This window comes from Microtus ochrogaster, unplaced genomic scaffold (assembly GCF_000317375.1).
Source record: "Microtus ochrogaster isolate Prairie Vole_2 unplaced genomic scaffold, MicOch1.0 UNK5, whole genome shotgun sequence".
Classification (NCBI taxonomy): Eukaryota; Metazoa; Chordata; class Mammalia; order Rodentia; family Cricetidae; genus Microtus; species Microtus ochrogaster.
This window is the reverse complement of record NW_004949103.1, coordinates 1,570,903-1,640,365: the sequence shown is the minus strand read 5'-3', so window position 1 is coordinate 1,640,365 and position 69,463 is coordinate 1,570,903. Positions and strand designations below refer to the sequence as shown.

The window sequence follows — 69,463 nt, the reverse complement described above, 5'->3', positions numbered from 1 at the left end:
GAGACAGGGTTCCTCTGTGCAACCCTAACTGTCCTGGAACTCATGCTGTTGACTAAGCTGTCCTCGAACTCAGAGATCCTCCTGCCTCTGCCTCCCAAGTGCTGGGATTAAAGGCCACCACCACCAGGCAGGAAGGCTTTGTGTATATTTGGTATCTCCACTGTGGTTGAGTGGGCCCAGCAGTTAAATGAGGGAGAAGAAATGGGTTTTACTGTGAAATTTTGACTTTTGTTTAAAAAAAATAAAACAAAAACAAACAAACAAAAAAAACAAAAACATCCTCCCAAGTTTAGCTGTAGAGATACATGGCTGCTGATCCTGTTTCCTGGATCTGGACAGCTCCATCCTACAAAGAGAACACAGCTCCCAGGGGGCAGTGTCCTCAGTGAGGTAGGAAATGCAGTGGAGTGAAGCCATCTGGCTCTTACAGGTGCTCAGCTGACCCCTGGCTCTGTTCCAGAGTTCTGGAACTACAGTAAACTCAGTTAACCTGAAGGCGAGCGACTCCATTGGCCAGGCTCCTTCTGCCCACTCTCCTGGGGGCCTCCTGGACTTTGAATTAGTTCTTCTAATTGTGGACTTTTTTTTTTTCTGTCTCTCTAGTCTGGAAAATGCACTTTTCCTTAGTGAGGAAGAAAGATCATTCTTCAGCAAAGAGGGCCATTTCTCAGATGAGGATGCTCGGCGGCTCCTGAGCCGAACATCTGGCACAGATGTGTGTACCACATGCAGCCTGGGTAGGTACAGGGAGTGTGTGGTACCTCTGTTCTCTCTGTGAGCTGGGGAGGCATAAAGACTGTTCTGAGTCAGATTAACCTAGAGTCTTCCCAGGGCAGATTCCTGGAAGAGCAGGAACTTCTCTGAAGGGTGTGGTCCAAATGCTTTGCAGCTGGGTGGAGTCCAGTGGTCTGGTTAAGGCCACACGTGATGGTTGCACTCTGCCTTGCTAGGGCTGGGTTCACGTACCCAAGAGAGCTAGGTGCCTTAGTCCCAAGAGAGCTGGAAGCTGGTTGGATGCTTCTGGCTCTTTCTAAGCTCCCTAGGAGTTCTCTCCTCCCCTCCCTTTCCAACTGCACCACCTCTCTCGGGACATCCTCAAAGAAGCAGTGAAAGTCTACCAGGGAGCAGAGAAAGGCAAGGCAACAATGTGCCCTCAGGGCTGGGTGCGGGCAACCCAGAAGGCAGTCCTGAGGCCCTAGCTGCAGAGGAAACCGATCTCCACTGTCAACAGGCACCAGGTGACACACTTGAACCCTTAGTTTCTGAGGGTAGGACAGCCTGGGGACCCCATTGTGATCTGACCAGAACCCTTACCAGCACGTGGGGTTGGCTCCTCTGCCAGTGCCCGTCAGATTCCTTTTACCCAGCTTTAGACAGAATTGGCTCCAAGGTTGTTGAATCCCAGGGCCAGAACTACCAAAGGCTCTCTGCTAGACAAGCCTCAAAGTTTTGTCTGATGTTATAACTTCCTGGTTTTTATGTTTTCTTCAGATCTTTTCCTTATTTTGTTGCTATAGCAATCCAGCAGGCAGTTAGTGCCAACCCAAGGAGGTAGGAATGAGGTGCCAGTGACACCTGGGTGAAGAGCTATCAGCAGAGGGGAGACCCAGCCCAGTTTGTTTCGCAGCTGTCTGTGCCCCTCTTGTCATGGAGCTGACAAGGATCCCAGGCACCCTCAGTAGGATGTGTGGGGATGGGGACACCAGGGCTAGACATGTGCTCCATCGTTGCCTGGAGACATCTGAGAACATGGATTCTCTGGCCATTGTAGGCACTAGTGACTGGAGAGCTTGCATTCACCTGGCTGCATGAGGCAGGGTGCAGGGTGCAGGTGGAGGAGTGACTGCTTCTCTTTTCCCTTTCCTAGACTGGTTAGAAGAAGCTGAGGGTGAGCATCTGGAGCAACGAGGTAGGTACTGCCCTGCGGCTCAGGTTCCTCCACTCATGGCTGAGTCTACCAGGTGTGAACACAGGGCAGAGGCAGCAGTATGGGGGCACCATGGGCACTCACCACCAATGCTATGCCTCTGCAGGATGTGGGGGATGTGGGATGGGTGCCCTGGAGCTCCTCTGTTGCACCTGTGGAAACCTTGGGGACCCAGATCTCTTCCTGTAGATGCATGGCCTCATCAGGACCTCCCAAGAAGGCTGGGCATCCCTCTCACCTTGTTCCAGCCCATGCTGCTGTGGGTTCCTTTTCAAGACCAGATGCAATCACCCAGATTTTCCACTGAGGGCCCATTGGCTAGGGGTTGAAGAGAAAGTCCCCCACAACTTAACCTTGGAGGTCCCTCCCTCTTGGGGCCCATTCCGGAATGCCCTTCCCATCGCTCCTCTGCAGCCATCTTTTTTCCCTAGAGGGTCTAAACAGGGGATCTAGAATTGTGAGCCCCTCAGGGTCCTGGGATTTTCCCCAGCAATGGACCCATCTAAGCTTAAGTGGGATTCAAGCAAGAGGGCCAGGAGGAGGCTGGCACTGATGGGATGGGCCCCAGGCCTCCTGCTCTGGGCTCAACAAGCAGAGGCAGGTGAGGATGGAGCAGCTTTCTCCCAGGTAGCCAGTCCTCTGCCCAGGATAACCAATCTGATAGCCTCAGGTCTGTTATAAGGCTTTACAGAATAGTAAAGAGATAGATTTAAATAAAAATTTTAGATAGTGGTCTCAGGCTGGCCTCAGACACACTATGGAGCAAAAGAGAAACTTGAACACTTTTTCTTCCTCCTGCTTCCCAAGTGCCGGAACCGTAAGTGTGCACTACCATGCTTGACTTCAGATTGTGTGAGCATATTTTTATAAAAGATTTATTTATTTTTAATTTCTTTTTTGTGTCTAAGGTTTGTTTGCATGTGTGTATACACCAGACATGTGTTCCTGGTGCCTATGGAGGACAGAAAAGGGCATTGGACTCCCCTCTGTAACTGGAATTAAAGATGGTTATTAGACGACATGTGTGCAGGGAACCAAGCCTCTGGAGGGGCCACAGGTGCTCTTAACTACGGAGTCCTCTCTCCAGCCCGTGTTTTGAGCATATTTTAACTTTCAAACTTGAGAGCAAAGAGGCTCTTTTATTCCAGTGGAGGAGCTCCAGAGCCTTTGTTCATTCATTTCCTTCCAAATAACTCTGTGTTAAGCTTGTGTTTTCCCAGGAGAAACAAATGTCTGCTCTGGCCCACGGAGGGGTGTGACTTTGGATCTGAGCCCATCTGAGGCCAAGGTCCTGCTAGCAGATGGTGGTAGATTGTGCTCAATGGCCAATCTGTGACCCTTCCCTGGGGTCATTCCCCAAGGAGACTGTCCCTTTCTCGCTCTCTTTTATTGTTTGTTTGTTTGTTTTGATTTTTCAAGACAGGGTTTCTCGGTGTAGTTTTGGCTGTCTTGGCACTCACTCTGTAGATCAGGACAGCCTTGAACTCAAGAGACCAGCCTGTCTCTGCCTCCTGAGTGCTGGGAGCAAAGGTGTGTGCCACCACCACACCACCACCCGGTTGACTGAGTGGTACAACTGCGGCCAGTAACCACAGCATCCCTGTCCTCATTGTCATTGGTTTTGTCTACCTTCTCGTGTGTGTGTGTGTGTGTGTGTGTGTGTGTGTGTGTGTGTGTGTGTGTATTGTTGAGTATTGAACCCAGGCCACATGCATTCTGGATACACTGTTTGTCACTGAGCTATGACCCCTACAGCCTGGTTAACTTTGCCTATTTTATATGGCAGCCTTTGAGCCCATGCAGATTAGTTGTGCCAATGGCTGTCAGAGATTTCATAGCTTCTAGAGTCTGAGGGATCTGCAGAATCACACACCTGTGACTGGACTCTTGCTGTGGGCCAGGTGTTTAGGTAGCTTTCCATTCTTTCTAAAGAGAAACCGTCTACAATTCACCCCTGTGCTCTGACGAGCAGGGCCTCTGAAAACTCTGCTGTCCAAGAGCAGGTCGAAGAGAGGGGGCTGCTGGGTAGGAAAGCTGACAAGAGCCATCAGGACTGGCCCTGATTCAGCCTCCAGTGCTCTGGAATCCGGGTGGGACAGTGTCATCCAGAATCTGCAGCTAGGGGAATAGTGGGTGGAGCAGAGATGGAGGATATCACACAGGTCAAGTTAGGACTCGGGCTTAAAACTAATCCAACTGCACTTCTGTGACTTCTAGAAATGACTCTGCCTTGCCTGAACCCAGAGCCACATGAGACACTGCACATGGTAAAGGACATTCTAGAACAGTGCAAGGCTTGCCCCGACCACCCTGAAGACCCAATAGCCCAGAGCCTGGGAGCAGTGTCCAGCAGAGTGAGTTCAGCTGACAGTGAGGAGCCCCCCTTCTGCCTGGATCCTGAAGATGACTGGACAGATCCTGAGCCTCTGGACTCACTGCTGCAGGTCCTGAACGCCCCTGGTTACGAAGCCCACTTCCGGGGCCTGTATGACATCTCACTTCCCTGGCTGAGCACTGTCCTCTGTGGCTTTGACGATGAAGAGGAGTTGACTGGACGCTTGGCACAGGCCCGAGGAGTTGCCAAGAAAGTCAATTTGGGCATGGCCTTGGCCAGACTCTGCCTCCTGCTGGGGCGACTGTGTGCCCGGAAACTGAAGCTATCCCAGGCTCGGGTGTACTTTGAAGAAGCCCTGGGAGCTCTAGAGGGCAGTTTTGGGGACCTCTTCCTGGTGGCAGCAGTGTATACCAGCCTGGCTACTGTGTACCTAAAGCAGAAGAACGGGGAGAAGTGTTTACAGGTGGCACCCAAAGCCGCAGCCCTTCTCCTCGGGACACCGGGCCACGCGTGTAACACAGACGCCGAGCTCCTAAAGTACACACTGCGCAGGGCCATCTGTGGCCTCAGCCAGCAGGCCGAAGCCCGAGCCTGCTTCCTGCTGGCCAGGCACTACACCCACCTCAAGCAGCCTGAGGAGGCACTGCCCTACCTGGAGAGACTGCTTCGCCTCAACAGGGATGTGGGGACCCCACAGGCCTCATGGCCTGAGGACTGTTACCTGCTTCTGGCAGACATCTATGGCCGGAAGTGCCTGCCCCACCTGGCACTGAGCTGCATCAGGGTGTCCTCACTGTGGACTAGGTGCTCATTGGCTGGCTCCTTGAGGAGCGTGGACCTGGTACTCCAGAATGCTCCTGGGCCAAACAGCCAAAGGAGGGCAAGCCACCACCTCCCCTCCCAGATTGCTTACTACCTCAGGCAGGCATTGGCCTCTCTCACTCCGGGCATAGGACAGGCGCTGTGTGGACCTCTATATGCCAGTCTAGCTCAGCTGTACAGCCACCATCAGCAGCACAGCCAGGCCATTGCCTTCATGTCTCAGGCTGCAGAAGCTGACACGGCAGCTGGGATCCACGCTGTCGTGGACCGCTTGGTGGCACTTGCCTGGTTGCACATGCTTTGTGGGAAAAGCGTAATAGCCATGGACATCCTGAAATCCATTTCAGACGCAGCCGTGGCCAACAAGGCCCAGGAGTGTGTGATGACCAACATGGTAGCCATGGCTCTGAAGAGGACGGGCAGGACCCGACAGGCTGCTGAAGGCTACTTCCGAGCTCTGCACATGGCCTACCGCCAGGGCCACCTGCAGAGCCAGGCAGTAGTCCTGGCTAACTTTGGGGCCTTGTGCCTGCAAGCTGGTGCCCGCAGCTTGGCACAACACTACCTGCGGGAGGCTGTGGGGCTCTTCTCCCGGCTGCCCAGTGGTGTGTGTGGCCGGGACTTCACCCAGGTTCTCCTGTGGTTGGGCCAACTATGCACCCGCCGGGCCCTCTCTCAGCAGGCCAAGTGCTACTATGAGTGGGCCTTTCTGGTGGCTGTGGAAATGGACCATCTGGAGAGTAAGTACCACCCTTGTCCCCTCTTCACACCTCCTGGGGTCTGCGTGTCGTTCCTTATTCAGAGTACCCTGGGGTGGGAGGCAGAGGACAGAGGCTATTTGTCCTCCAGGTAGTAGAAACCTGGAGCTGTTCGCCACCATCTTTGATGCAGCCTCTTCCTGTGCTGGGCTAGGTATAATGACATAGGGAGTGAGCCGAAAGTACCTTGCTCTAAGGACTCCACACCCTTGCCCCAGCAGTGGAATAGAGGTTACCTTAGACAGAACACTGAGCTAACACAAGCCTGGGGTTCTGTGAACCAGACCTCCAGGTACGTTGTCTGCAGCCCTGAACACCTCCCATGGCCTCTTCCTAGAAGTCATCAGAACCTTACAACAGATCAAATTCACCCACAGGGACCTTGTACAGGTGTGATCCCAGCCCCATCACAAGTGAGACCATGTTGTTCTTGCTGGGGTCTGGAGCTGAACAGAAAACCGATGGCCGGGTAAGAACAGCCATAGAGAGGGTGATCCATTTGCTCTCAGGCAGCTCTACTCCAGCCTGTGGCTGGGTGATGTTTCTTTGGTCTGAGACCAGAGGACTGAGGAAAGGTTAGCCAAGCAGGAAGTACTGGGTAAGGCACAGGGTGACTGAATCCATGCACTTTGCAGTATTGAATGGGAAGCCTTGGCTGGGGTGCTAAGCATGAACCACGAACCCCAGCCCGTGGTTTGCCCCTTTACTAAGAGGACTGGAGAGCCATCAAGTGCAACTGAGCACTCGCTGTGACTGTGGGGAAGACAGAATAAGTGAATCTGCCTGGAGTCTGTTCTCCAGCAGAGACCTAACCCACACTTGAGGTCTTATGGACACAGTCGTGTGGAGGGAGCCAAGGAGGGAAGCAGGGTCCAATAGGTAAGGAATTGACAGGACAGATTCTGGTATGAAAGGGACCCAGGGAAGTCTCAGGTTACATCCTCCCTCTGTGGGCCAGACTTCCACAGCCTCAGCAACACGCCCACAGAGCCACCAGCCCATCCTGCCAGGCCTCCCCAGATACCCCTCAAACTCGGACAGTGGCAGCAGAGGGCCTAGCAGTGTGTGTCCCTCCTCCCCTGGGAGGCTGAGGGATAACGCCGGGGCCACAGGCCAGGTCATCGTTGAGCCAGTGTTGGTGCAGTGCGTCTTTCTGGAAAGTGTTCTGGTATGTTGATGGGCAGTGGTTCACAGCAGTCTGTCCTTTCCACAAAACTGTCAGCAGCGTGCACCCTCTTTTCTGGTTTTAGAAATTTGCAGCCTCTTTTTCTTGGTCAGGCTGGTGAAAGGTTTATGATTCTGTCGAGGTTTTCAAAGCATCAGACTTTGGCTTTGCGAGTTTCCTCCACCGCTGGCCTGCTCTCACCAGCATCACATCTGCTACATATTAGCTCAGTAAGGTGGGAGTTGAGGTTTGAGGGTTTTTCTCCTCCCTCCCCCTCTTCCCTTCTCTCCTCCCTGTACCCCTTCTTTCCTTTCCCTTCCTCCCTTCTTACCTTCACCTTCTCCCCACTTCTCCCCCTCCTTCCCACCTCCATCAAAAGCATTCACAGCTATAAGTTTCCCCCTCAGCTCTGCTTTTCAACATCCTTTAACTTTCTATTTTATTATTACTATTATTATTATTATTATTATTATTATTATTATATTGTATGGGTGTTTTGTTTCATATATATCTGTGTAGCTCATGTGTGCCTGGTACCCCAAAGGGTATCAGGTGCCCTGGCACTAGAGTTACAAGTGGTTGTGAGGCACCATATGGATACTAGGAATCAGCCCAGGACTTCTGCAAGAGAAACCAATGCTCTTGACCGTTGAGCCAAGTCTCCACCCCAATCATCCCTTAAACTTCTACACTTTTGTTTCCCTGTGTCTCTTCCTTTAACCTCTGGCTATTCAGGCATGGGCAGGTTACTTTCATACATCTGTGAGCGCACCAAATTTTCTGATGTTATTGCTTTGTTTGTCTGTCTATTCAGCAGGACTGGGAACCATCCTAGGGCCCCATGCATGCTAGACCAATGCTCTGTAACCTTTCTGTATTCCCAGCCTTCTTTTGCCTTTTACAAAAGATGAGGTCTCACTAAGTCGCCCAGCCTGGCCCTGAACTTCTTCTGTAGTTCTGCTTTGTTGCTGTGCAGCTGAAGAACACCTTCCTTATGACTTCCATCCTTTTGCATTTACTGAAGCTTGGCCAGTGTGTGTCATTAGAGACTGCTTCATGAGTCCTTACGAAGCCCTTGAGGTCAGGCTGGCTTATGGCTTAGGCCTTCTGCCTCAGTGTTGATTTCCGGGTTGTCTTCACAGTTGGGGATGCCACACGGCTCCCAGCCCCTCCCTGGCTTTGGGATAGCCCAATGAGCCATGGCTTGGAACCTGGCCTCCTGAATGAAGCACAGGCTTGTGGGTGCCTGGGCTAGGCTAAATCCATTATTCTTGTGGCAGGCTCCAGGCAGGATGCTGGCTGTGGACTATCCATGTGTCCAGTTGTATTGAGCTGCTATTTCCCTGGTCGCTAGGCTAGGGTGGAGGTCGGGAGAGTGTGGTGGACCAGGGCAAGCACCTGGACAGGCAGGCCCCTTCCCTGGATTGGCTGGAATGGCCAGCACTATCTGCAAGCTTCCCTGGTATGTCAACTAATGGCAACATCGTGGCATGCTATTCTACAGACTACATAGCCTGGCTCTGGGCTCAGTATTTTTGAGGACCTGACTCATGAAGTAAAGCAGAGGCAGTCATACACTGGGACCTTTAACCCTTCCATACACAGGCCCTGGGGTGCCTCCAAGGGGACGGAGGTAGGAGAGTGACAATCTGTCTCTGTCCCCGCCCAGGTCAGTTACAGGCTGTGCAAAAGCTGTGCCACTTCTACAGCAAGGTCATGCCCAACGAGGTGCGATGTGTCATCTACCATGAGTTCCAGCTGGCACTGGCGCGCAGGACGGCTGACAAGGTGCTGGAGGGTCAGCTCCTGGAGGCCATCAGCCAGCTCTACCTGTCTCTGGGCACCGAGCGGTAAGAGCGCCAGCGTTGGGACACAGAAGGACTGGGGGAGCTCCCCTGCCAGGAACCAGCAACGTCCCAACCACTCAGGGCCGGTATCATTCCACTCATGACATCTGAGGCCCAGCATAGGCTTCTCTGGTGAGGGACTAGCCTTCCTACCCGCCTGTCCCCACTTTCTCAGTTACACAAGGGTCCCTGCTACAGGCATTTCGAAGCCAGCCATGCTATGGTTGCTGCTGTGAGCTCACCTCCACTCGCTCCTGGTCTTTAGTTGTCATTCTGGGGCCAGGGCAGCTGGGTGTCATTCGCCTGTCAGACATATGGTGGTGGCCACATGTTCTTCAGGCTTCTCACCATAGAGGGCAGAGCCAACTTCCCTGGAGCCGGATCTCGGGGTCATGTTTAAGGTGTGACCAACATTGAAGTTCTGGGTAGCCTGAAAGCTGGCAAAATCCTCAACAGACACCTCCTCTAAGGCAGGGATACTGAAGGAGGGAAGAGCCTGAGATGCTCCTGTCCCAACATAGAACTCACAGCAGGAGCAGTGGGCTAGCGGCCTAGAGCAACCCTTCTGGAGTATGACCCTGGACTGCTGTCCATCTCCCTGGGAACTTGTTGGAGGTGCTGAGCCCAGGCCAGGCCTCAGGTCAGAAACTCAGAGCAGGGACAGTGACTGCTGAGAGCCATCCTCTGTGCCACTGCCGTTTGTACAGTTTGAGAAACCCAGCCTAAGATGTGAATTCTGCCCTATGCCAATGTCTCCCTAGTATCCAGAAAAGACAGAGGCTGTGTCTTAGTTAGGGTTTGTTTATTTTTATTTTATGTGCATTGGCGTTTTGCCATGGGTGCCAGGTCTCTTGGAACTGGAGTTACAGTTGTGAGCTGCCATGTGGGTGCTGGGAATTGAACCCCGGGCCCTCTGGAAGAGGAGTTCGTGCTCTTAACTTCTGAGTCATCTCTCCGGCCCCTAAAACACCATGACTACAAGCAACTTGAAGGGGAGAGGGTTTATTTCCATTTATACTTCCATATCATAGCCCCTCACTGAGAAGTCAGGGCAAGAACTCACAACAGGGCAGGAAGCTGGAGGCAGGAGCTGATGCAGAGGCCATGGAAGGTGCTGCTTACCTGCCTTCTCCTAGAGCCAGAACCACCAGTCCAGGGATGGCACCCCACCCGCCATGGTCTGGGCCCTCACACATCAGTCATCAATCAAGAAAGCATGTTGCTGGCTTGCTCACAGGCTAGCCTGGTGGGGACATACTTTCAAGTGAGATTCCTGTTTCCTAATGACTCTAGCTTCTGTCAAGTTGCTATACAATTAGCCATTACAGACTGGATTCAGCCTGTGTATAGGGTTACTTACACAATGCTGCCTGTCTTCCCTCTGAAGAATTTCCCTTGTCTTTCCATGCTATGTTGGGGTGCCTGGGGCAGGACAGGATGCTGCCCACAGAGGATCCCCTCAGGTCCTGACCTTCCAGACCATTCTGGAGGCAGATTCTATTCTGACGCCTGTGTCTGACCCCAGGGCCTACAAGTCTGCTCTGGATTACACCAAACGGAGCCTGGGGATTTTCATTGACCTACAGCAGAAGGAGAAGGAGGCGCGTGCCTGGCTGCAGGCCGGCAAGATCTACTATATCCTGCGCCAGAATGAGCTGGTGGACTTGTACATCCAGGTGCGCTCAGGGCCATCAGGGTGCACTGGCTTGCTCGTCACCACCCACCCCACCTAACTACCACTCATCTACCCCCAACCACCTGTCTACCCACCTAACTACCCATCTCACCCACCATCTACCCACCTAACTACCCACCCATGGATACCCATCTACCCAACTAACTACTTCTTACCTCACCCATCATCTACCCACCTAACTACCCATCTCACCCATCATCTACCCGCCTAACTACCCACTCACCTACCCATTTACCTGTCCACCAACCCACCCATCCACCTGTCTGCTCATCCACCTACCCATCCACAATCAATCATATATCCACCCATCTACCCTCTCAACCTACCCATTTACTCACTCACCCATTCATCCATCTCCCTGTCCCTCACTCCTTGCCCACCCGTCCACCTGTCTGCCCATCTGTTCACTCATCTGTCCATCTACTGTCCATCTGCTCATCCATCACTGTTGAGTACCTACGGGATCCCAGGGCCCACTCTGGCTCCCTCAGTCTCCTTCAATGCCCAGACTATCTGACAACCATCTGAGCTCCCTGGGCAGAGGGCGGGCTCCTCACAGTACTTATCTTTTGTCAGTACATAGCAAGTGCTCAGTGTGTATAAGGATGCTGTGTCCACGCTGCACAGAAGGACTTGCTTCAGTAGCTCATGGTCCATTTACTTCAAAACATGTTTATCATAGAAGCTGCGATGCTTCCCAAACACAGTGTGATCTGTACAGATAAGGAGCACAGGAGCAGCACTGTGTACTGAGGATCCTAGGATCAAGGAAGAAGCCCAGGACTCAGAGAGTCCCTGGGCTGTGGCAGGTAGCTGCATGGGGAGGGCCAGCTGAGCCTGATGGCAAACAGCTTTGAGTCAGGGTGGTGAGCTAGTGCCACCTGCTGGAAGAGAATACTAAGGTCCAACCTAGAAGCTATAGAGTGAGTAGATTTAGTCTCATCACTGAGCAGGTGTTTGTTGGGCATCTTCAATGCACCAGGCATTGCAGGAATCCCTGGACACAGCAGGGAAGCCGCAGCCTCAGGCCCTGTCTTGTGGCACTGATGGGCGAGAAGGTGGGCATGGATGGGTTAGGAAGAAGCAGGATGTGGTGGCAGCCACAGGCAATGTAGGGGCAGGGAGCTGTGATTCCAACATGGTGGGCAGGCCAGAGTCCAAGGTCTCAGTTGTTCCATGCTCACCTGGGCAGCCCACACCTGCTGGACTCTTGGGCTACAGCTGAACTGACACTTCCTGGCTCTCGGGTCCTGAAGGTGGCTCTTCTCAGAGCCACAAACGCACAGAGACTGAAAGACTGGCTCCTCCAAGTGTGAAGCCGCCCATCTTGGAGGCACGAGCACCCCAGGTGGTACTACCTCCAGAGAACTTCTGGTTCTTACAGGTGGCACAGAACGCAGCCCTGTGTACTGGGGACCCCAAGCTGGGGCTGGAGCTGTTTGAGGCGGCCGGGGACATCTTCTTCAATGGCTCCTGGGAGCGGGAAAAAGCTGTATCTTTCTACCGGGTGAGTGGCCACCATACGCTTCCCACCTGGAGATAGAGAGTGGTGGTGTAGCTAGCTTTCCTAGAGTGATCTTTGAGTCCTCTGTAAAGCACAGTATATGCCTCGTGCTAATATCTGAAGCAGGCCTGGTTGGGTAATCCTGTCACCTTACAGATGCAGAAGCTGGGCTTCGAGAGGCCTAGCCATGTGTAAAAGGCCACATAGGGTGCCAGAGAAGACATGGCTTCTCCTCTGTCCTCATGGCTCACAGTGTACAACTGACTCTGAGCTCACATGTCATGAATTTTAGTAAAGTACTTGATTGTCCCGCTTAAGCCCTGTCTCCTGGGCAGAGAGGCGCAGGCTGTGCTGAGGCTGAAGGTGTAGTTAGTTGACTAGTGACATCCCAGCCTGAGGTCTCAGGGCAGAACCATCCTCGGTCCCATGAAAAGACCACACAGTGGAGGATGGTGGCAGTTCCTTGCACACATGTGGGCCCAGGAGGTATTGCGTGGTGGGCACTGCAGAAGCCTAATCTCAATATGTGGACAGGACCGGGCGCTGCCCCTGGCTGTGACCGTAGGGGACCAAGAGGCAGAGCTGCGCCTGTGCAACAAGCTGGTGGCCCTTCTGTCTGCACTGGAGGCACCCCAGGAGGGCCTGGAGTTCGCCCATGAGGCCCTAGGACTCAGCATCACCCTAGGTGAGTCCCCAGGCTCGTGTCCTGCTCTGTGCTCCATCCCACTAAGTCTCCAGTCCCAGGACCGCGAGCAGAGCAGACATTTCTCGGCATCTCTCATCTCCTGCACAGGCTGGCTGAGGCCCACAGCAGCTCTGCCAAGCTGGCAGAACCTAGCCCTAGCCGAGCACAGAGCAGGCAGGGACGTAAGGGCAAGAGAGCTCTGAGGCGTTCTCTGCTGCTTTCTCTTGCTGCACCAAATGCTGGCCAGCTGCCTTCCACACAGGTGGACTTGTATATGCTGTCCTCTCCCATGTCCCTTCCCCCCTCTCCTGTCCTCACCTGTCTGCAACCTGTTGCTTAGTGCTAGGCTTCCTTCTCCCCAACACTGAGCCACTGACTGGGTGCCTGTGCTCCTCCCGGGAGGGAGCCCCGAGTGGGGCCTCAGTCCTGCAGGAGGAATGCAGCTGAACTCAGAGCACCGCGTATGGGCTCCATGGACTGGCACTCAAGCCCACCCACGCAGGTTCCCTGTCTGCAAGGCTAAGCCTGGGGCTCTAAGCATGGCTCCCTAAAGTGCCAGATTGTGCTGAGCATTATAAGGCAGCAGCCACAGCCAGTTGTCACTGAGCCCTGTGATCACGGACGGGCCTAACTGAAGGCACCCCCCCCTCCCCAGGCAGCTCCATGTAGACACAAAAAGGGGCATGTGAGCCTGAAGCTTTGCCAGATATGGAAACAGAAAGGGAATTACTGTCATTATCTCACTTTACAGCTGACAAAATGAGTCTGGGGACAGGGAAGACGTGGCTAGTGCAGCCTGGTTCAAGGCTGTGAGTGTACACAGCTGCCATGATGTGCTGTTTCATTTACACGCATGCTCCCCCCACCCCCGACTGGCTCATGCCATGCCTGCCCCACTGGGCAGTGTCCTCACCCCTGCCCCTCCACCTGCATCCCCAGGTGACCGCCTGAATGAGCGCGTGGCCTACCACCGGCTGGCCACCCTGCACCACCGGCTGGGCCACGGAGAGCTGGCTGAGCACTTCTTCCTCAAGGCTCTGTCACTCTGCAACTCACCCCTGGAATTCGACGAGGAGACCCTGTACTATGTGAAGGTGTACCTGGTGCTGGGTGACATCATCTTCTATGACCTGAAGGTGGGCAAGAAGGGGCTCCGCCTGGGGTCGAGTCCTTGCTCTCCTGAGGGTGAGGTCTGCACTTGCAGTCATTGCCGCCCCTCAATGGCCTCACGTCCTCAGGGAGCAAGCCCCGGCTGTGAGAAACCAGCAAGGTCAGCACACAGGGCTAGTTTCTTGTGCTGGTCAGGCTTGGCCCTCTCAGGTAACAAGTAAAGGACACAGCAGTGGAAAAGGAGTTAGGGAGCTTCCTGAATGTGGTGACCCCCAAAAAGAACATAAAGGGACAAGGACATTTATGAGCATTGGCCCCTGAGACTCACATTGCAGAATCGAACCCACATCCTGATGCTTCTTCCAGGAAGCCTAGCTGGAGCACCAGCCTTTCCCCACAAGTCCTTATTGAATTCTGTGGCATTTTCAGTCCTGGTCACCTGCCTCACAATGAAGGAAATTGAGATTCCAGAAGGGGTATACCGATCACAGGCTCCCTTTCTGAGTCTTTGCTAGTCACAGCTCCCAGGTACATGTGTGAATCTGAGCTGCCACACACATGTGCAGACACATATGCTTCAACTCTTCTTCCTGCTTAGCTGGGTACCCTTTCCTCCAGTTTCTCTTCCCCCTGAGATGCAGTACCCCCATGCTTCCTCCTATCCCAGTGATAGCCAGGGAGGAGTGGGCCATTTACGGAGCCCAGGGTGAGGAGTGCCCACCACCGTACACGACCCACTCTGCTCTGTTCTCGGGTACTGGCTCTGTGGGGCTGGTACAAGTAGACCTTGGACTTTGTTGCCAGCCAAGAAAACTGTCGCAAATGTTGAACAAGGGGAGGCAGACTGGGTGGGGTCTCAGGAAGCCCCTCAGTTCACTCTTTTAGAGACCTGCGAAAGAAGCTAGGGTGGAGATTCCTGTGGGGTGAGTCCAGAGGGAGCTTGCATCCTACTGGGATGTTGAGTTCGAGGCAAAGATGCTCTTGACCTGGGAGAGGGATGTATCACACCTCACCTTAGTTCCCAGGGACACGGGCCAGGAAGACCCCAGAGTCAGGGAGGCTCTGAAGTCCCAGGGGATCCACCTCCTCCAAAGAAGGTATCATACAGCCCTCTGGAATGACTAGGGGCAAGGCACAGTAATATCCAGGCAGCCAGGAGGCTCAGGAGAGAAGCAGAAACCAAGATAAGAAAGTCCTGAGGTTCTGGAGCCTGGAGGAAGGAGGGAGCTTCAGAAAAGGGACACAGATGTGTACACAAGGTGGACCTGAGGGGCAGCCATAAAGCTGTTCCTGGTCTCCTGGATTGCTGGGGTAGGATAGACCTGCTGCTGCTCTGAGCTAGCCCCCAAGCTGGTGTGCCCTTTGCTGGGACAGTTTTTAAAAAACGATGTTCAAAGACAAGGACCAGGAAACTCTAGCCCTGTTGGGGAAAGAGGCTTAAGTTGTGACTGGGATGGGAAAAGATGGGATGCCCTCACAGCACCCTGATATGGCCTATGGGTCAACCATTTTGGGTGGGTGTACCCTGGTATAGTGTAGCCCTTGGGGGTTGCTCCAGGTACCCTCCCCACTCACCGCCCCCCATCCCATGGCAGTGAGTCAGCTAAATCCCAGTCAAACACATCTACCTGCAGGATCCCTTTGATGCAGCTGGGTACTACCAGCTGGCACTGGCAGCGGCTGTGGACCTGGGCCACAAGAAAGCTCAGCTGAAGATTTACACACGCTTGGCCACCATCTACCACCACTTCCTCATGGACCGGGAGATGTCCCTCTTCTTCTACCAAAAAGCAAGGACCTTTGCCTCAGAACTGAACCTCCGCAGGACCAACCTGGTGCCCCAGCGCTTCTGTGGCCTGGCATCCTGGCTGGCCCCTGGCTACTCATCCTGACAACCTGAGAAAGACTTGTACAAGAGGACTTTGTTTTTCGGGTGTGGGTGACTTATTTGGGGGGTGAGGGTGCTGAAGAAAGGACCAAATAGTAGTAAATATCTTTCAGCAACTGCAGTATCTTCAAGGTGTGTGGTATGTGTCCCAGTGGGTGTGTAGGCTCTACCCCCCTCCCAGCTCCCTGACCCATTTTTCTGGACCCACTCTGCGGCCTGTGCCCACCTTGTCTCCAGTGAGGACTGAGCCCAGCAGGTGTTTTCAAGGCCTTCTGCTGGCTCTCTTGTGGTGTGGCCTTTGCTAGTCACTTACCTCAATCTCTGTTCCCTTGTCTATAAAAAGGTAAGGTCATGATTGTCCCTTGGCAGGGCCTAAGGTGGCCTTGTCTCCCTCTCTGCTTGCTCATGGATCTGACACAAGCTTGTGTCTTTCACCTCCCAAGTTAAGGTCATGATGGCCCCTTTTGACAGTGGGAGATATGGGGAACCCAGAATATCCATGTCACAGCAGGTAGGAACTGAACCTCAGAGCCAAGTACAGTGACCACTCTGCCTGCCTACAGGGACGTGGACCCTTCGACCTCCAGAGCAGCTTGTGGACATCACCACCTCTGGTGATGTCAGGAGAGCCATCGGCCATAGGAGGAAGATTCTCCCTGCTCAGTGTCCCTTGGTACAGGCTTGTCTGGCCTGCAGAGTGCTGCCATTTGCTGCCTGAGAATAACCTCATGGCCACCCTTCCTGCCATTGCCTGCTCCCCTCTGGCCTCTGCTGTCACCTAGTCCCTGAGACCTGGTGTCCCTCGAGTCTCTAGCCCAGGCAAGGTGCTTCAGACAGTTTCTTTACTAAGCATGGACACCAGGGCGTGGCAAGGTTGGAAGTGGTCGGAAATGCTCCAAGCCCATGGCTTCCGGTGGTGTTGACAGTGTCACTGTCCTGCAGGCCCCCTGTATCCCACAACACTATACTCTCCCTCAAATTTCTCTTTAAGACGAACACTGCAGGCAGGAACTGGGGTGTCCACTCTAAACAACTTTGCCGAAAATCAAGGAGAATTATCCACTTTTCAAAGGCTGAAACAGATGATCCTCCCTGTCTCCCCACCAGGGAGCAGCAGAGAACCTTCCAGAATCAGTTCCTCCCTCACCCAAGCCCCTTTACCAGTTGTGGACAGGATAGTCCCATTTCTGAGTGAGCTGGGCCACAGGAGGAGAGGAGGTAACCTTCCTGAAGATGAAAGGTAATAGTGACCCACTCTGGGCTCAGCCAGAGTCGTGGTAAATAAGACCACTTGGCTGAGGTCAGACCCTGCCTGCTGTTCAGCAAGGAGTCGTCCACAGCCTGGGGATCCTTAGGTTGCCAGCTGTCTCTCTTTGAGCCCAGATTGGTCAGCCCTGAAACAAAGTGGCTGCCTTGGGGCTGAGGTGAAACTTGGGTAGTAGCGTGCTCAGGAGATTTAGGGTGTTCCCTGAGCTGGCCCTCCACAGGGCTGTTTCCTATTATGATGCTCATGATCCCAGGATACCCCAACAGCCATACCATGCTATACCAAGGCTGAGTGACACTGGCCACTGTCCTAACCTCTCAGACCCTCTGTCTCATCATCTGCAAACAAAGAAGCCCAGCTTTGAGTTTCTGTGCATGATAAGGGGAGACAACACGGGCCCAGAGCAGCCTGCAGAATCTGCCGAGGCAGGAGTGGAGGATGGATGTGGGGCTCTCAGGCTCCACCTAAGCCTGATGCACCCCTTAGAGCTCTTCCATCAGCATGGGTCTAGGATATCCTGTGGCCTGAGGAAGGCTGCAGCAGCCAGCAGGCCCATTGCCCATGGTTCAGACTTAGATGGAGCCTAGTGTCTGCTAAGTCTATCCAGACACCTTCCTTCACACACGGCCTGACTTTGAGGCCATGGGGCTGTGTCCACTCTCTTGGGAGCACAGCCACTCTCTGCACCAGCTTTGTTCAAGGTAGAAAGATGCAGGCATTGAGGAAACCGAGAAGACATGAGGGCAGGATCACCAGGACCCCCTGTGTGACTGGACCAGAGCTTCGGGTTGCTTTGCTGTGCAAAATGGCCTTCCCTACCCACTGTGGCATCTCTGCAAAGCCAGTCCTCCTGACCAGATTCAGGTTGACAGCTTCTGTGTCCTAGGGAGGCAGGAATTCTAGGCTGATATCTGTAGAGAGCAGGGGCATTGGCGCTTGGAGCTCGAGGATGCCTCTATGACCCTGTCAGCAGGGTGAGAGCATCTCTGTGGGGACTCATCAACCTGGAGTGGGGACTTCCAGATACGTCCGAGGACAGACACAGGCTCGCCCTAGGAGGAGGGCAGTGGGTGTAGATTCCTCACCCGTGTTTCCCTGTTCCCAGAACCTCCATAGCTCCCTCTCAGGAGGCTGGGAAAAGGACCGCTAAGTAATGAACTCACACTAGATACCCACTTCTAGACCAGAGGCCAGGATAAAGGCTCCACCAAGCGGTCATCATTCAGTAATGACGAGGCACACCCATTCCCAGCATGGCCTGTATTGGGGCCAAGTGAGGCTGCACTAGGCCTGATCTCGACGGTTCACTCTGGAGGTGAGATTTCCCTCCCCCCCCCATAGGGCATGGGGATGAGGGGCTCTGTGGGAACAGCTAGAGCAAGCACTGGAGAGGACTTTCAGCCATGACAATGCAGCCTCCTGAACTGAGAGTCCTACCACTGCCAGCAGGGGGCATCAGAGAAAACCACTTAAACCAAAGCCTGTACAGGGTCCTTGGAGCAGTCATCCCCACCTCCCAGAAATGCCACCTCGGGGACCATGGCATCAGCACATAGGCCTTTGGGGTACAGCAACATCCAATCCACATAGCTCTGAGTAAGTCAGCCTCCCCTAGGTCCTGGTCCATCTCAGGAGCTCCGAGACCCATCTCAGACATGATCATAGGAAGGAACCATGTGAGGGTGTGAACCTCGATGACTGTGTCACTTGTATTTTACTGCTTTTGCTTCAACAAAGGTCACCACACGTGGCAAACATTCTACCCACCATTCATGCTCCCCGTGAGCAGCTCACACTCATGGGCTTATGGGCTCCTGCTTACCCCACATGACCCCATGCCGATAGATCCTTCACAAGCTTTCCCTGCCGTGCACCCCTCTTGTTGTTCAGTCTCTTCTCCCTGAACACCCCAAGAGCCGCAGTCATAGGAGGCTGTGTGATCCCATCCCCCTGGCACTTTCCTGTCACTGCGATGCCACAGTCGGGTCTCGCGTACTACCTGTGATGACCAGCTCAGGCTGGCTCAGAAGAGTGCAATTCTTGCAGAAGCAATCTGTCAGGAGGTCAGGAGGCTCCCAGAGGCAGGAGATTGAGGTAAAAGTTCCAGCCTTCTGGAGAACTGGCAGGAAATGACGCTAAGCCTCCAGGGAGGCTGTTTGGAGGATTCTCCACAGGGCTGTCTTCTTCCCTGAAGTCCAGTGGCTACTCTCCAGGCCATAGGTCTGGGGTACATGAATGTGATCTATATTTTCTGAGAGGCTTAGAAGAGCCACCTAGGTTGGATTTCTGCCAGAGCAAAGCCCACAGGCTGCTTGTGTCAACTATGGTGACAATTGTCAAATATGGTGACAACTGAACTTTTCTAAATTCCAGCCTCAAACTTCTGAGGTGGGTAGCTGGAGGCGCTGCACTGTGGGGGTGAGGGGTGTCCCAGAGATGGTGGTGAACAGGCCCCAGGAGCTGAGGCTAGCAGGGAGGTGGCTGGGAAGGGCAGAATACCCCAGCCCAGCTCCTGTGTCACCTGGTTAGCAAACCTGAGCAGCAGGGCATGGGAGTGCGGAGCACACCAGCTCTGGGGACTCCAGTCACTTCTGCTGACTGTGCCATTCCAGTCCACATTCTTCCAGTCACACCCGTGTTCTGTGTGCGGGGAGTGGGGGTGTCTCCCTGTTCCTCACTCCAGCAAGAACACAGAAAGCCAGTCAAGGCCACCTAGGAGTCTGCCTTGCTCCAAAAGCACAGATTTGTTTGCAAGGTTTTTGTTGTTACTCCAGGGTCACTCTGGCTCTCTGATGGGGTGACTCCAAGCAGAGAGGCAGAAGGAGGATATTAAGTCAGGAATCCAGAAGTGGGGCAGGGGAGAAGCAGAGGAGCTAGGGTGTCGGAAGCTTGTCTGCAAGGTGAGGGGTGGGCTGTGGATCACAGTGGGGGATGGAGCAAGGCTTGGAGGGGTCACTCCCCTTACAGAAGTCCTAGGGTCCTACAGGTCCCAGGCACAGGCAATGTCTGAAGACAGATTTCCCTTTGGTCGATGCTTCGAGGCATCCCCTCTCTCTTCACCCCTGCACCTTGAACTTCTGTATGCCCACCATCCTACATAGCCAGGATCCACAGAGTCATGGGGTGCCACTGTGCCCCCTGTGTGCCCCCAGGGTCTTTCCCCCTAATCTGACATTTCCACAGAGGGACCCCTCTGGCCCTAAGTACTGCTGTACTCTTGTGAGTGACTGGGTGGATTTCTCAGCTCCCTCCTCTGTGACTTCCGAAAGACCCGGGAGCAATGCTTCACTGGGTGGTTCTGAGGACCCAGTCAAGCAGGGTTGCTTGCAACTGGCAGCTCCCAGATCACCCACAAAGTCACCAGATCCCTGCGTGATGGAATGGGGCCAACGTGGATGAGGTCAGGATCAGAGTACGTATTGAGACCCAAATAGATCAGACAAGGGAACCCAAAAGGACTCAGGTCCTTTCCGTGAGTCACCAGCTCAGATGATTGGTGCAGAAGGGAGGGACAAACTAAATGCTGTCCGAGAAGTTATCCAGCAAACTCCTATGCTCCCTTCTCTGGGCAAGCCCGACTCTAATGTCCCATCCAGTCAGGGACTCACACACACACACACACACACACACACACACACACACACAGTCAAAGTGCTTCCAACTTCTCGGGCAGTGTAAACACATAACTTTTTAGTTCTGTGTCGTCAGCCTCCTCAGTCCCTTCTATAAAGGACACTGAGACTGGGCAAGAGTGAGGAATCCCCAGTCACATAGCTGCGGTTGCCCAGCCTACCCTAAACTTCCCACACCAGAGGGGCCAGCCCACCGCTTCTCACCAGCAGCCAGTCATGGCTGGAGTCCTGGGCTGCCCCTTAGAGACCCCCCCCAAGTTCTGATGCCCAAGTTTCGTGTGGCCTCCTCTGCCCTTGCAAGTTATCCTATAAGGTGGATCACCCCAATGGTTGACCTGAGCTGCTCAGGCTCCTCGGTCAACTTCCTGCTGTCTAGCTAAGGTTGTCAATAGGAACAGGGCACGGGTACGTGTGGGTGGTGGGGCGGGGCAGTTCTCTTCCTCCTCAGTACTCCCCTCATTGTGCAGGCCCTCTGTTGCCCTTCCCCACCTAGGCCTGCTTCTTTTCTCTTTGTAAGTGCTCACACTGATACACTGTGTGGGAAGCCCATCTTGCCTATTGTGGTCGTTATGACCTGGCTCTGTGGTCGGCATGGCTGACAGACAACAGGCCCTGGCTTCTGTCTGTCTGTGGGGCAATGGCAAGGTGCAGTGGACAAGGCTTTCTGTGTCCCATACCCTTCACCCTTTAGGCCGGCTCTGGCCATAAGTACCCCTCCCTAAGACCCCTTGCCTTAGGGGTCAGGATTTGGATCTCTATCCTTTAGCCCTATAACCAGGGTCTTCCATTTTGAATCTTGTTGCCAGGATCAATTCCTTCTGACCAGTCATGGTGTCCTCGTGAACACTTGCCGTTCTCTCTCCCTGACACACAGGCAGGAGGAGATCCCCATCCTCCATAACGCTTCCCACACAGTCACAAGCTCTCCAGGCTGGCCGGCCAACACACCCTTGACTACCTCTGAAATGACCAGACTCCCTATCTGTGGCCAGGTGGGTCACTTTCCTTTCTGATCCTTTGGTTACTCGGCTGTGAGATCCCAGTCTGTGAACAGAATTGTGTTCCAAGAGTATACGGTGCTCTCTGGGGGCTCCAGACAGGCCAGGCCTGTGTGTCACTATGTAGGAGGTCAGGGAGCGGTTCCCAGTCTGGTCACACAGCCCAGTTTTAGGCCCGAGTTCCTGATCTAGAGTAGAGCAGAGTGACTGAAGTGCTGTGCCGTGTGGAAGACACAACGCCTTCCGTGCAGACGGACAACAGGACAGAGGGCAGTAGACATCTACCCAGACCCCGAGCCACAGAAGAAGTTGAAGTTCAGTGAGGAATTAAAACGTATTAGACATTTGGAAGTTTCCCTCCTCCCTGGCCATCCCAGCTCCTCAGTGCTGTTCACACGGCCCCAGGACTCAGGATGTGACTGAGGGAGCCAGGGGCAAATGGATAGAGGCAGAAGCAGGCAGAGAAGTCCAGACTGTGCCAGTAACTCCTGGCTGACAATGAGTCTCAGGGCGTGCCTGCGGAGTGGGCTGCAAGGCGGGATTGATCAAGCCGGCTGCCAGATGGGAGGGTTTGGAGTGTGAGCAAAGGCTGGCCAGGGGTCACCGAGGGAGGATGAGAGTCATGCTGACGGAGTAGCAGGACTTTCTCTGGCTTTCGATCCTCTATCCCTGCCCATGGCCTGAGTGTGTCTGTCCAGCACCATGAATAGGAGTAGAGAGATGAAATGGCAGGTACCCCCATTCAAGACAACATTCCAATGGTGACGATCAAGACAGTCCCTTCAGGAAGCAAATAGACTCTGAGGAATGGGGGGGGGGGTACAAGATTGTCTGTTCACTGACTAGAGACACCCCCTCCTCATTTGCTGTAGCCAGGGAGCTGCCTCCCTGTTGTTCTCTTGCTGAGCTCAGACTGGGACAGCCCTGGGCTGGGCTGGACAAACACCAGGCAAGCGTCCCCTGTCCTTCCCCCATGGTTGTAGTTCCAGCCATGGACCATGGCCTCAGGCTCCGCTGCCCTGAGACCCTTAGCCCTGGGGCACACAGCTCCCTGCTCAGGTGTTTGTGTCATCCGCCCACCAGGTGGCAGCCACACAGACTCCACTGCCGGCCTATCTTTGAGGTAGCTTCCACCTTCAAATCAGGACCACTTTGACTTTTTATCTTGAAGTAGTTGTAGATTTGCAAAACAGGTTAGACAGATCCTGCAAGCCTTTCTCCCAGCATCCCTCAAGATCACAGGCTCTGTAACCTGTAGGGACACCAGGGTGGCGGCCTTGCACTACTGCCTGTGACTCCATGTTATCACGTTTCAGTAGATTCCTGCACCCGCCACAGCTAAGAGACACATCTGGCAGCCACATGCCTCCAGCCTCCCTGGCAGACTTCATGCTTTTACCACCATTTCAAGCTATGCAATGAGATGACATGCATGCTTCTCTCACTGAATCCTTGCGTCCATCGCAGGCTTTGTGGGGACCAGTGATGCTCTTCTTCCCGTTGACGACAGCGTGGTCTGTGGCATGCTGGGGACAGACCATAGCCACCTCAGCATTAGTTTGGCACAATTGGCAAGTCTTCGGCAGTTGCAATGAACGTGCTGTGGGTCACCCTGTCCCAGCTGTCATGCGGACAAGTCTCTCGATCGAATGGCTGGGATTCAGCAAACAGGCTGAGAAGCCCACGAACCATTCTCCGCCATGGTAGCTCCACTTTAGGTTCTCTGAAAGGATTTTGTTTGTGATTGTGATGTGCATGCATGTTTGCACGTGTGTAGGCGTGTGTATAAATGTACACATGTACATGTGTGCATGTGTGTATGCGTGAGTGTGCATGCATGTGGAGGTCAGAAGTTGCTGTCAAGTGTCTTCTTTAGTCACTCTGTTTACTGAGTCAGAGCCTCTTACGTGGATCCGGAACTGGCTGATTGAGCTGGTCTCTCCAGACAGCTTGCTCCAGGCATTAGCTGTCCCTCCCCACCATCTCCACATCAGGAGCACTGGGACTGCAGGTAGGCACCTTGCCTCTCTGGTCTTTTATGTGGGCACTGGGGCTCCGCACTGAAGCCCTCACACTTACACAACAAGCACTTTACCTACCGGATCCTCTCCCAGACGCTCCTGGAAGGGTTTTGACAAAAGCCAAAATGGGAAGAAAAACAAAACTGGTCCTTGCTTTCGGGTAACATTAGATGTATTTTTTTTTTTGCTCCTTGTATCTCTAGCTCTGAATCATCCAACTTCTGGAAAATGAAAATACATTTTGCACTATATATTTTGCAATTAGAAAGAAGCAATTCTCTAAAAAGCATGTGATAAGACGGGCGATTCTCAAGGAATCAAGCTTTTTGTTTCATTTTTATTGTTTTTTATTGCATTATACATTTGTCTCTCCTCCTCTCCTTCCCTCCCCCCTCCCTGTCTACTCTCACCCATGACCCCCACGCTCTCAATTTACTCAGGAGATCTTGTCTTTTTCTCCTTCCTATTTGGATCTATGTACGTCTCTCTTAGGGTCCTTTTTGTTGTCTAGATTTGCTGAGGTTGTGGATCGTAGGCTGGTTTTCTTTGCTTTATGTCTAAAAGTCACTTATGAATGAGTACATATTATATTGTCTTTCTAGGTCTGGGTTACCTCACTCAATATGGTTTTTTTCTAGATCCATCCATTGATCTGCAAATTTCAAGGTGTCATTATTTTTTACCACTGAGTACTCCATTGTGTAAACACATCACATTATTTTTATCTATTCTTTGGTTGAGGGGCATCTAGGTTGTTCCCAGGTTCTCGCTATTATAAATAATGCTATTATAAACATAGTTGAGCACATGTCCTTGTGGTATGACTGAGCATCCTTTGGGTATACACCCAAAAGTGGTATTGCTGGGTCTTGAGGTAGGTTGTTTCCTAATTTTCTGAGAAATTGCCATAGTGATTTCCAAAGCAACTGTACAAGTTTGCACTCCCACCAGCAGTGTAGGAGGGTTCCTCTTACCCCACATCCTCTCCAGCATACGCTGTCATCAGTGTTTTTGATCTTGACCATTCTTACAGGTGTAAGATGGAATCTCAGACCTGTTTTGATTTGCATTTCTCTGATGACTAAGGATGTTGAACATTTCCGTAGGTGTCTTTCAGGCATTTGAGATTCGTCTGTTGAGAGTTCTCTGTACTCCATTTTTTATTGGATTATTTGTTCTTTTGATGTCAAGTTTCTTGAGTTCTTTTGTGTATTTTGGAGATCAATCCGCTGACCCATGGTTGGTGAAGATCTTTTCCCATTCTGAAGGCTGTCATTTTGTCTTGTTGACTAGGTCCTTTGCTTTACAGAAGCTTCTCAGTTTCAGGAGGTCCAATTTATTAACTGTTGCTCTCAGTGTCTATGATATTGGGGAAATCAAGCTTTTTAAGACAAAGGCTTTGTAGGTCTGTCAGTCAATCCATGAATACTCACACACACCATCCTGTAGGAACCCTCCCCCGACCCTTGTGAAGGACCCCTTCCTTGACCTTTTTTGTCGGACTCTTTCCCTATTCCCTTCCAAGATAAAGTGTCCCCTTTCCTAGTCCCCCATCGGGTACAAAACCTCCTTCCCCCTTTTGCAGGGGCTAACACTGCCCAAGAGAGCAGCTCTGTCCCTGAGGAAAGATGATGTCATCACAAAGGTATTTCCTGAGCACCTAGGGACAGCTGGGAGAGCCTGTGTCACTGGACGGAGATGGAAAGCCCTATCCTGTCCTCCACTCTTGGGAGGCTGACTTCATCTCCCCTGCACAGTCGAGGTGCTAACGGTTTGGATGGTGGCATCACTTGCTTTAATGCTCAGTCTGGTGGTGACATGGCTGAGACTTGGGGGTGGTCTGTGAGCCCAGGTGTAAGACACTTTGCAAAGTTGACAACTCTGAATGTAGACCAGAAAACATGCCCCTATTTACCCTGGGTGTTTACAGTGGTGCTCGATAAATGTTCTCCAGGGAACCCATATTGTCTGACTCTGTTAACAGTGTCCTGCCTGAAGACAGGGAGATTCTGGGGATCATGGCAGAAGAGGCCAGGACCAGGTGTGTGAGGCCCATGAAGCCAGAGCAGACCGTAGTTAGCACGCTGAGCCCTGAGACCCTGACCCTCCAGCCCTGTGATTTGTGTGTCATGTCAAATCATCTCAGCATCTTGGATTTCCCACCTGCACAGGTGGGGTCGGCTTCTAGGCACCGCCTGAGCTGCTCAGCTGCATAATCAACCAGAAGGCAGGTTTCTCCTACAGTCTCAATGACTTGAGACCCTCCCGCCCACTATCTCTCTGAACAGGTGCCCTGGAGTATGTGTGTATGGGGCGGGGGTAGGTTTGTTCTCCGGGCCATCCAGGCATCTATGTGACCTATCCCACAGTACCGATGACTGACCACTCTGCATCTCCATGGAGACAGCCGGTGTGTACCGTGATTCCCCCCAATAAGGGAAAGGGCCTGCTGTGGAGAGAGCCCACAAGCCACAGCAGAGCTGCAGGCCAAGCTGTCTCTCTCGTGGATCTGTGAGGTGATCACCATCATGTGGCTGAAGGTCTGCTTGGGGTCACAGTCCAGTGCTCTGTCCACCACAGCCAACTTCAGCTCAGCTATTGTGCAAGCGGCACAATGAGGCACTGATGCCTGGGGTCCCTACTGCCTGTCCTTCCCACCATGTCCCAGCTGGCAGAGTCCCTGCTGTCCCAAGGGCCAAGAGACCTGGTAGCCAGTGTTGGGTTCTTCCCAATTTGATGGGGTCACATGTGTGTCACATAGGAAGCCCTCCAACTATCACCTCCCCCCCCCCACACACACAGCACTCAGAGCAACAGGGAATAAGGCCAGTGTGCATGACAGTTCCCAGATGCCACAGGGAGAGGTGCCTCCATTCAGCACTCACACCCCAACTCACCAGCATTCACCCCTCTCAGTGGCCACCACTCTGCCTGCCACACAAGGGGCTCAGCCTTGACTGTTCCATGTGGCCCAGACAAGCTGTATAGCAGTGTGTCTTGAGTTCTGAGAATCACCGGGGGTGGGAACATGCCATCGGAGGGAGGGTTGCAAATACGAACAAGTAAAACAAAGATTCCCTGATGGGGGGCTATGGTGGCTAGAACAGTGTGCTGGACGTACTTGTCCTGACTTTTTCAGGGGATCCCAGGACCATGTGGGTCCAGAGGTAATGCCTGTCTCATTTAAGGAGTCACTACCAAGTCCAAACACATGAAGATGGAGAAGAATCCCAAGTTATGGCAGTGAAGAAGGTGTCATGCAAGAGCAAAGGCCCCGGAGCTAGGAACAGCACAGATTCCTGGAGGACTCTTATAGAGCCAGGAAGTAGAGAACTAGATCCTGGGGAACCATAGCAGACACAGAGAGAGGGGACAGACCTGAGTTACAGTTCCCAGAAGGCTTCAGGCCTGTCCAGAGCATGAGCCAGTCATGGTGACCTTAGTCTAGGCTTGTGGGAAGGAGATGCCTCAAAGATGAAGTCACTTGTGACCAGTGCTGTGTCTGCACATAGCTACTGTGAGGGCCCCACAGTGACCCCAGTCAGAGTCCCGCAGGCAAGGGGCCCTCTCTGACAGGGCAGCCACAGCAGATGTGTGGCTGGAGCTTCCTGCCCACTGAACAGGAAAATTACAGGCCGGGGCTGACGGGGACCAGACCCTGCTGCTGCCGGCGCAGTCTGCTGGCAGGAGCAGTTGGCCCTTGCGCCACAGCCTATGGACCACATCATGCTAGGGCACATAGGGTCAATGGGGCGCTGGGTCTGAAACTCCAAGTGCCACCAAGATGTCCCTGGGGATAACTGTGGTAGCGGCACTCCTGTGACTATCCTGAGTGTCTATCCCACACAGCATGCGAACTCAGTTGACTGAACACACATAGGTTCACACTCCAGCCCCAGCCACCCTACAAGTTTGACTGGAGTCTCTTGTCAGCTCTGCCTCTCCCCACCTGGCCCAGTCTCACAGTCAGCCTTAGAGTGCGGGCCAGATGGTACACCTTCTCAACATGCCCCTGTCACCCTCTTCCAGGAAAAGTAGGCATTCAGCCCATGCTCCATGGGCTTAGCATGGGGCTGTTCACCCTCCTCCTCCCCTCACAAAAGAAAAAAAAAAAAACCCTGGCTAGGCCTGAGAAGAATCCTGCAGCCACTTGGGACAAGCCTGCCCAACCCTTGGCTTTGGGGCAGGCGTGTGAGTCCTGGGAGCCAGCTTGGCCCTCCACTGACCCTCAGTGAAGCAGAGGCTCCACCTCTTTGTCCTCAGTTCCCTATGTTCTGGCCTGCAGAATAAAGCAAGCAGGGCAGGGCAGGGCAGGGGGGCGTCAAGTCCATTCCCCCTCTCCCCGACACAAGCAGCGCACACCTCTGTCCGCTGAGTGACTGTGGGCAGAGGCCTCAGGTACAGCAAGCTTTGCCCACTCTGAGCTCCCACTTCAGCTTCTGGCTCCACAGACGCAGGTCTGGGTTGGACTTTGACCATTGTCACTGGGCATGCGAGAGGCCACCCTGCTCTCCGTATGCACGCTGGCAGGGGCAGAAGAAGGAAGAGTCACAAGCTGAGTAGAACGCATGCGAAGGAGGGGGAAAGTAAGGGAGGGGAGGAGGCAGATGATGTCATCCACATTGGGACACTGTAACCCAACATCTGAGAGCGCCTAAGTTTTACTGAAGAGAGGCATGCTTGGTTCACAGTTCTGGAGGCTAGAGCATCAGAAATGTGGCGGTGGTGTTTGACGGTGTCTGCCGAGGCCTTGTGCTATGTAGTGGTGCAGCACCGGGCACGACGTGGTGAGACAGAGGAAACTGTTGGCTCAGGACTCGCTTCCATTCGGAAGGCCACTAATGCCATCTGAGGGTCCCATCCCTGTGACAGCATCTATTCCCAGTCACCTCTCAAAGGCCCAGCCTCCTCATCCAATCTGACTTATGGGATGACGTTTCTGACTGGTGACGTTTAGAAGGGCAGTCAGAATGCTGCAAAAGGACCGAGCAAATGCAGTAATGAGCTGGCCATCTCGTGGTCAGCACAGAGACATCTTTCTTTGGGTCACTGGTTCAACTTTTGTGAAACTCTACAATTATCCCAGAATGAAAATTCCAGAACACAGTGGCATCACTGGGGAAGGTGCAGTGGGGGGGGGGGGCAGCAGAGGGGTTGCACACAGCCTTTGGATGTGGCAGAGAAGATGAGGCGGCTTGGGGAGAGGACAGCCATGTAGCATGGCCAGCACCAGCTCTCCCATCCCAGGAGAGGCGGTGGTGTGAAGGCTGCAACTTCTGCAGCCACATAGAGCAGGTATGGGAGGGGTCAGGGCTGAGGCAGAAGGGTCTGGGGGAAGATGAGTCTCTGAATGACACCAGTGAATCAGAGGACAGAGGTGGGTGTGTGTTCAGAATGGGGAGAGTTGGAGACCCGTGGTGCTGGCCAAACAGCTCTCTCGGCTTCTGTTACCTATCTGAGGGCATGTGCAGCCCCGTATTCTCTCCACCACTGCAGGTATGGGAGCAACTGCAGTCCATCACCAGGCAGGTGGGGTGGGGTGTGCACACACGGGAACACTATTGGGCCCCAAAGCAGGGAAATCTGTCATAGGTAACAATATAGAAGAACCTAGACAACTGATCTGGGCACAGGAGGGCAAGGATAGTGTGATGTCACTCATAGGGGATCTAAGAAAGCTGGTGTCACTGCAGCAGAGAACAGAAGATGCTCACAGGGCCCAGGGAAGGGGAGGCAGGGAACGAAACACTGCTGGTCAAAGGACCCAGTGTTCAGACAGACAGGAGGTGTGGTCCTGAGACCTTCCACCCTGGGAATCATAGCCAGCAGTAGCTTCCAAATGCCCAGCTGTGGTTTCCAAGGTCTTATCAGAAAACAGCGGGGAACGAGGCAATGACCATGTTAACACACCATTCACCCGGAAGGAAGCATTGCCTGTACGCTGCAGTGAACAGTGGTGATTTGCTGATCAAACACAGGATTAAGCCTGGCACGTTGGCTCACACCTATAACCGCACGGCCGCCGAAGCACAAACACTACCAAGCTTGAGGCCAGCCTGTGACTCAAAAATAATAATAATAATAATAATTTCTTTTTTAACTGCTATCTTCCCTGCTCAGTTGGCTGATGACAGATCTGGGAATGCGAGTAGAGCTCAGTTGTGTGCCCACGGGTAAGCGCACCAATAGACAGCTCCCCATGGTCGCATAGATGGCCTTTGTCAAACTCAGTGGGTCATGAGACAAAAAGACATGAATGTGGAAAAGGGAGCTGTAGGAGGAGGGAGGTTGAGAGGGGTGGAAGAACGGTAAGGGAGGATGGGGCTAAAAGTAATCGGAATGCATCATATTAATGTACGAAATTGTCAGAACAAATTTAACTAGTAGAAAATTAACAAGATCAACACTGAAAATAATGATTTTTAAATAAAGGGCATATAGGCCAGGGAGAAAGTAATGTGGTCAGGCCCCAGCTGAGCAGCCCTGGAGAGTGGGGCTTTAGAGGGATAAAGGAGCAGAGAGGTTGCCACGGAATGATGCTGAGAGGAAGGCAGTAGACAGGCTGTCAGGTGGTGGCCACTGGCAATTGGTGGCTCCTCCTTGCCGGTCCTGTAGCAGTGATTTGGGAAGGCAGATAGAGAGCAACTGCTCAGAGTTCTCCAGAGCGGAAGGGAGAGGAGGAGAGAGAAGAGAACTTGCAAGAACTTGCTAGAAGCCTACACACTGAAGTCTGAGCCACCCAAAGAAGGATGAACATAGGCTGTCTGGGAACCCAGGGTCAAAGTGGAGGAGGGACAGGCCTGGAGCATCCCAGAAGTGAACCTATTAGAACAGGTATAGAGGGACAGGGAGCAGGTGGCAGGGAGCAGAGAAGGAGCCAAGACCACCCAGTGGGAAAAGAATAATGTCAGCCCAAGGGCGCTGGGGAAGCCAGATATCTGCATACAAACAAATGAGGCCAGGCCCCTTACCTCACTCCACACAACCTTGTTCAAGACCAATGGCGAACCCAAAAGCAAGAACTAAAGCCAGGATGCCTCTAAAGACACTGAAGAGAGACGTTGTGATCATGGCTGAAAGAATGACAAGGCTCAACAGATAGCTCAAAGCTCTGCTGAGTGCTGGGAATAAATGCCCGTGTCACCACACTTACCAATGAATATGCAGAGACATCTCTCCCAGACAGAGACACAAGTGACCAAGGACACACAGAAGACATGTGGTATTGCCTGCTCCTTGGAAAACATAAATCAAAACCATGGGGAGACCCCACGTCACAGCTACTAGAATGGCAACAAAAGTTTTTTGTTTATAAAACTTTTTTCCAAAAAAAAGTCTTTTTTTTTTTAAATGGAAAATACCAAAAGTCGTTGAGGGTTTGGAGTAAATGGAGCTTTGTGGTTTTGGGTGGAAAGTGGTACCGATATGGAAAAGCCTAGTGCTCCTTAAACGGACAAGCATGACACCACTACAAGGCTTAGTCATTCTGTTCCTAGGTATACTCTCGAGAGACTCAAGACCATATGCTCACATAAGACTTCAGACAGGAATGTTCATGACAGCATTTTTTTTCATGATAACTGAAAAGTGAGGGGAAAATCCATGCGTTGGCAGAAGAATGTACAAACATGTGTGGTCTAACCATGCAATGGAATATTATCCAGTCATGCTAAGGGAGAGAGAAGGACTGATTCATGAACCTTGACTCGTGATGTTCAGGGAGAGGAGGCAGACAGAAGACCACAGCTCATATGATCCTATTCATCGGGGAAGCACAGAGCAGCTAACTTCACAGAGATGAAAATGTTCTAAAACTCATTGTAATGATAGTTGTATATTTCTATGAAGATGGCAAAAACTGATCAGCCACACACTTTAAAAGGGGGAGTTGTATATGCAAGTAGGTAGATGTGTTTCAAGGGTTAAATGCTTAACCAGGGATGGGATTAGAGAAATGGGGAGAGGATGGATGGGGAGGGTTAACCAAAACTAAGAAGATATGAGAAATCCATATGGAAATTCACCACATTAAAAGCTCATCTTTAAAAATGCTCTTTATTTAAAAAAAATATTTATTATGTATATAGTGTTCTGGGCACCAGATCTCATTATAGATGGGTATGTGCCATTATGTGGTTGCTGGGTATTGAACTCAGGACCTCTGGAACAGCAGTCAGTTCCTTAACCTCTGAGCCATCTCTCCAGCCCTAAAAATGCTCTTAAATAAATTCGAACGGAGGTACCCTGCATAGGTGGACAATGGTGCTCCTAGAAGACACAGATTATTAAATGAAAATCTCAGTGACAGATATGGGATGGCTCCCTATGAGCTGTTAGTTGAGGAGGCCGCAGAGGCCGCAGCCCAACAGCATGGGCTGTTGCCATTGTTCTTGACTTCCCACCATAACCAAATGATAAGACCCTATTGCTGGAGACACCACACACATTGGGCATAGGATACAAAAACATAAACCTGGAACTGACTAAAAAACTTCCTCCCTGCTGTCTAGTTTTCAGAATGCTACAGGGTACTGTGCAGACTGCTGGGGGAGGAGAGACATTGGTGGTCTTACCCCTGCAACCCCCCCTGCATGCTGTAATACTGACCTGTCAGACAAGGTGTGCCCACACGCACAATATCGGCACGACTATTATGGGATTTACAAGCTGTTTCTGATAGAATCTGAAGCCTGTTCCATAAGAAGGAATTCAGGCCTGATACTGTAAACTTGATCAAAAGTCCTTGGCTGAGGCATCCATAGACCCTCGGTTGTTTTGCTGAATGGACATATTGTAAAACTTCCTTCTAAATATTTTTATATTTATAACCATAGGTTAGTGCAGCTCTCACCTTAATCGCAGGAGCTTCTTTTTGCAGTGGGCAGCAGTTCATCTAGAGACTCATAATAATGAACCAGCCTGCCTCCATTTTAGGTTTGAAAGCCCTCTTACAGTAAAGACAAACTAGGCTCATTCCCATGTATGATTAAACCTCTGTTTGTCAAGAATTGGGCTATGTCCCACATGTAACCTTAACTACAAATGATTCTGTACTGCCTGTTCCAGGAAATCATGTCTTTGTTTTAAAAAGTTGTAACGATTCTCTTGCAACCGTACCTTTGTTTCAAAAGGTTATTATAACTACCTTGTTCTGACCACCTTGCTATGTTCTGCTTCTGTAACCCCACCTATTTTTCCCACCAGCCTCCCCCCCCACCTCTGGTTTGGAAACTCCCTACCCGGTGAGTTATAAAAACCTTGTCTTCCTCATGTCCAGTGCTGACCTCCTGAATGCCACCGTAGTGGGAGGCAGCCCGTGTACACAAATAAAAACATTTGCTTCAATTAATTGCTTGCTTTAATTAATTTGGTCATGATGATTCGAGTCAACGGTCTGTCTCCTCACATCTTGGGGATTAACAATAACTGGTCAAAGATTATCACATCCAGTCTTCACAGGGCTCCTAGAAACAGCTAGCTGCTGCTCCTGCCCTTCTCAGCGCCCCCATGAGGGACTTCCCAAAGGAGGGGCTGTAGACAGTGCCTTGTATCATCACCCAAGCAGGGCCCACCCTGTGAGTCACTCACTAACATGGACTGAGGAACCTTATCACATGCCAGGTGTGGCCAGGGATGATCTTTGACGTCCCCCAAACCATGTAAGCTGTGACCTCATCTGATGATATCTGGGCTTGTAGTTAGGGTAAGGTGCAAGGGTCTGGAAAGCCCAGGTTGGCCCTGCTGTTCTGCTATGACCTAGCAGGAGGGACAGTCTGGGGTGACCAAAAAGGAGGCAGACGTTGGCTGCAACCAGCTCCGTGCTGTTTCATGGTGCAGAGTTATGGCATATTGGGCAGGGAAACAAAGATTGATGAGACCAGATGGGTCAAGCCAGCCACCTACCATGACTCAAGAGAGAGCAGCAGGGGAGAGCCAGTCCAGAGTCCACTCACACTGGTGGATGACAAAGTGCTTGTGCCTCCAGCTTTCTTGAGAGTAGGAGGGGCTGCTCCTTCCCTGGCGGACCATGCAGGAGATGCCAGGGCCCTGGACGTCAGAGGCCTGGGGTAGTGGGTCACTCAGACTGCAGAGACAGACCCGAGGTGTCCCTGCGACTGAATGAGAAGCTATAAAGGGCTAGAGCAGCAGGGGGAGCCACTGCCCTGCCTTTGCAGACTCCCTGGAAGCTTCCAGAAGAACAAAGACAGAGCCCAGAAATACCTCCCTCCTAGAAGAGAAGCTACAGCTGGGGTTTTGCTTTAACTCCAAGCCTCAGTTTCCCTTTTGCACAGGGGACTAAAGCACTGTACACAGTCACGGTAAGGATCAGGTCAGGTGACCATTCAGGATGATGTGATTGAGAGGGGAAAAGATGGACTTGAGGCTTCAGACAAAATGGATGCAAGTGAAGCCCACTGTCTTTTCCCAGCTTCACTCCGAGGCGCCTGATACTCACTCACCTCTCAAGCAGGAAGGCGCGGGGAGCCAAATAACACATACAGAACAGCCTGCCAAGCAGCAGCCAGGACCTCTTTTACGCCGTGGAACATCCAAGCCACGAGCCTGAGACTCTGTTTTCACATTTGCACACAAAAAATCTGGAGCAAGGACTGGTCTACCCCTTTCGGAGAGACAGCAACATCCCCCACCCCCGCCCTGACCACCATCACCATCTACGTGCTCACACCTGGAGCCCCACCTCCTCTCCCCAGACAATTCTGTCTGATGAGGCCACTCTGCTTCCTGGCCATTGGGCATTGCCTAGACCTCAAAACATGAGAGATCCCAGGAACCAGATTGCTCTTCAATCCTGTCTCCCAGCCCTCCACCAACAGCTATCCACAGACCCATAGAAGCAGAGGCGTCGCCACCCCACGCCACGCCACGCCACGCCACACCGCACCACACCATGCCATGCCCTCCAGTGCTGCTGGGAAACTCCAAGCAGGTAGCAGCTTCTTGCCAGGACCTTCCACTTTGTTTTCTTTTTCTTTTGAGTTGCAGACCAGGTTTTCCAGCCCCTGAGACTGTGTATTCAATCTAGGATCACCGATTGGGACAAGGGTGGGTGGGTGTGTGTCTCTGACTCCTGCAGTCTCCACTACCAGGGACTTGACATCCCTGTGACCAGTGCACTCTGCGGCCTGGCCTGGATCTGAAATAGCTTTCGGTGAATGCACAAGAAGGCACTGTGAGATGTGGGGGTGAGCTGATGTGGGGGTGAGCTGAGGCGCGGTGCTTCCTGCTCCTGCACTGCCTGGTACCTTGGTACTTCCAACCACCCAGAGGTGAGAGGTGCTCAGTCCTCCTTGTAGGAGAAGAAACTGAGGCACACCAGGCAGCAACCAGAGTTCTAGATCTGGGAGAGAGAATAGACCCCTAAGAGAAGGCAGATGCCCCCCCCCCAAGCTGGGGGCATGCCCTCCAGTTGAAGATGGGAGGAGGGGGCACCCAGTTGTTTCCTAAGTATCTGTTGCAATGTCCCCAGGGGGAGTGATGCAGACCAGGAGCAGTCTGGGTTTGGGGCCTTGCTGAGAGCTCTCCTGCTCAGAGGGTAGAGGAGGGGAACCTCTATGGAGGAAGGCTGGGGACAGAATTCAGACTTGTTGTGTCTCTGGGGTTGTAGTCAGATCCTTGGCTAGAACTGGGATTCTCCATGGCAGCTCCCATTCCCCAGGCCCTCACCATGGGCTAGCAGACCTGTCACCCAAAATGCACCCCCCCCCACCAGGCAGGCCTGGAGCAGGAGGCGCCGGGTGGGTCCCCACCAGTCGGGGCGGGGTCCCGTGGGGCTGGGGCGGGGCTGACGGCGGGCAGGGCCGCCCCTTCCAGCGAGGGCGGGCGGCCTTGGCCTTTTAACGCCAGTGGACGGTCGGCAAAGGAGAGGCCCGGGTCAGTCCCCATATCATGTTCTTGCGCTCCCGGCCAGAGTGCGCCTGAGCCGCCCCGGCTTCGGTGTCCCCGCGGGTCTCGCGTTGCCGCCTTTTTACAATGCAGGCGCGCGCGCTGCTTCCCGCCTTACTGGCCGCGCTGGCCACGCTGGCTGTATTGGCGCTGGCCCGGGAGCCCCCGACGGCGCCATGCCCTGCGCGCTGCGACGTGTCGCGCTGTCCGAGCCCGCGCTGCCCTGGGGGCTATGTGCCCGACCACTGCAATTGCTGCCTGGTGTGCGCTGCCAGCGAAGGCGAGCCCTGCGGTCGCCCCCTGGACTCGCCTTGCGGGGACAGTCTGGAGTGTGTGCGCGGTGTGTGCCGCTGCCGTTGGACCTATGCTGTGTGTGGCACGGATGGGCACACCTATGCCGACGTGTGCGCTCTGCAGGCTGCCAGCCGTCGTGCCCTGCAGATCTCCGGGACACCGGTGCGCCAACTGCAGAAGGGCGCCTGCCCCTCGGGTAAGGTCCATCAGAAATCCTAAGGCTTGTTTTGAGTAAACTGAGGCCCAAGGGGATTCTGCCCGCTCCCGGAGTACCACTGGGCAGCCTTTTAGGAGCAGTTCAGACAATCCTTCAGCTTTCTAAATGGAGAGACTGAGGCCCAAGAGGTAAATGTTGTCCCCAATGACACAGAACAAGTTAGAATTGAAAACTAGTGTGGCAGCCTGGTAGTGTCTGGTGGGCTGTGGAGCTCTGGCCCAGACACTCCTCTGTTTCTTTTAGTCCTCTAGTGGTTTAGAAGGGAGCGAGTGATGAGCAGTCTTTTCTGGTCTTCAATTTCTGCTTGTTGAGTTTTATTTTCTTCTGTCTATAGCCAGGTGGTCTTAGGAGGGCAGTTTAGGGCTGCAGCCAGGATGTAACTCCCATCCTCGAGGCTCCAAGGATACAGTGTTCACGGGGAGAATCCTAGGTCAGCCTCCCCTGGTTGGCAGGTGGCTCTCGGTCATTTCTTACCTTACAACGGAACTCTGTACATTCAGGAAACTGCCAGAAAATATGCGTCTTGTCTGGGGCATTGTTTAGGATGCCAAGCTTTGCTCTTGGTGATGTGGACTCAGTGACTGATCCTTAATGCAGCTCAGCCAGCCCCAAGCTCATGCCAAATCAGACCCCTGTGTGTCCTTAGCCTGAGTTCAGAATGGGCTCTGCTGGTCACTCAGAGGACACCTGGGAACCAGACAGAGGGTCATAGGGCCACCTCTTGGGGAACAAGGCTGAGTTTTCTCTGTGCTGTGTGGAAGGCGTCCTGGAAAAACGCACTGGCATGAGCAGACCCTTGTGGGCGTGGCTGTGACTGGACACTCTGGACGGTGCCTAGAGCTCAAGCTGGGTGGGGATGGGACTTGGTGGCTGTAAGCGTAGTGCCAGAGGCTGGCTTTGCCCTGTCAGACAGAGCTGTGTAGCTTTCTGAACACTCAGGTCCTGTGCCCCCAACAGGTTAGGGGGCTGAACATTCTTCCAAGGAGTAGGTATATAAGCCTGGAGGGGCTCTAGACAACCAGAGGTCAGAAAATGAGTGGCAGGCACTGCTCTTTCCTGGTAAGCATCTGCTTTCTCCCTAGGCTGGGTGACCACAGGTGTCCAAGCTGGAAAGTGTCATGTAGATTGTATGGACCACATGGGTCAGCCATTTCTGGAGAGTTGGGAGGAGGATTTCCTTATCTGTTTTATGGTATTATAATGAACTATGGGAGACTAGGCAGGTTATAATGAACAAACATTCATGTCTCAGAGTCTGGGACCTGGAAGTCCATGGTTGAGGCCCCGCCAGGCTCAGTAATATGGTGAGAGCTGTGATCCCTTAAAGGGGAGGTTACTGTATGTTCAGATGCCATGGTGGAGCAGAAGGCAAGGAGGTGGCATGAGTGAGAGACCCAAAGGGGTGTGCCACCGTTTACAAAGGCCTTAGGCCCCATTCATAAGTGGGAGGATCTTATAAGGTCTACACCTAAATTTTGGAGGGGCTTTAAGTTGGTATGGTTGGGATCACAGGCCACATGAGGGACAGTAGCCCAGTGCTCTCTTTGGGTGGACACCCAGGGTGTGCTGGGTGCTGGTTCTGTGTGCCCATCTTGGGTCTTGCTGTCTGAGATGCAGAGGGTTCAGGGTGGCCAAGCACCTGCCCTGTCCTCTGCTATTCTCCTGCCATCTTGGTTGTGTTTGGTGTACTCTTCCCCCCCCCGCCCGGTCTCCCATGTGGCAGGCACTGGGCTCTGGGCAGAGATGGGCAGGGATGGAGTGGGCTCTGTTCTTCACAAATTGAGCCATCTGTGAAAAATCCTTTCTGTGCCTTGCTGTCCATTAACTGGTAACAGTGTATGGCATGAAGCAGATCTTGCTAGTGCACTTGAGACTTCTAGACCCTGGAAGGCACAGAGCAGGGAGAGAGGGGAAATTCAGCCTGGGGATCAGGCAGATATCCATCATGAAGAACGGCGGAAGTGGCTGAGAGTCTGTGGGTGCTGGCAGGATCCCGGGCTTCATAGACCCACATTGTTTCATTGTATTCTGGGTCCTCATCCATAAATGGTCTGATGACAGGCCTGGGAGAGATCCAGCGCAGCTCCAGTGCTTCTTCCTCTACTGGGTGCACTATTGCTGTTGTACAATGAGGCCCCTAGGAGAGGTGCTAATTTGGGACAATGAACGGGGCTCACTGTCAAAGATGGGGCAGGTGGAGAGGCTTAGGCAGAGCAGAGACCAAGGTCTGGTCTAGAGTACTGGCCACCATCAAAGCTCAAGGTGCCAAGGAGCTGAAACCAGAGGGGGTGGTCCATTACCAGGGATGTTAACAAGCCAGGCTCTACTACCCATCCTCAAAGGACCAACTATAACAATGTGGCCACATCGGGAAGAGGAGCAAAGAGGCTCAGTGACAGCTCCCCAAGTCCATCTAGGGATCCTGACATGAGATTTAGGTTTAAATAGAGGGACAGAAGTACATACAACCAAGCAGCTCTCTCCCATCGTTGACCCATCATCATCTCTACTGTGGTCTCTCCTGCAAGGTGGCCTGATGCATCCTTCTTGCTGCCTGCAGCCTTCTCCTCCCAGCATGAGAGTCATGGGGGATCCAATTTCTTAGGGTCCACTGCCTCAGTAGTCAGAGGGGAGGGCCAAGTGTCCTTCAAAATGTGTTTATTCCAGTCAGGATAGCTACAACTAGACAGGGCCAGTGACCTTGAGCCTGACCCCTGTCTATTGTGCACTTTGACCTGGATGGTCCAGGTTGCTGCTTACTCCAGGGACATCATTCGCAGAGGCACCCTGGGCTTCTCTGCCGCTATGTCCCACGGCTCAGAAGCTCCACACAGTAGAGCAAGTGCCGAGCTCACTCCATGCAGATGAAAGTTGGCCCAGGCAGCCTGGCTGTCTCTAACTGGTCCTCCCAACTCAGCTGCCAGCTCCACCTCAGGACATTGATGTCTCAGCCTCTGTCACCACTGCACCTGTCATCGCCTCCTGTCTACTGTGAATGTGGTCACTAATCAGCCTAACCACAAACCACAATGCCCAGATGCTCTGGGTTCATGAATGTCTTGGAGGCAGGGAGAGCGGGTGAGCCCCACTTGAGAGGGGGCCTCCTGGGGAACTGGGATCTCAGAATAGATTGGGTAGCAGAGGGAGACTGGCTTCTACCCTCCTGTATCACAAGACCGCCTCAGCTCCCCCCACACGTACCTGTACCCTCAGGCCCTGTGTCTGCCACCTGACACACACACACACACACACACCTCCATCTTCTGCAACCTTCTCATCTTCTGGCCATCCTACTCTTTTTCCTCCTCCTACCTCAGAGCCTTTGCACACGTTCTGCTCACTGCCCACAGTTCCCTCCCGCATCCTTTTCTAGTAGGTTCCTCTTCCTGGCCTTTGATGTCCCACCACCCCAGCAGCCTTCCCTACCACTGTGCCTCATGGCTCGGCCTGTACCACCTGTCCATTGACCGGTCTGTTCTCTCTGCTTCTTGCTCACTCTGGGCCTCATGGTGGGGGTGGGTCCTGCACCTGGTTGCACACGGTAGGGGATGGTATATGAATATCTGGGTCCATGGCTCCCTGTGGCTGTCCTGGTCCCTGTTAGATGGCTCCTGTAGGAATGACAGGAGTTTTTGGGTACCACCTGCATATTAGAAAAGCATTCTCATCAGAAGGGTCCCTTTGCTAGGATGACCTGCTCTCGGGCTGGCTTCCTGGAGTCCATGTCCCACATCCAGCCCTCTTTGGAACTGGGTGGGGGTGGCTTGGGGAAGTTCCCATACAGCTTTAACCAGCAGCGTTTAATGTGCAAGACCCTGCTGGCCTCTCCTAGCCTGTTTATTTAAGAGCTTTGGGTGGCTTTTGTGTTCATTCTTCTTAGCAGCTTCTAGGGGCTCAGAGTTCAGCATCTGAGACTAACCAGGCAAGAAGATGCATCCTCTTTTGGCCCCTCTGCCTGCTGGGACAGCAGAATTGGACAGCCATGAGTGGGGGTTGGCAGGATGTCAGTGGCCTCGTCCATGTATTTGATGATCCCATGATTGGATAGGATTGTGTGTCATGGCTGAGTACCAGGAGGAGCACCATGATCTGTGAGTCCAGAGGCTCTGTCAAATCCAAGTCCTTTCTTCATTTACCTCTAGGGCATGCAGAGGTGGCCATGCAGAGAAGCTGTGCAGGGATAATGCTTCCTAGACAGAGTGGCACTCACCTGCCTGCTGCCCCTGGTGTCCTACATCACTGAGAGTCTGTGTGTGCTCACTGGCCTGGAGGAGCTCTGGGCACAGTGAGGCAGAGTCTCCCTGGCAATGTCAACTACATGACAGGCCTGGGCACCACAAGCTGTACCTGTATATTTGTGGTATCAGCATGGCCCATAAGCCACACCCTCCTCCAGCAGACGCTCTGAGACCTGAATATCTAAGCCCTGACTGCTCAGGGGCCTCCCTTTCTGTCCCAGCTCCAGTCACCTTTGCACATGCAGTCCCTTTGCCAGGTATGCTGATCCCCCATTCCTCAGGGCCCAGGCCAGCAGGTCACCAACCCTACGGTCACACTTGGACCCTCACAGAGGGTTCTCTAAAACAGTGTTTTCCAACCCTACTAATGCTGTGACCCTTTAATACAGTTAGTACCTCACGTATGTTGTACTATATATATATATATCATCCATATTATTTCATTGCTACTTCATAACTGTAATTTTGCTATTGGGATAAGTCATACTGTAAATGTCTAAAGCATTGTCCATGGGGGTCGCGACCCACAGGTTGAGAACTGCTGCTCTAGTGCATCCTCAGTGCTTGGGTACCCAGGCTAGGCTGGCCCTGTAGTGAGCAGCGAGAGTGGAGCACACAGCTTCAGCCTGGCCACAGCTTTCCTGCCTGGAGGGCTGATCAGCTCACTGCTTTTCCTTCTCCTAAAAGTTTCTCTGTCCCTAAGTGACCCATGGCCCCGTGGCCACCAACATCAGCTTAAGATCCCTCTGTGGTTTCCAGGGACTCAGGCTGCTGTCCGTGGCCCTCAGACCCAGGTCCTGCCTAGGGAATGGCAGATGGGGAAAGCAACTGTCCAGCTTAGAGCACACATACCACACCCCACCTCTCCCTCACAGCCACAGCCCAGGGTACCAAGTCAGGTGCAAGGCATCAAGCCCAGCACACCAACTGGGCTCCAGGTCCTGATTCGGGTTCACTAAGCTCTCTAACGCTGATAACCGTGGCTGTTTTATAGGTTGGGAAACAAGGCTTAGAGAAATCAGGTGGCCTGCCCAAGGCACACAGCCAGACCCCTAAACCTAGATACATCCCAGCTCCAGGCTGCTCCTGGGCAGGGTGTAACAGCTGGTTAGCTTCCAGGAGGGCCCAGCTTTGACCTGTCTCTGGCTTGGGGCCAGCCCAGCGCCTCTGGCTGTGAAATCCAGGCTTTGCTGACTCGGGCAACCTCTGGAGGAGATGCTGCCTGGCCACCACTGTGCTGTTAGGCTATTCTCACTTAACAGTGATTCTCAGCTTCCACCTGCGCCTGAGTGGGGAGGGGCACTACAAACTGGCGGGTGCGGTGTGCTCAATGCTGCCTTCAGTCGTCCAGTACCGTCTGCACAGCAAACACGTGCCATGCATAGATTATTTGCCATCCCCGTTAGGCCTTACACCACACCAAGCCTGCAACTTCGGTGGAGGGATGCCACTGTGTCCCAGGTAAGAGAACAGAGGCACAGTGGACTTAGGAGACTTACGAGGTCTTCCTGTTAAGAAGTGGCAGAGTTGGGGGACACCGTGGAGGAGCCAGATATGGGAATCCGAGCCGGGCTCCTCTACATGTCGACTGTGTGCTGGCTCTGGGCTAACGCACATAGCTGTATGTGTTGCACGCTGTAGAACTCCAGGGGATGTGGGCACGCACACAGATCCCTGTTAGTAATGTCGATGCAACCGTGCAGTGTGCAGGCTCTGGTCGGGTGCATGGTGTCCCCGTGGTGCGCCTCGGCCATTCACTTCCCATTCTGCGCCTTTGCTTCCTCATCTCTTCCCCAGCAGTTTTGACCGTCCAAAGCACCCGCACCATCCTGCTGAGAGTCACCCACTGTCACTTAGGCGGGAATATTGGCGTTGGAGCCCCGAGGCCAGCTTTTCTCCGGGGGGTTACTTCTTACAGCCCTTCCTCTCCCAGGAGGCCCCAGAACCCGGCCACAATGGCTGTGCTCCGTGTCGGGCTGCGAACAAAACTTCCGGCCTTCAGATTCTGTTTATTTTTGAAAAACAACAAAAAACCCAAAAAAAAGGCAACAGCTGAGTGTGCCAAGACTAAGGCCTTCAGAACTTGGCTGGGCCTGGCCTGGGGGTGGGGCTGTTAAAAACCCCAAATAAACAGAGCTGTTTCCTGGCCCAGCCAAGCCAGTTCATGTGGGAAGCCTATGGTAGGGGCCCTCCTGTGACTCATGGTGACTCATCTGAGAGTGGGGTGCGATTAAAGGGCCATGCCTGGAGGGCCCTGACCTAGTGCCGGGCTAGACCTGCCATTCTAAGATAGCATTCATACTCAACCTCAGTTTTGGGGGCTGTAAAATGGGCAGTAACTGCTGCTCTGGGGTGGGGGTTCCAAGCCGCAGGCTGGGCTGAGCAAGTTCTGTTTTTGTGGGGCTGGTGGCTGCATCCTCCTCCTCCCTTCTTCCAGGAAGCTCATGGGGTTGCCTGCCTGGATGTGGGATGAGCCAAATAATGTCTCTGTGCTGGGGAATGGGGCTGTGTATAGTATCTCTTTGGCTCTTCTGTGGTCCTGAGCGTGAAGAGCCAGTCTAAAGCAGTGTGCTGTCCTGGGCCCTGCTCTAGGCCTTGCCATCTTCCCAGTTGCTGTAATTTCTTTAAAAACACTATGAAGAGAAGTCACGCCATGATACAAGGCTCACATAGGAGGTTTATTGGAAGGGGAGAGAAAAGAGGCAGAGAAGTGGGCACAGGGGGGCAGAGACAGGTCCCTGGGGACAAGAGTGGCAGAAAAGAGAGAGAGAGAGAGAGAGAGAGAGAGAGAGAGACATAGAGAGCAGAGAAAGAGCCAGAAGGTGGGCAAGGCCCAGCCTTTATAAGGGAAAGTAGTGAACGTGCATAGCAGGTGCTCTTGGTGGCTGACTATCCTGTCAGGACCCCAAGGGCAGACCAGTACAGATGCCTGAATACTAACACCAGTTACCTACCATGTAGAGTCCTAGCTGACAAGGTCCTTTTGAAAGTCAGGTTCTCTCTCTGGAACGAGAAGTGGCCTAAGAGCAGCACCATGGTGGGTCTGCTGACTGACTTGAGCCTCCAGGTCAGCGCCCAACAGCCTGGAGACACAGGGACTGGGAGGCCTTGGCTCCTGCCTCAGTTCTGCCACTGCCCATAGTGGACCTGGCAGGCAAGGTGGGCAGAGCCTGGTGAGGGGTCTGCAGGTCCTGGAGGTGCCAAGCCCCAGGATGGACTGGGCAGTGAGACAGATGGGGTGTTCTGTTCTCCATGCTGTCCACGAGAAGGGCAGTCACAGGCACGCGGGGCTTAGAGCTCAACCCACTTAGACAACTTTTCTAATTACTTCCTGCCCATCAGGGGCAGCAGATGATTTTGCCCATACAGGGTCCCTCTGTACACCCCATCTCACCCCAGGTTTTGTCTGTTCCAGCCCTGTTCACACGTCTCCATTCCTGGCTGGTCACTGTCCCTCACTGCCAGCGGATGCCAGGGCTGGGTTCACAAAGGCCGTGAGCAGATGTGACTGGCTACGCTCCACAGGAGGCCCGGCTAGGAGTTGTTTCATAAGCCTCAATTTCCCCACCTTGACATTTGCGGCTCCATTTCTCCCAGGTTGCCACTGTGGGAGTCAGGGACATTGCCAGGCTGTGTGTGGGGATAGCGCTGGCCCACAATTGTTCCAGAGCACAGGCTTTGGTCTGTACACCTCTTACAGCTGCTGCTGTGGACATGTTTGGTTTTTTTCATCCTGTTTGATGGTGTGGAAAACCAGGTTTATGAGGTGGAGGCTCAGCCCCAGAGAGCCATGTAGAGTCCTTTCACATCACCAGGTACCAGGTGGCTTCCTGGGACAGGGAATGTCACTGTTTACATTCTTATCAGTTCACCCAGGATCTGTGAGGGGTCCCCTTCAGTCCCACATCTCAGATGGGAAAGTCAAGGCCCAGAGAGGGTAAGCGACTTGCACAGGACCACAGCTAGAAGACAGCAGGTCTCACTGAGCCCAGTTGTGTGCGACTCCCAGTCCTGTGCTCATGAGGGAGCCCATGAACCACCCAGAAGTCATGCTAAGGAGCGGTGTCAGAGGCCGGAACCTGGAGGCCTCAGCACAGGCTCGTGCCACCCACATGCCTCAGGCTTGTGGTTCTGGCAGGCCACAACCCTGTTGCTGATGGCGGCAGGAATCTGAGCCAGTGATTAAGGTTTGGGGGATGTTTGTGAGCTGCCTGGAAGTAGGCCTGGGCTATAGCCAAGTCAGACAAAGGCAGGGTGCTCTATCCACCCAGGAATCTATAGCCCAACCAATGAGGAAGGGCCTTACAGAGGCCATATGGGGGTGGCTCAGGAGAGGAGGCCTCGGGGACTTTCACTGCGCCCTTATCTATGGGTACACTGGTCCTTAGGCAGAGACAGGCAAATGGTCAGCTCTGCAACATACTTCTGTCACATGGGAGCAGGCAAGGGCCCAGGGGTGCTGGTTCCCAGCATCAGTCCTGTGCTTCCTGGAGCAAAGATTCCTGCTCAACACTGAAGAGTCTGGTGGGGAAAATGTGCAGGGGCTCAACTCCCAGAAGTCCTAGTTAACCATTCTCCAGGGCAGAGACTACCATCTCAGATGTCTGCGTATCTCTGCACTTCTGGGGAATGGGGTGCAGAGCATGTCGACATTGGCTTTGAGTCCAGGCAGGGGTCCCTAGCAGGGCCTCTTTCACCCTGGGTCTAGAGGCTGCTGGGAGCCAGCAGGTCTCACTGACACCCTTGGTCCTTGCTGCCAGCGCAGGTCTCCACCAGCTGACCAGCCCGCGGTATAAGTTCAACTTCATCGCCGATGTGGTGGAGAAGATCGCGCCAGCCGTGGTCCATATAGAGCTCTTCCTGAGGTATGTGGGGGCCTGAGTTGCTCTGCACCTTCCCAGCCATTCCCAGCTGCCCTGCTGCCTGCTGCCACCCAAACTAGACGTGATCCCAGCAGCCAGAGGCACAGGAACAGTGTGGGTAGGATGAGTAGCCACTATGGAAACCTGGGGGTTGAAGGGTAGCCTAAAGTGAGAACCCTAGGCATCTAGGAGATAGAAACAGGGGACAGTCCACTGAGGTACCAGCCCAACAGGGCAAGTGTGTTTGAATAAGGCATGAGGGAGAATGTGCCAGCTCGTGGCTAGATACGGAGGAGAGGGAGGATTGACTGAGTGTAGGTGGGTGGATAGGGAAGCAGTTCCGTCCATGGGAAAGGAAGCCGGCTGTGTGATGTGTGGCCTAGCATCCTGGCAGGATCCCTCTTTACAGACGGAGGCTGAGCCTCCTCCCTTCCTCCCACACCCAGTATTCTATCCCAGAGATGTTTGTGCTGGATGAGGAGGCCCTGCCTTCCAGACATACCAGCCAAGGTCCCATCACTCACATCCGGTCCTGACGTCTCAATTTAGACCCCCTAGAGAGAGGCTGGTTGTGGCAGGAGCCTCAGGACTCTAGACAAAACAATCTCCACCCTTCTCACCCTGCAGCAGAGGGGAGAGAACCAGCTGGGATGGTGGAGCCAGACAGGAGCCCACCTGATAGGGATCAGGGACGCTGGTGAGCAGCTTATTAGTCTGACTCTGGTATGGAGTTGCCTGGTTACTGATGTCAATCATTATCCCCTCCCTCTGTGCTCCATTAATAGTGGCAAAGTCTCACGGTGGCAAGGTGTGTGTGTTGGGGGGGGGGCAGTCTATGGCGAGGGAAGAGGATAGACCAAACTCATCCAGGGTCTAGCCAGAGCTCTGAACCACATTGGCTCTGAGTCTGTTTCCTTAAGCTATCCTGGGGCTCCTGCTCTTGGAAAAGAGAGATAGATGGGAATTCAGCCCCTGTGGGACTATGGGACCCTTCTGCTTGCCAGGTCCCTGCTGTTACTGACAACTTATAGACCTATGCCTCCCAATGCTTTTACACACACACACACACACACACACACACACACGCACTACAACCACATCCCACCTGGAACTGAGGTTTGATTTCAGCCTGTCTGACCCTGGAGCAGCTCCCTGCCATATCCGATTTTTCCCTGCCCTTGCCTTTGACCCTGGGGTGAAATCCAAGCCACATCATTGAGGAAATTACAAATGAATGTACTAAGAGGCTGTCTCAACCAAAGGAGGCTAAGGAGGGACAGCGTATATCTAGAGGGCCTGGGGCACTAACCCTGAGCTGGTTAATCACAGGCTAAGGCAGCTGGGTATCAGTGATGTCTGGCTTGTGAAGACAAAGCCTTAAGGGTGAGTAAGGCCCCAGTAGAGCAGATAGCACAGAATCTTCCAGCTGCAACCCTTGACCTGTGAAATCTAGGTTCAGGGCTTTCTTGGGCCCTGTCTGCAGTCTTGAGAAGAGCTGGGTGTAGCAACCCCGAGGCATGGCTGGTGGATGGAAACGCTGCTCTGCTCTGCCTCCTGCCTGACTCCAGCACGTAGTACCACATCTCTGGACCTCAGGCTCCCCTGAGAGCTTCGTGCAGCTGTGGCTACCTAGGGCTGCGTTACAGAGCCCCACAGACTGCAGGATTAAACAATGAGCCTGTTGCCTATTCACCCCAGAGGTTGAGGTCCAAGATCAGGTGTCTGTCTGCAGGTGTCTGACATCTTACCCAGATCCCAGGCTCACTCTTAACTTCTAGTGGCTCCAAGTTTCCTCAGCTTGGAGTGCATCCTCCCCACCCATGTCTCCCTGGGGCCTCTTCCGGCTTCCAGTCTTCTCAAGGTACCGATGCTTGGCCATAGGGCCCCTACTCCATCAGAACAACACAGCCCTGCCACACCTGCAGAGATTCATTGCCAAATGAGGTCACTACTTGATCACATCTGTTTGGAGGACACTGACCCACATGAACTTGTCCCTGGCTTCAGGGAGCACTTAGAATGTTTGCTGCTTTCCCTGGCCTTGAAAGGCTGAGGTGACATTTTGGAAAGACTGGGTTCTTTCATCTGTTTAGTGTTTTCAGAGCCTGTATACTTTTTTTTGTGTTACCCTAAGGAAGGTCCCAAGCTGCTGACCTTTGCCCCCTCCTATCCTGAAAGTAGGGTCAATACTCCTTAAGCAGACAGACCATTTTCCAGATGGGAAGACAGAGGCTCAGAAGGCCTAAAGAGCCTGCCTGAGGGCAGCTAGGTCATGGGTGAGGTTGGACTGGCAGTTAGTGTCCAGGGCCCTACTGTCAGGCATTGGCGCCACTGTGGGCTGGTGCGTGCTGGCATGTCAACAGGTATTGTGTCTCACTGCAGCAAACTGCAGATCAGAGATGATAGTCATATCTTTATGGCCATGAACCGGGTCTAGATTCAATGTTGCCAAGGACACACCCGCAAGTGATAGCCTCAGTTCAAACCCAGGTGGGGGAGGGAGTGGACTCCCCCAGGCCAAGGCCTTGCCCTAAATGTCCCCTGTACTTTCCTGTTCAGACACCCTCTGTTTGGCCGGAATGTGCCACTGTCCAGTGGTTCGGGCTTCATCATGTCAGAGGCTGGTTTGATTGTCACCAATGCCCATGTGGTCTCCAGCTCCAACACTGCCTCCGGCCGGCAGCAGCTGAAGGTGCAGCTACAGAATGGGGATGCCTACGAGGCCACCATCCAGGACATTGACAAGAAGTCCGACATCGCCACTATCGTAATCCACCCCAAGGTGAGTGGAATGGGGCGCCTTTGCCTGTCCCAGCAGTGTCCTCCCCAGACCACACAGCCGTACTATCTCAGCCTTCCCAGAGGATAGCCGTGATCTGAGACCCAGGGCCACTGGCCACGTCAGACTTGGGGCCTCGGAACTGCCCTTGCCCAAGGTTCCAATACCAGGAGCAAGCAGGACACAGGGGCAAAGGGACAGCATCCACACCTCTGTACCTCTTTACTGTCCTAGCCGGGCCCATATCTGGAGTTCCCTGTCCCTGGGGGCTGACAGACCAGGGAAGTCAGTTTCTACCTTCCACCCCTGTGCCCATACTTCCTCTGGCCACCATATGACCCTTTATGGTCCCCAGTAGCTTCTAGAAGCCCAGGTAGACCAGTTAGTGTTCTCTCTGTTTGTGGCACAGCCCCAGGAGGGAGAACCCTCATTACCTATAATCTTGCAGGAAGAAACAGAAACTTGGAAAGATTAGAATTCTCATCACTTGGAATCTGAGGAGAAACCCAGGCTCAGAGAGATTAGATCACATACCTAAGATCATGGTCAACAGTGGCAGGGCCAGCCTAGATGCAAGGCATCCTCAAAATGGTTTTTATTGCACGCAGTGGTACCATTGCATGGCTCTGGGATGGCCATGGGGCTTCCTGTGTCCCCTGCACCCACCATCAAACATGTCACTGTGCCTTTAGTGAAAGTCAGGCACATTGTTTCCTGTTGATATCTGTGAGTCAGCTGGTGTAGCTATGTGGAGCCTAGCCCTCCTGCATTCAGGTTCTCAGTGTCCATGGTAACAGGTGTTTGCAGCATTCACTACCAAAGTGGAGGATCCATAACGGACTACCCTGTGCAGACGCTCTGTAATCCTGAGCCCTGTCACGGGTCGAGTCTGGGTGCATCCCTTCTTCATAGCACAAAAATCGAGGGTGGGTGGGACAGACTGAAGGGCTGAAGTGCAGGAACTCTTCACACTGTGGAGGCCCAACTCCAGCTTCTCTGTGACCAGAATGCAGCTCTGCTGCCGTCAGAGTGTCCAGGCTGGGAGAAGCTGTATTCTCACCCATGTGCAGCTGTAAGAAGCGATAGGGCCACACAGGGTGCCACAGCTCATCCAGAGCTCCCTGGGATTAAGAGCAGAAATGCAGGGGCCGACCAGGGACACTGCCCTGAGGTGCCTGGCTTTCATTGGTAGCACAAGCCTGGTGTGGGTGCCTCGGCACCATCCCCCCCCTTGGAGCCTCTGAAGCTCAACCTGTGTCCTGCAGCTCCCCAAAACATATGCACACACATCTACCTTCTCAGACCGCAACAGCCTTAGAGTTGGATAGCTGAGTTCATAGATGGATAGATTCGGCTAGCCCCGTGCAAAACAGTGTTCCATTACCTAGTGTGTCAGAGTAGAGTGTTACCTTCCCTGGCCTCAGTTTCCCTGTGTGTCTATATTAGGATATCAAAGATTTCAAACTAGGTTTTCCAGAGCCTTGGTAGGGCTCTGGAAAGCTATATGCCCCTCCTTAGGGTGCCTCTGTTGGGTGCAGCACACCAAGCCTTGGGGTATCTGTAGCTTTCAGCTGACCTGCAGAGCAAACTGTCACCACTAAATCTCAGGCTTAGCTGGGCAGTAGCACACGCCTTTAATCACAGCACTTGGGAGACAGAGGCAGGTTGATCTCTGTGAGTTTGAGGCCAGCCTGGTCTACAGAGTGAGATCTAGGTCAGACAGGGATGCATAGAAAGACCTTGTCTCAGAAAACAAGCAAAACCCTAACAAACTGCTGGACTCAAGGATGTCAGAGGCCAGGCCTCGGCCTGAGCTCTCTCTCTGTGTGCTCCCCCATGACAGACATTTATGGCCTCCTAAGATAAGCCTTGGTTCTGTGAACTCCAGCCTCAGTCTCAGCCAGCTGCTGGCCTGGCTTTAGTTCACATTGGCGACTTGCCTCAGCTTGGTCTCGGGGCTGTGAATTGCCTCCATCCTTTCCAAAGAGCAGCCTGTCAGGATCCCTCTCTGTGGTCTGAGCCACTGTCCTCTCTCACACCCCTCTTCTCCTCACAGAAAAAGCTCCCTGTGTTGCTTCTGGGTCACTCAGCAGACCTGCGGCCTGGCGAGTTTGTGGTGGCCATTGGCAGCCCCTTTGCCCTGCAGAACACCGTGACAACGGGAATTGTCAGCACTGCCCAGCGGGATGGCAAGGAGCTTGGCCTTCGGGACTCAGACATGGACTATATCCAGACAGATGCCATCATCAATGTGAGTCCTGTGGGCAAGGCTGACCTCAGTGACTTCTGCCTAGCTTGTTACCTGTCCCATCATGCAGCACACTATCTAGGAAGACCTTTAATCATCTCATGCAGAGGTTTCACCCAGTGACTGCCTCCCAGAGATGGGGTGGCCCAGTCATACCCCTAGAAGGTCTTAGTCTGCCACACACAGCTTGGCACTTTACTAGGCTTAGAATGGCACACAGCCCCAAGGCTGGGTGCCTTGGTATGTACCCCCTCTGTGTGTTCCACGACTGGTTGATGGAACCATTCATGTCTGTAGAGACTACCAAACCTCAGACATTGCCTGTTCTGCAGGTGCCTAGCAACCTCTAGTGAGTTGTGGAGATACGTAAGTGCACACAGTTTGTGCAAAGACCCAGAGGGTCAGTGAGGTAGCTACCTGCTGATTCTGTGGGGATTGAGCATTGTTTTGTCATTGACTAGAGTCAGTGGTGGGGAAGAAGCTTGGGCACCATAAGGGGGTTTGTGGCACAGCTAACACAGTGTTTCCCCCTTTGCAGTATGGGAACTCTGGAGGACCCCTGGTAAACCTGGTAAGTGTCCGCTAAAGTGGAGTGTCTGGTTTTCTGAGGCTTTGATCACCCAGAGGCACAGGCTGGAGGTAGATGCAGCCCTAGGGACTGCATGTCCAGAAGTCAGTAGTGCAGCTGGGTTGCAGGTCCAGGAAGACCTGAGCACCAGGCCTGTGCTGCCTGGAACCCTCGGGGACAACTGAAAACAGCTGCCAGGCTGGGACCATGTGCTCTATGGTGACACTGGGCAATGGGGGCTCAGATCAGGCTGATATTGCCCGGAACTCTGCTGTCCTCAGTTATAATTTAAGGTGGGAGGAGAGACCACCCTCATGAGCTATGTTACCCTCACTCCTTCCGGAGTCAGGCTCTGCTTCACCCTGGCTGAGATTTTTCCAGAACAGGGTGGTGGGTTCAGCTTGGATCCCAGACTCTGAGACTCAGTGTAGCCTGCCTCCAGGAAACCTATCTATAGAGTGGGTAGTGTCCAGACTTGATGGGAACACGCACTATGGGGGTACCTGAGGCGGCTCTGAAGGGATACAGGCCTCACCCCTGACACAGACCAGGGGGGAATTCCTGGAGATGGGAGCATTTAGTGAGGGTGTGGAGACGAAAGAATGGGGGAGAATGCCAAGGATAAGACAAAGGTCACAGGGCACTGTCAGGGTGAGAGAAGACAGCAGTGGGGCAGCCTGTGGGCTGGGATTGTGTCTAACTGACACTTAGCCATTTGTATAGGTGGCTGTCTCCTCCACACTCAGAATTTTCCAGGCAAACTGCTGAGGGGAGAGGTTCATGCGGAAGGGCCTGGGCTAGATTCTTTAGTTTCTGCCCTAGGCCCCAAAGAGCTTCTCTGACCAGCTGGTAGTGCCCTGGTTGGGTTGTCTAGGAAGAGCATCCAGCAGCCCTCCAATGGCCAGGCAGCTTTTAGGAGGGGTCCTGCCCAGGAGTGGGTTGCATTGACTGGGCCAGCTCCTGCTCTCTTGGCATTGGTCCCATGAATCTGGACAGGGTGGGGACCAAGCTCAAAACAGATTACAGGCTGCTGCCCTGGCCCCCCTCACTGGTCTCTGCTTTCATGAGGAAGGGACAGAAGGGGCCCACGTCTCTGATGGGATTAGATGATGTCCTGAGTGCAGTGGATACTGCCTCCTAGGGCAGAGGGCTGGGGCTAGTAAGGCAAGCTCAACCCAGTAACTTCTTCCAAAGTAGAAGAGAAGTCCCCAGGATTTGGAGGTTACTCTGGTAGGGGAGGTGTCACTGACCCCAATGTGACCTAGAGAGCCATCTTTCCAGGCTTGCCGGGGGGCTGCTTGGGCCATCTCGGTGGGTCACTGGCAGCCAGCTCTGCTCCTGGAAAGAGTGCTCTCTCAGCTCAGCAGCAGCTGGTGACTTGCTTGAATGCCTCCGAGTAACCCCCACATTCTGCCCACCCTGCTCAGGACGGTGAGGTCATCGGCATCAACACGCTCAAGGTCGCAGCTGGCATCTCCTTTGCCATCCCCTCAGATCGCATCACACGCTTCCTCTCCGAGTTTCAAAACAAGCACGTAAAAGGTAAAGAGCTCACTGGAGGGGCAGGTAAGGCGGGGCCCCCAGGACACAGCCCAGCCCCACCCAGCTTAGCCAGGGACCACCTGCAGGGGCTGTGGAAGCCATGGTTACTCCTAGGCTGGGCCCTTTACCCTCCCAAGCCAGCAGATCCAGGACTCTCTCAGGGTCTTCCTCCTTGCCTACCAGCTCAGGGCCCACATTCACCTCCTCCTTCAGACAGTTTCTTTCCAGGTCCCACCATCCAAGCTTGGACTCCAAGGGCTCTTCTTAGTTGGCAAAAAATTGTGTTTCCTTCCTGCTTTCTGCACGTCCACCCATCCATTCATCCCCCACTCATCTACCCACATCCAACCCTCCTGTGCATTCATTCATCTGTTTACTCATTCCCCAATCTACCCATTCATCTGTATGCCAATCCACCCATCTTTTCTATTTACTGTTCCTTCCGTTCATCCATTTACTATTTACTACTCACCTACCCACTTAGCTATTCAACCACCCATCCATCCTTCCACCTATCTACCACTCTACCCACTAATCTATACATTTATTCACCTGCCCATTCATCTTCCCATCAATCCATCTATCAGTTCATACATCCACTCATTCATTCGTCCATCCATCCATTCATCCATCTATCCACCTACCCTCCCATTCACTCATTCATCCATCCACCAGTCTGTCCATTCATCTCTATACCATTGCATCCATTTGTCCATCCTTCCATTTATCCACATGCTCACACTCTGTTCCCCCATCTGCCTACATATGTACCCATCCGTTAATCTGACCATTCATCCTCTTATCCTTCCATCTCTATGCTCATCTACTTGTACACACACACAGCCATTTATCCACTCTCCCACACACCCACCCATCCATTCATGCATCCATCAATCCACCCATCCGTGGGTTCATCCACCTGTCCTTTTTCCTCCTATCCATTCATGTTTCCATGCATTCATCTACCCATCCCTAAGTACCCTTGTCAGCCTGTTCAGTTGGCCTAGTAGGGCATCCTCTGTTCCAAAGGAGCAAAGTCCAAGAACCCAATCCATGGGAGTTACCATCTGCCAGCCCCTATCCCCTCATCCCAGTTTAAACAGGAATTTCCCATCCCTCTCACCCTTATGGGTGGCCATCTGCACCCCTCTAGGGAGAGGACTTGTCAAGGACAAGCTAATTCTCCAACTTTTTAGTTGGTGATCGTGGTCATGGTTCAGAAAGAGGCCCACTTCTGATCTTAGGCTCCTGGTGGCCCTCATCATTTTTAGCCCAATGAGCTGCCAGTTGCTGTGTCTCCCACATCCACCTCCTGGCTGATACCCAGGTCTGACCCGGCTCTGCCGCCCACACCCTCTCACACTGCCTCCCTGTCTCTTCCTAGCCCTCTCACCGGCACTACACTAAGAGCAGGGGCCTGCCTCCTGCTTGTTCCTTCCTTTGCGGCCCTGCCAGCCACACACACAGACCCCAGTACAGCGAGACTGGTCCCATGAAGAACTGCAATTGAGGAGCCTCGTTCTGTTCCAAGTGGCCCTGTGTGAAGATATCAGGAGCGTGCAGAGCCTGTCCCTCCCAAGAATCCGAGGCACCTTCTGGTGACCAGTGGGAACTAGCCACCTTTTCTCTCGACTGTAGGAAGCTCAGAATTAGCCCAGGGTTCCACCTTAGCTCCATTGGTTGCCTTGGCCCTTTCTTTAGTGACCAGGGCTTTCCCATTTATCCTGTGTATGGGATCAGAGCTCCATCCACACAGACCGGCCTGTGGGTGACTTCGGTGTTGGACATGGCCCTGTGGCCTTCTGTCCCCTTGTCCCCACTTCCACTCCCAGATAAGAACTCACTGGGGCCAGATCTGCTTCTCTGTTGGACAGCAACTGTCCTAGTCATGTGTCCTAGTCACTTATCCTGGGTTCTGGGGACATGCTTACCCCATCCTTAGAGCTGTGTTATCACGTAAGGACAGATCCTACCACCGAACAGTCTGGTGGGGCTTAGCTAAGTAGAGTCTGTTGGCTTAAAGTCCTTCTGAAATTTGTGCTTATTTATGCTTTTCTTTTTTAAATAAAAACATTGGATGACCCAAACCTAGCCCATCTAAGTTCTTTAACACCTTCCTTTTATTAAATCAGAGAGGCATCTCTTTTCTCATCCAAGGGTTAGTGCAGGAGCCTGGGGAGCCTGAGGAGGGGGGCAGATTCCTGAGTGACCAGTGCAGTACTGTTCAGGGGAGCTGTCCCCTTGGCTGTGAATCAGAAGCTTCAGGGTAACGGGAAAGGCAGGCAGTGGGCAAGGCACACCCCTACCTCCTCAGATCAACAGATTCCCTTTGAGGAACTTCCATGCATGGTGGAGTCCCAGATGAGGAGGTGGCTGGACCTAGGGAGTACATGGGACCTGCCACAGCAGCAGGGGCTGGATAGGAGCTTGGGCTGGGCCCTGAGTCAGTGGCAGAGCTGCTGTGCCTCTCTGCATCCTTCCGGGGACAGCCTGGGAAACTTGACAACCGAGGATGGGCTAGCCTTGGACCCAGAGGTCTGACCTATGCTCAGCTCCTTCCCAAGACTGGGCAATCACAATAGGCATATGACTGGCTGAGCTGCCCTGTCTACTCCTAAGTGTGCATTCAGCCTTCTGAGCTATTCCTCTAGCGGGGAGGGAAACCTGGAAAAATGGTTGGGATGATATGACATCTAAATGATGGGCCTGGGCAGGAAATATGGGGAGCAGAGGAGCTCAGGAGATGGGGATGTACCTATCCCAGCAGGATAGGTACTGTGGGCAGTGCAGGATACCCCAACATTTCAGGAGGCCAGTGTGGGGGGTGGTACTGAGGAGACTTTCAGAGCAGGGGACCTACATAGGCTCAGTGTTGCGGGGCCTTGGGGAAGGAGTCATGGTAAGTAAGACATGTTGGCTGTTGGGTGGGCGTCAGTGGCTGAGGGAAGGCAAGAAGACATCAGGGCAGAGTCACCTTCTCACGGTTGAGTCAGGCTTTGTTTGAAGGTTGAGACATGGGTTTACTGAAAGGCAAGAAGTTTACCAAAAGGAGCCAGGGAGGGGCTTATTGCTGAGTGGGGAGGGAGCCAAATGCTGGGGAGCTGTCATGACATTTGGCTGGGTTCCTGTGCCCTGACCTGAGAGAGATCACAGACAGACAAAGGGCAGCTTCCTCAGTGCTGATATTCCTGAGGCACGGGGGCTCACAGACCGGGCTTCTAAAGTTCCTAGAATTACAGCTCCAGGGCGCTGGGTGTGGGGACCCTCTGCGCCTCAGCTCTCCTCACCGTTCTCCACGTCTCTGCACCCTCTTTGGGCTCTTCATGGTTTTTCGGACTGTAGTATTGTTCTTGGTCATTTTCTTTCACAGTCTCCCCTCTGTTGATCTCTGGAACTCTTTAGAGCTTTGGGTGTCAGGGTCTATAGCTCTCAATGGCCCTCTGGGGCTCTCAGCTCCCTTTGGAGCTACCGCTCTGAACTTCAGTTATCAGGGTCCATAGCTCTCAGGGTTCTCTGGGGTTCTCAGCTCCCTTTGAGGCTACCGCTCTGAGCTTTGGTGTCAGGGTCTGTAGCTCTCAATGGCCCTCTGGGGCTCTCAGCTCCCTTTGGAGCTACCGCTCTGAGCTTCAGTTATTAGGGTCTATAGCTCTCAATGGCCCTCTGAGGCTCTCAGCTCCCTTTGAGGCTACCGCTCTGAGCTTTGGTGTCAGGGTCTGTAGCTCAGGACTTTCTGGAACACTCCTTGTTGTCTCTTTGCTGTTGCCGACTGGACTGGGAACTTGAGGGGGTCTGCTTTTTGTGTAGACAATTCAGCCCACTCTATCTGTGATAAAGATAAGAAGTAGGCAAAAGACCAGTCAGTTAGAAGCCTTTATAGGGGCTGAGGGATGTGTCCTTATATAGCAAGAAAGAGCATGGTAGGATCCTACCAATCACAGTACACCTTTCTGTCCACCAATCACAAGCCTCTCAAGAGCACAGCTGCTTTTCTGCCAATCACAAGCAATTTGTGATTGACAGCTCGCACAGTCACCGGGGAGGTGCTGCCCCATCCCACCCCACCCCACCCTAGTTCTTGTTGAAGACTGCCACGGCCAGGGCTGAAGCATCTACGAGAGGGGTTGTGTGGAGGTCACCAAGGCTCCTCAAGGCTGGAGCGAGGCATCCCGGAACTGTCTGGAACTGGCCTGACTGAAGCGAGACCTCCTGGCTCCAGAGGCAGCTGTGGTTGCAGAGGTTCTTGCAGCTGGAAGTCCCCACCCCCACCCCCAAGGACTGTGGCGTGTGCACAACAGCCATACAGGCCGCCAAAGAAGGCTTTGCTTGGCTTATAGCCCCTGTTCAAGGCTGTGAGACAGAAGGGCCCGTCAGCTGTCATTCTGGAGACCTAATGGCCTGCTCCTAAACGCTTACCCTGTTTAAAGAAAGAACAAACACAGAAACACTAAAATCTGCTTTCCTCAAGGAACTTGTATGGGAATTTTAAAGTCACCTGTGTCCCCTGCTTACCCTTGGGGCCAGGTACTCCTCCAACCTGCCTCAGAATGACACTCTCAAATATGGGAAGCCCTTGATGGAGATTTGTCCTTGACATTGTTTGGAGGTGCGTGTGTGTTTAGTGGTACTTTCTGTAGCCACTGCTGTCTAGGTCCAGAACATTCTCAGGTACCCAACTGTCTCAGCCCTTTAAGGGACCCGCTTCCCTTCCCTATCTCGGGATGCCCTGCTGCTCATTAAAGTGGGGGATCCTTGGGGGCAAAGTGAAGATTGCCACCTGTACTAGTCTCTTTCTGTCTGTGCTATGTGTGCCTTACAGAGGTGTTTTCCCCACAGAGATCGGGATAGGAGGGCAGAGCTGACGGCTACAATGGACTAGCTCTTGAGAGCCAACAGAACCCCTCTACTCCTCCATACCTCAGCTCAGCAGTGTGCCTAAATACCCAGCCTCTGTGGTTGGGGCTGGAGTACTGCCAGGTGACCTACAATAGTTGTTCCCTATCTAGGATGTCACTGGCCTCAAAGGTGGCCCCAGGATGCTGCTTTGCCAAGAAGCCATCCCCTATAGGAAAGGGATGAGGCCCCACTCCCTACACCCACAGGAAGCTGAACTTGTGCTTTTTTAACATGGCCTTAAGCTACAGACCAAGTGGAGGTGTCAAAGGAGGGGCATCCTGGATACCCAAGCTTGGGAATCGGGCTTCATCCTGTCCTGATCCAGGTTCCTGGATTTAGGTGGCATCCACAGTGAAGTCCCACACTCCCCACCTCACCCCTCAACCTCTCTTTGCTTGAGCTGAATGTACATTGCTAACAGGACATCGAATGAGTGTCAGAGGCACTGTCCCTAAACCCACCTGCTGATCTCTCAGTGAAGGGCACTCCCCCATCCTCCCTGAGCCCTATGTCCTTCTGCCACCTATCCACAAGTCTCCAGCCCCTCCCTCCTGAGTAGATCTACCCCATCACTCAGCATCACCAGTCAGCAGAGCCCTAGTTCACTATAGTACTGCTCCTGCTACACCATGGACTCTCCCACAGGCCTCCGAACTGCAGTGGAGTGTGTCTGTGGTTCAGGTAGGATCCAGAACCCTTCAGCCCAGTTCCCCGGGGCATTGTTGCTGCTCATTCATCATTTGCTCTGGACAATGGATTGTTCTAGCATCATTTGCTACAAGGACTTTGCTTTGTCCACACAAATGGTTTTACAGATTTACCACAAATTAAGCTGTTCATCCTTGTCCTAGTGCTGCATGGCTTAGCACTGGTGGCTCTTCCTGGAAGTCCTGAGGTCAGGGGGTCTGAGCGCCTATGGCTTTCCCAGAAAGTCCTGAGGTCAGGGGGTCTGAGCCCTCTGCTCTTCCTCATCATCTCTGCTCTCCAAGCTACCTTGTTCCAGATACTGTTAAGAATCAGCTTGCTGGTTTGTATGGAAGGAAATCAAAAGCCAGATGGTGTTTCAATTAGTGCTTCAATGTGTCTGTCAAAGACTTTGGGGGGAATTGGGGTTTTAACAGTGTTGCAACCTCAGATCCGGAACCACAGCGTCGGGCTTTTCTCAGCGTGTTATACAGAGTATACAGTATACTGGCCAATTTCTGATGGTCTGCTACCAGAATCTACAAGCAAATGTGACTTTGGTATGTTGAATACTTGATAACTTATGGGTTCTAGTAGCTTCTTGGTAGATGTCACTGGGTCTTCTATTGTAGAGGATTGTGTGGTCTATGAATAGAGACAATTCTTCCATTTTCCAGCTGAATGGCCCACCCTCATTCTCCAAATCGACCAAAATATTGAATAAAGTTTTGGGGAATGGCCTTCCTTGTCCAGTCCCTGCAGGAAGAGGCATTCAGTCTTATGCCAGTAGGCTTACTGCTGGCTAAAGTCATTATTATTATTAATCAAGTTGAAAAGTTTCCCTTCTGTTCTGGCTTCTCATGGGTACACAATGTAAGGATTTGCTCAGTGCTTTCTGTGTGTCTGTTTAACTCATAGTATGGTTTTTTTCCCTTTTCAGTCCATAATATAACTAGAATTAGCTGATTCTTATTTTTTTATTTTTTTAAGCATTGGGAACTGAATCCTGGTCAAATACAGGGTAGACAAGTGCTCACCAATGAGTCCTGTTCCCAGCCCTCATCTAACTTTTCATTTTGAGTCAGAGTTTCAGCACATGGCCCAGGCTGGCTTTAAACTCACTTTGAACCTCAGGTAGGTCTTGAACTTGCCACTCTCCTGGCTTAGCCTGTGGAGTAACTGGGGCCACAGACCTGTGCCACTAAGTCAGGCTGCTCTTTTTTTTTTCTTAGTTTTTTTGAGACACAGTTTCTCTGTGTAACAGCCCTAGCTGCTCTGGAACTCGCTCTGTAGACCAGGCTGGCCTCAAACTAAGGAGATCCTCCTGCCTCTGCCTCCTGAGTGAAGGCTGATCTTTTAATGTTAAACCATCCTGTACATTCCAGAACTAAATCTTTCTGTTGTGATGTATTGTATATTTGGTGTGTTGGATCTGATTGCTGTAAACATTTGAAGCAGTTTTGCTTCTACCAAGACAAGAGGTTGACTTGGGACAAGAGTGTCTGGGATTGATCAGGGGACAACAGCATCACTTTGAGGTCCTCTGGAGGTATCTGTAGAACCTGGTCTGTTTCTTCCTTAAACCACCAGCTTCAGCAGCAACACCATCTAGGTCTGAGCTCTTTGTGGGAATACTTTTAAGTATGCATCAACTTCATTACTAGATGGAGGGCCTCCAGCCATTCATTTCTTCTTGAATGAACGTAAGAGGGGCTTTCCAGACCCTGAGCAGCGGAATGCACGGACACAGCAGTGGAAAGCTCTCCTTGTGCCCTGTGGGGTCTGAGGGTCTGCAGCCACACCTTCTCTCTAACTCTTGACGTTGGTAACTATCTGTCTTTTTCTCACCGTCACACTGGGTAACGATTTGTCCATTTTATTAATTTCAGAGGGTAGGAGTTTGGTTCACTAACATCTCTGCTGGGCTGTTTTGTGGCTCATTGGTTCCTGTCTTTTTTCTTCCTTTGAGTTTCACCTGCCACTTTTGCTTTTTTTTCTTTCTTGTTTTTAAAGGGAATCTGAAACCAGTGGTTTGAGACTTTTCTCTTTAAATTAAAAAAAAATTATTGGGGCTGGAGACATGGTTCAGCAGTTAGTTAGTGATCTTGCAGAGGATCTGGGTTCAGTTCCCAGCACCCACATGGCCACTGTCACACCATTTCCAGGGGACCTTATGCCCTCTTCTGGCCAACGTGGGCACTGCATGTATGTGATGCACATAATACAGATAAAATACTCATGTGCATAAAACAAAAGTAAATACATCTCTTTAAAAATGTTATTATTTCTAAGGAAGCCATGTGTGCCCTGGCATGCATGTAAAGGGGTAGAAGACAGCTTTGTGGGGTCAGAACTCTTCTTCCATCTTTATGTGGGCTCTGGAGATCAAGCCCAAATCACCCAGCGTGTACCACAAGAACCTTTACCTGCTGAGCCATCTCTCCCGCCTGAGTCCTTTTCTCTGATCTGGGTGTTCAGTTGTGCTTTTGCTTCTAAGATCAGCCTCTGTGCCCTGAAAGTTTTGGTTAGGGATTGTTTCACTGATGTGGTTGAAACTGTTCTCTCTTTTCTCCTTGTGTTCTCAGTCACTTACTTCCTAAGCATTTGGGTTTCACAGGCTCTTCCTACTGTTGATTTCTGGTTTAATTCCACTGTGTTCAGAGAATTTTAGCAAATGAAAACCTGAAAGGTGTCAACATTGCTTTGGGTTCGGAACCTTTCACCACTAGAGCAGCCAGGGGTGGCGGCGGGGAAGGTGAGGGAGGAGAGGGTTTGGGGAGGCTCTTGAAAAGGGCACCTCACTGTGACCAGTGTTCTTTGGGCATCGCCAGGTGAGGCTGCATTTACATAGGGGGCAGAGAGGTAGGAGTTTAGGCCCCAGCAAGGCCAGTGGGGCCTCAGCAGTGGGGAACCTGGAGAAGCTGGAGTGAGGAAGGAGTTAGCCGGGGACAAAGGTGCAAATGAAGGGAGAGAGGGACTAAAGCCGCCTGCCAGGAGCAGATTAGAGCCAGACATGTCGCAGTTCCAGAGAGCCATCAGGGCAGGGCAGCCCCAGGCCCCTGGTTCCCCACCCTACTGAGTCTCCCGTAGGTTCCTTTCTCAAGGGCAGTGGCCATGTAGTCTAACGGAACCTACTGTGTGTGCTCCCTTTCCAGACTGGAAGAAGCGCTTCATTGGCATCCGGATGCGGACCATCACATCAAGGTGAGTGCCATGGGTGACACCCCTCTGTTCTGTCTTCCCACGAGCTGCTTCCACATACTGTCCACTATGCCCAGCTGCTGGCAGGTGCTAGAGGGGTCAGACCCACCACCATTGCCTGATGGATTCCTTCTGTTCCTTCACAACTCTCCTTAGATGCCCCTTCTTCCAGGAAGCCTCCAGAATTTGCTTCCTAGGGGTCCCATGATAAGTAATTCAAACCAGACGGCTTAAAACAACCAAAATAAATTACTTGAGGGTTCTGGAGGCGAGACACTGAAACTGGGGGCCCACAGGCCTCACTCTCTGAGGTTCCGGGGTGCATCCTGCCTGTGTGTCTCGACTCCTTCTGGCTGTGAGCGCTCCTCAGCAGGCTGAACCCTCATCCCTGCCTGTCTCCATGTGGCTTCCTTCACCCTGTGTCTGAGCCCCAAAACTGCCAGTCACTGGATATGAGAGCTGCCCAGGTCCATGACATCATCTCGAGGTCGCTGACCAACCAAAATGGCAAAGACCTTGTTTCCAAACATGGTCATGTTCTGAGCTCCTAGTGGACACTTCTCCGTCTCCACAGGCCACTTATGTAGGAAAGCCTCCTCTGTTTGCACTCAGCACCTTCCTATGGCACCGTGCCACCCCGCAGTGTTGGGATGACATGTCAGGTGTCCTCCCCACCCTGCCTGCCACCTTGACTGTGAGTTCCAAGGAGATGGCTGTGTTCCCACCCATCTCTTGGCTCTGGCCCTGGCAGAAGTTCAGAACAGGGCAACTGCCTGGAAATACAGGTGATAAAGGGGGTGGGGGAGGAGGGAGGAGGAAAGTCCAGCCCAGGGATATGAAGGAGGCTTCTCTACACTGTGAAGCTCTGTGGATACCCACCAACCACCCCTTGCTTCCTGCTTTAGTAGCTGTCATTCTAGGGAACAAATCTTCAACAAACTGCAGCTGAGACCAGTATACCAACTCATCTTTATATTGTGTCCACTTACCATCTGTCCAGTCTTCTCTGTCCACTCCCTGACCAAAGCATTCTCCACCTTCCCACCCAGTGCCTCCTGTCCTTCCACCCACCCATCTGTCCTTCCTCCGCCACCCTTTCGCCAACCTGCCGTCCTTCCATCTAGCTGTCCCCTCTCCACACCCACAGCCAGTTGTGGCCGCTGAGCAGCCCTATCTTGTGGGCTCAGGGTGCCCCAAGAGCACACAGGAGGCTGTTTGTCTGGCATGGGTGGTGGTGGAAAGGGAGAGCCACATGCCAGGGAGTTGGGCTGGAGGCAGGGGCTGACACAGAACTGCCTTTCCAGTCTGGTGGAGGAGCTGAAGGCCGCCAACCCAGACTTTCCAGCCGTTAGCAGCGGAATATACGTGCAAGAGGTCGTGCCCAACTCACCTTCTCAGAGGTATGCCCCGCCAGCAGAGGGAGGGCTGTGACACTCAGACACAAGGAGAGGGGGGTGCTGGGGCCTGGGCTGGGCCTTCTCACTGACCTTATGTGACCCACAAGCCTCCTGGCAAGGAGCTGTGGAGTCTAGCCTCTCCTCAGAGCCACGGGAGGGATGAACTGTCCCTGAGAGCATTGGCCACGCCTGTCCTTGGAGCAGAGGGATCTTTCCTTTGCAAAGCAGAGGCTGAAGAGTCCCTGCTTAGGCCAAAAGCTGTCTCCAATCCTCCCTTCTCTCCAGAAAGTGCTTTGGCCTCAGTTTTCTCCTCTGTAGAAAGGACCTGATTCTGTTAACTCCCCATCCCAGAGACTTTGTCACTGCCAAATGAGATGAAACCTTTGTTTGTTTTTTAAGAACTACAGAAATGTTAGATACAGACCTGGTATGGTGGCACAAGCCTGTGCCCTCAGCATTTGGGAGATAGATAGAATCAGAAGGATTGGGAGTTCAAAGCAAGCCTTAGCTAGATAGAGATCCAGCCTAAGCCAAATGGGACCCTGTCTCAAAAAACCGAAATCCAACCAAACAAAGCAATGTTAAGTATTGGAGCATCATGAGTTGAAGCCATGTGCCCCATGTGGTCATTCCCTGGCATCCTGGCCTCTGTCTCATCCATGCTGTGATGGGTAGGTCCTATCAGTGGTCTTGAACTATGGCTCTGGGATCTAGAGGGACCCCACTGGCATGCAGACTGCTGTGGGGAGGTGGGCCTGCTCCTCCTTCTGTGGTTTGGACATCACTGGCTACCACATACCACTGGCTTTCCATTGGGGCTCTGTCTCAAAATTATTTTGTTAAACTGCTGCTGCTGAGCCCAGGTGAGCCCTACCTGAGCCCTGAAAGTATGTGCACGCTGAGGGTCTTTCTCCTGGTTGGCAGAGGCGGCATCGAAGACGGCGACATCATCGTCAAAGTTAATGGACGCCCCTTGGTGGACTCCAGTGAGCTGCAGGAGGCTGTCCTGAATGAGTCCCCACTCCTGTTGGAGGTGCGGCGGGGGAATGATGACCTCCTCTTCAGCATCACACCTGAGGTGGTGATGTGAGGCTACCTGCCTCCAGTGCCGCACCAAAGCCTACAGAAGGCGTACCTTCATGAGATCAGGACGAAGGGCTGCTGTGATCCTCAGCAGGGCCAGCAGGCTCCTCTCTGCATCGGGCCTAACCAGGGGTCTGGATCTCAGCCTTGACCCTGAATTCCAGTTCCAATAGAGGAAGCACAGTGTCCCCTGGACCAAAGGCTCCAGATGTCACCTTCTGGGTTCTCTGGATTTAGAAACTCCCAGAAACTTCCCTGAAGGTCTGTCCTTGCCCCAGCTTCCTGCCTGTACCCTCAGGAAGGCCTGGCCAGCTCCCACCCCGCCTCTTCTCCCCTATGTCCCAGTGCCTAGACCTCTCCCCTCACAAGGACTCTTCTGACCCCATCTGGTTCCCTCTGCCTCAGCACCCCCTCATGGTAAGACAGGGGCTGCCTGCCCTGCCACCTGGTATCCCTGGGGGTCAGGCCCTGCAGCTGTCCCCTGGAGAAGTCAGCGTCCTGACCTGGAGCAGGTAAATGTTCCCCACTGCTGAGCTGAGCCCTGTGCTGGCCCAGGCAGGCAGGAAGCAGAGTGTCATGATCACAGTCTCCAATTCTGAGAGCTCATTCTCCCAAGGTGACCATGTGGTGGCCAAAGAGGGAGCTGGCACCTGCCTGAGGTGCAAGGACTGAGCCACTTTACCTCTACACGCAGTTCTGGGTGCACCGGCCATCCCTGAAGACTGCCACCCAGCAGCCAGCAGGCTCCTGAGGGCATCTTTGTTCTCCCTAGTGTTTCAAGTGTGTCTGTGAGCTTTGCTGTAAAATTACCCCCATTCCCCATGTTGCTTGTACTGTATGTTTCTCTACTGTACGAAATTAAAGTTTACAAGCACAGAGCTGTCAGCCAGAGAGCTGTTTGCATCCCGCCAACCGGGGTCTTTCTGGGGTTCCACACCGAGTACATCACTGGTGACAATCTGAGACATGTAAGCAGCCTTTCCAGGTTTATTCAGTGTCACAACTGTTGGGTAGCATGGAACACACCAGATGCCAGGGCTGCCGGCTGCTGTGGGCAACCTTAAGTCAGGCCTCTGGGGACAGTTCCTTCACATCCAGTTTTGAGGTTTTACATTTCCCACCCTGACACTACCCAACTTCTGTTGCCATGAGAAATAATAGCAACTAGAAGGGCAAGCCCCCCCCCAGTGAGTACCCGAGTCCCTCCCTGCATACTTGGCCATGTGGCTGAGCTCTGTCTCTGCCCGTCCTTTCTTCTTTCTGTTCACAACCACTACCCACAGCCCACAGTGACTAGAAGCAGGACTCAGTGTGAATTTTCCAAGAGGAAATTCTCTTTGGTGTGAGGCTTTGGGGTTGGAGACCCACAACCACGCTGTTCTGGACCATAGAGTTCAAAAGGATCTGGAACCTTCTAGCTCAGCCCACACACAGGGGCAGGATCTGCACAGCTGGATGACCCAGGCTGCTTCCCTAGCATAAACTGCAGGCGTTTTGAGTAACCCACTCTAGGGTTCCTGTTCTCCAGCATCAAACAACCAGACCAGCTTCAGCTTCTGTACTGGGACCCCCTGGAGACAGAGGCCCTAACTTTTGGCAGCTGTGGAGAATGGCTGGCTGTGTGCTGTATAGCTAACTAGAAGGGAAGATAGGTGTATACTTCAGTGCTCAGGCAGAAAGGACTAGAAAGGGGCAAAAAAAGCAACTTTGTAAGGAGTGTGCCTGCTAACCCACTTGCCACTCTCTTGACTTTGGGACACAGGCGCAGGTTACCACAGCATGGCTATCCCAACATCTCCCAACCCATGTCTTATCCCACCTTAGATGCCCATTGGCTACCCACTTCTGTCCGCCCCTTGTCCCAGTACAGCCACCACTAGCATCTTCTGAGAGACCAGACCAGACTTCAGAGCCTGGTAGAGTCCACGCGGTGTTTGCCCCTCCCAGGCCCTGCTTGCTTCTGTGGAGACCCTGACACGAAGACATCACAGTTCACCATAAACATTTCAGACCCAGGTCTGTGTTCTGCTGTTCATATCATGAGTTAGTGCCTTCCACGTGGTAAACAGAGGCTTGGCTCCCCTCAATGTCCATCTCCACCTAAGCTTTAGCACCCTAGCTAAGTCTTCCTTTCTAGGCTATGTCCACCCCATAGCAGTTGAGAGACAGGGGTTCACAGGGCCCTCCTCTCTCAGACACCAACTCAGCCAAGCTACACTGCCCTGGGTCTGTCTGGACCCCCACTGGCTCTAGCACTGAGACCCCACAAGCCCCTGGGCCCCCCAACAGCCTGACCCAGTACAAGGTGTTGTGGTTACCTCAGTTTCCCCAGCTGTAAAGTGAAATTAATATTATTGTCCTGAATGAAAAGGCACACAGGGCTTGCCTGGGCTCCAGAGGGCCCCCCACCCGTCTCCCCTCTTACTTTTCCTACCCTACCACTCTCTTCTCTGGCCTCTGGTTGACTTTATATAATATGGGAGGCTGAAAGTGGAGTCTCTGAGCTCAGAGGGACTGACTCTCTGGGTTCTGACCCAGTGGCTTTCAGCTCTGAACTACAGTATTCAGTGAGGTCATGGTCATACACCTCACAGCCCCTAGAGAACCGGGAGCCCTTAGAGAGGGCTCACCATATGCTAGGGACCAGTCCCCACACCCCAAGGCCCTGTGTGGGTGGTCCTAGCAATCCCCTTCCTCTCCCAGCCTTGGGAGAGTGGTCCCTGACCGCTCCCAGCCAAGTGGGCTGACCCTCAGCTGCTCAGCCAGCTGCAGTCTGTGAAAAACAACTTTTTCAAAGTCAGCCAGCTGCCGCCCGAGCGTTGTGCAACCCTTTGGGTTCCCACAAAGCCCCAACAGCTAAGTTCCTACCCGCCCTCCCCTATGTGTCCCACGAGACTATGAACAGGGATGTTCACAAGGCCACCCCATTCCAACTAGGAGCTCTGTTTGCAAATGGAGTAGTCAACTCGGGGCCCGACCTTCCAATGCCCTGCTGGATGTCGGGGAAACTGAGGCCCTGAGAAGAAGAGGATTGTTCCGGGTCATACATGAACTGATGGCTGGTCTCCATGTGACCTGGCCAGGTTTGACCCATCCCTCAGGTAGGTAGCAATGGCAACAGCTGCTACAGGACAAATGGCTCCTTAGTGAGGAGCACAGAGTGGCCTTGAACCAGCCTTGACCCTAAGGACTCATCCTGTCCTCCCCATCACATGGGTGGCCAAAGACCCAGCTGAGGGGAGTAGGGGCCCTGGGCTGTGCCTGTCCCCTCCTGGCCCCTCGCCCCAGCCTCTGCAGCACACGGTTACCACCCAGTCACCGACTCCCTCTGTCTTACCTACTGTCACCCCTCGTTTCTCACACAGCCCCCGGGCTCTCTGTCTTCAGGCTTTCCTGGATCCAGCTGGTGCTCTTTTCTAGTCCTGGCCTTTGCCCAGAGATTCCCCTCACTAAAACCTTCTCCAGATCCCTGGGAGTGGGACAAAGACATTTAGTGACAATCCTCTCAAGTACATCTTCCAATGTGGTCACATTGAATAAATGTCTCTTTTATGTTTTCCACCGTAAGGTTGACTCTTTGAATTGACTGACTGGTGATGGGTGGCTGAACCCGGCCTGGGCACAGGCTGTGACCCCCATGCCCAGTAACACCTGCACTGACACATCTATGAAGACAGCACCCCCTATGTTCTCATCAGCAGTGCTGGCCAGCGGCCTCAATCTCCAGAGGGGACCAGGATGTGCTTGTTGGACGCCCCCCATCCCCGTGCCTAGGTCTGACATGCAGGCAATGCAGGCTTTGCTCCCCAAACCCAGCGTTCCTCTGGAACTCTGTGAACCCGTCTGCCCCGGATTCTGAGAATGCTCAGGTATTTTCCCTGTCAGGTTGCCTGTGGTCAGAGTCTGGCCTGCTTTGGATAGTCCCCAACCCCCTTTCTTAGGACAGGTATGCAAGGAGCCAGCAGTGGCTTTCATGTGTCTTCAGGGGTTATTCAGAAGGGGAGAAAGAAGTGTGTTGGCAAGTAAAGGCACCTGCCACAACTACTGTGACTGGAGTTTAATCTCTGGGGCCCATACAGTGGAAGGGGACAATTGACTCCTGCAGGTTGTGTATGACCTCTGTATAACTGTCACGGCATGTGTGGTCAGCATCACACACACACACACACACACACACACACACACACACACACACCTCCCTGATTAGATGAAAGATGAAAACAAGTTGTGTGTGGATTTAGCTTGGGGTCTGTAGTTTACATCCTGTTGGGGACCACCTAAGGCAGGGTTCCTGTGCAGGTCAGACTCTGATGACAGGCAGCCTGCCTGGGAAAATGCTCGAGCAGTCTCAGACTCCCAATTTGATTGAGAATGGCTCATTATTTAAACGCTTGGTCCCCAGTTGTGGAATGGTTTAAAAAGGATTGGAAGGGGCCACAGGGGGGTCTTAAGGTTTAAAAAGCATCTGGGACACAGAAGCAACTGGATCTCTGTGAGTTCAAGGCCAGCCTGACCTACAGAAGTAGTTCCAGGACAGCCATGGCTGTTAAAAAAAAAAAAAACCTGTCTTAAATAATAAACAATATAACAAACAAATAAAAAAGCTCAGGACATTTCCAGTTGGTTCTCTTTCTGCCTTCTCTTTGTGGATAAGGATGTAGGCTCTTGCTGATGCTCCAACACCATGCCTGCTGGCCAGCTGCCGTAATGGTCATGGACTCTAATACTTCATAACTGTAAGCCCCAATAAACTTCTACAAGTTTCCTTAGTCCTGGTCATCACAGGAATAGAAAAGTAACTAAGATGCAAACATGCACACACACACACCACACACACACAAACACACCATGTACAGACATACAGCTGTGCACACATACATACTTAGGCCGTGCCCCTAAATACACCACGTGTGCAGAGTCATACATACAGAGCTGAGGGCACTAGAGACCCATCCGACACAGGTGCCTAGAGATGTCTGTTGATTTGTTGGACATCAACCATGAATAAACTGTCCTTGAATTTTCTCCATAGCAGCTGACAGATTCCCTGATAGCGTCATGGAAACCACTTCCTGGAAACAGCACAGGAGTCCACGGCAGATGGCTGGGAAAACAAACCCTGACCAGGCGCACGATGTGTTCACCCTGCCATGGTTTGACTGAGAAAGGCGCCCCCAGGCTTGTGTTTTCAGTGTTGGGGCCCTGGCTGGTGGAGCTATTAAGGGAGATGGTGCCTTGCTGGAGAAATTAGGTATGGGGCCAGGTCCTTAGAGGTGCTCTGCTCTTGGTCTCTCTCTGTCTCTGTCTGTCTGTCTGTCTGTCTGTCTCTTTCATTCCCCTCTCCTTCTCCCCACCCCTTTCTTCTGCCTGCCAAGAGGTGACCACATACTTCTAGCAAGTACTTTGGAATGTCACTGAACATTGCCTTGAAAATGGTGGGCATAAGACATTTTACATTAAGTGTGGATTTGTTGTTGTTGTTTCGCTGGTTGGTTTTGGATTTGGTTTTTCAAGATAGGGATTTTCTTCACATAGTCCTGGCTATCCCGGAACTCACTCTGTAGACCAGGCTGGCCTCTAACTCAGAGATCTGCCTGTCTCTGCTGCCCAAATCAAGTGCTGGGATTAAAGGCATACACCACTACTATCTGGCTCATGCTTTGTTGTTTTTCTTTTTAACCACAATTTTAAGAAGAAAAAAAAAGTATACTGGCCCAGCCATTAGGCAGACACCATGAGTGAAGGGGAACCAAGCTGTGATGGCAAGATAAGCAAGCAGAGGGCAGCCCTGCATGTGCTGGGCACGAGACCTAGTCCTCAGGCTGGAGCCTGTGGTGGGGGTGGGACTCACGAGAGACCTGGTCCTCAGGCTGGAGCCTGTGGTGGGGGTGGGACTCA

General features: G+C 52.9%; 2 protein-coding genes across 3 annotated transcripts in view; both read left to right on the top strand.

Annotated features, from left to right (window-relative positions):
- The window catches only part of Sh3tc1 (SH3 domain and tetratricopeptide repeats 1), a 33,308-nt gene extending 17,464 nt beyond the window's left edge, over positions 1-15,844 (top strand). The window contains exons 10-18 of the mRNA XM_005365927.3: positions 604-737; positions 1,868-1,909; positions 4,145-5,824; positions 8,677-8,857; positions 10,380-10,530; positions 11,935-12,057; positions 12,589-12,739; positions 13,679-13,875; positions 15,484-15,844. Coding sequence (XP_005365984.1) covers positions 604-737; positions 1,868-1,909; positions 4,145-5,824; positions 8,677-8,857; positions 10,380-10,530; positions 11,935-12,057; positions 12,589-12,739; positions 13,679-13,875; positions 15,484-15,741 — 2,917 coding nt within the window. The 3' untranslated portion in view covers positions 15,742-15,844. The remainder of the gene's footprint in view (positions 1-603; positions 738-1,867; positions 1,910-4,144; positions 5,825-8,676; positions 8,858-10,379; positions 10,531-11,934; positions 12,058-12,588; positions 12,740-13,678; positions 13,876-15,483) is intronic.
- A 19,690-nt stretch (positions 15,845-35,534) lies between these two features.
- Positions 35,535-64,441, top strand: Htra3 (HtrA serine peptidase 3). 2 transcript variants are annotated; one of them, XM_005365925.2, is made up of 9 exons: positions 35,535-36,049; positions 45,074-45,173; positions 47,730-47,952; positions 50,006-50,200; positions 50,736-50,768; positions 52,193-52,307; positions 61,040-61,088; positions 62,390-62,485; positions 63,407-64,441. In XM_005365925.2, exons 1-9 carry the CDS (start codon positions 35,647-35,649, stop codon positions 63,570-63,572), a joined length of 1,380 nt encoding a protein of 459 aa, XP_005365982.1. In that variant the 5' UTR covers positions 35,535-35,646; the 3' UTR covers positions 63,573-64,441. The 2 variants fall into 2 exon arrangements, with proteins under 2 accessions (XP_005365982.1, XP_005365983.1); XM_005365926.2 differs by lacking the exons at positions 61,040-61,088; positions 62,390-62,485; positions 63,407-64,441 and adding an exon at positions 53,692-54,341.
- Positions 64,442-69,463: the final 5,022 nt, after the last annotated feature.

Excerpts from the sequence above, each read along its gene's own strand:
- Htra3 (XM_005365925.2), top strand. The coding sequence starts at position 35,647 with ATGCAGGCGCGCGCGCTGCTTCCCGCCTTACTGGCCGCGCTGGCCACG. Across the intron at positions 47,953-50,005 it reads CTATCGTAATCCACCCCAAG|AAAAAGCTCCCTGTGTTGCT; the intron begins GTGAGTGGAATG and ends TTCTCCTCACAG. Across the intron at positions 62,486-63,406 it reads CCCAACTCACCTTCTCAGAG|AGGCGGCATCGAAGACGGCG; the intron begins GTATGCCCCGCC and ends CCTGGTTGGCAG.